Source organism: Heptranchias perlo, chromosome 5 (assembly GCF_035084215.1).
Source record: "Heptranchias perlo isolate sHepPer1 chromosome 5, sHepPer1.hap1, whole genome shotgun sequence".
Taxonomy (NCBI): domain Eukaryota; kingdom Metazoa; phylum Chordata; class Chondrichthyes; order Hexanchiformes; family Hexanchidae; genus Heptranchias; species Heptranchias perlo.
In genome coordinates, this window is record NC_090329.1 from 12,508,260 (window position 1) to 12,580,348 (window position 72,089).

At 46.3% G+C, this 72,089-nt stretch overlaps 1 protein-coding gene across 1 annotated transcript; it reads right to left on the reverse strand.

The window, feature by feature from the left end:
• Positions 1 to 30,599: 30,599 nt before the first annotated feature.
• On the reverse strand, positions 30,600 to 43,055 carry LOC137321328 (uncharacterized). The gene is made up of 4 exons (XM_067983704.1): positions 42,872 to 43,055; positions 41,781 to 41,910; positions 39,995 to 40,169; positions 30,600 to 33,353 (listed from the first exon to the last, which is right to left on the reverse strand). The coding sequence occupies exons 1-4, from the start codon at positions 43,001 to 43,003 to the stop codon at positions 33,188 to 33,190; spliced, it is 603 nt and encodes a 200-aa protein (XP_067839805.1). The 5' UTR covers positions 43,004 to 43,055; the 3' UTR covers positions 30,600 to 33,187.
• Positions 43,056 to 72,089: the final 29,034 nt, after the last annotated feature.

Here is a 72,089-nt window from a genome sequence, read left to right on the forward strand (position 1 = left end):
TGACACTTTATTTTGAGGATATACCAAGTAAATATCTACCTCATTCAAAGAGACAATTCCAACACATCAAGCCATTTCCCATTTATTCCTGTTGTTTGATGCTCCTAATCTAACCACAGCACTTAAATACTAAATATTGACCCATCATAAAATGCACCATCTATTTATATTGCTCAGCACAATAAATGCAATCAAACCAACTTCAATTTGCCCTCTACATGAAGTAGTTAAATCTAAACTGTCCATGCACCTTCTCTCTTCTAAGTTTGAGCCCACGCTCTCTGGTCCAGGGTCCGTGGAAACCTCAAACAGATTCCTGGAGTTCAATTTATCCATTTCCTTAAGGATCTTGAACAGCTCCACAGAGGCTTCTCTTCTCCAGAAAACACAATCCCGGGCTCTTCAACCACTTCCCACAACTCCACAATGTTTTATAAATACATAAAGAGCAAGAGGATAACTAAGGAAAGAGTAGGGCCTAATAGAGACCAACAAGGTAACCTATGTGGAGGCAGAAGATGTGGGAATGGTTCTTAATGAATACTTTGAGTCTGTCTTCACAAAAGAGGGAGACGATGCAGAGATTGTAGTTGAGGAGAAGGAGTGTGAAATATTGGATGGGATAAACAGAGTGAGAGAAGAAGTATTAAGGGCTTTAGCATCTTTGAAAGTAGATAAAGCATCAGGCCCAGATGAAATGTATCCCAAGCTGTTATGAGAAGCAAGGGAGGAAATAGCGGAGGCTCTGACCATCATTTTCCGATCCTCCCTGGCTGCAGGCATGGTGCTGGGGGATTGGAGGACTGCTAACATTGTACCGTTGTTAAAAAGGGAGGAAGAAATAGATTGAGTAATTATAGACCAGTCAGTCTAACCTCGGTGGTAGGAAAATTATTGGAATCAATTGTGAGAGTATAAACCGTCATTTAGAAAGGCACGGATTAATCAAGAACAGTCAGCATGGCTTTGTTAAGGGAAGGTCGTATCTGACTAACTTGATTGAATTTTTTGAGGAGGTAACAAGGAGGGTCGATGAGGGTAACGTATTTGATGTAGTGCACATGGATTTTAGCAAGGCTTTTGACAAGGTCCCACATGGCAGACTGGTGAAAAAGTAAAAGTCCATGGGATTCAAGGGAAAGTGGCAAGTAGGATCTAAAATTGGCTCAGTGGTCGGAAGCAAAGGGTAATGGTCGATGGGTGTTTTGCAACTGGAAGGCTGTTTCCAGTGGGGTTCCGCAAGGCTCAGTGCTAGGTCCCTTGCTTTTTGTAGTGCATATTAATGATTTGGACTTGAATGTGGGGGGGCTTGATCAAGAAGTTGATACAAGCAGATGATACAACAATTGGCCGTGTGGTTGATAGTGAGGAGGAAAGCTGTAGACTGCAGGAAGATATCAATGGACTAGTCAGGTGGGCAGAAAAGTGGCAAATGGAATTCAATCCAGAGAAGTGTGAGGTGATGCATTTGGGAAGGGCAAACAAGGCAAGGGAGTACACAATAAATGGGAGGATACTGAGAGATGTAGAGGAACAAAGGGACCTTGGAGTGCATGTCCCCAGATCCCTGAAAGTAGCAGGACAGGTAATTAAAGTGGTTAAAAGGCAGATGGGATACTTTCCTTTATTAGCTGAGGCATAGAATATAAGAGCAGGCAGGTTATTCCAGAACTGTATAAAACATTGGTTAGGCCACAGCTTGAATACTGCATACAGTTCTGGTCACCACATTACAGGAAAGATGTGATTACACTAGAAAGGGTACAGAGGAGATTTACAAGGATGCTGCCAGGGCTGGAGAATTTTAGCTATGAGAAAAAATTGGATAGGCTGGGGATGTTTTCTTTGGAACAAAGGAGGCTGAGGGGAGATTTGATTGAGGTATATAAAATTACGAGGGGACTAAATAGAGTGAGTAGGGAGGACCTATTTCCTTTAGCAGAGGGGTCAGTGACCAGAGTGCATAGGTTTTAAGTAATTGGTAGAGGGAGTAGAGGGGAACTGAGGAGAAATTTTTTCACCCAGAAAGTGGTGGGGGCCTGGAACTCACTGCCTGAAAGGGTGGTAGAGGCAGAAACCCTCATCACATTTAAAAAGTACTTGGATGTGCACTTGAAGTGCTGTAACCCACAGGTTTATGGGCCAAGTGCTGGAAAGTAGGATTAAACTGGATGGCTCTTTTTCGGATGGTGCGGACTTGATGGGCCGAATGGCCTCCTTCTGTGCCGTAACTTTCTATGATTCTATGAACTCATATGCCTTAAGCCAAGCATTAGTTTGATTGCCCTTATCTATGCTGCCCCCAAAGCCTGGATACCCTTGCTGTGGTACAGTGAGCAGAATTGTACCCAGTACTCCAGGGATGGCCAAATCAGGTGCTTGCATGACTCACCATCCCCCCCTGGGATTTGTGCTCTATCCCTCTGACTATACATCCCAAGATCCAGTTAGCTTTCCTTATTGCAGCTGCACACTGTGCTGTTGGTTTCAGTCAGCTCTCCATCAAAAAGCCCAAATCTCTCTCCTATGTTTTGTCCTGCAGCCTAGAGTTATTTAGTTTATATTCCCACTGTTTACTTTCCGTCACAAGTTTCAATACTTTGTATTTGTTTACATTAAATGCCTTTTGCCGCTCATCAGTTCATTTTCCCAACACTTTGTATTTGGTCTCTCTCTTCTCTATCATTTGAACCCTCCCCAAATCTCCCCAAATCTGGTCCCACCTGCAAATTTGGACATCTGAACTTCGATTCCTTGCTCCAAATCTTCTATATACTTCGTAAACATCAATAGCCCCAACAATGAGCCCCCTCTGGCATCTCACTAGTGATCCCTTTCCCTGCTGATGCAGTTCAGCTCACAACCACCCTTTGCTTTCTCTGGTTTAACCAACTTTTAAATTCACCTCAAAAACTTGCTTTGATTCGATATGACTTGTTACCTTATGGACTAATTGCTTGAGTGAGATGGTACTTGCTGGCTGATTTCAAAATTATATTATATGTATCATTTATAAGGCTGATAAATTAGCAACATTAAAGTGGAGGGTCATGGTCTATTAACGCCACTATCTTGAGAAAGCTCTTTGTATCTACAAGAAATTCTTGGGATCAATGTTTACCGTTTGACTGGAACCATTTATAGCTTTGCAGTATGATTCCATATTTCAGTGTGTCACAGCTCCTACATCTCTCTGCTGGAACTTTATTTGACATCAAACACGTATCGCAAGTCCATATGTTTGATGAGTCGGGAGGGTTTTCCTCAACACAGTTATTGGATCCTCTTGGCAAACTGGCCTTGGCCATGCTGGCGAGCCTCTTACTGAAGTGAGAATGAAACAAAGCCTTTGGGTTCGTTTTAGACTTTGTTTTGCTCTGGATCTCTCTCAATGGGGAGCTGGTATATTTGTTCTTTCGGTTCACAGAGTTGATGCAGGAATTCTGGCAACTTTGTGATGAATTGGGTGCTAAAAAAAACAGAGGATGATGGGTTTCAAAACATCCTCTATTCAAGGCTGGAAGAAGTGTTTAATCACAGATATTAATAGGTTTTTAATATGGTCACTGTCAAGACACAAATATATATCTTCCCCCCACCCTCCCCCACCCAAAGTCAATGGCCAAAGAACTCAGCAAGGCCGGGGACGCAGAGCTCCTGCCAAACTTAACAGCAGGTCCTCAACCATTATTTGTTCTGTTTCCCGCCCAGCAGCCGGCCAAATTGACAGCCTGTTCGGCGGCCAAGAGGGAAAACCAGCGGCAAGAGGCCACATCTGGGGACCCTTGGGGACGGTCCCCAGGAATTGGGGGAGGGGTGAGGGGAAAATCAGCGATCGGCAGGAGGGGGAAGAGAGAGACCGCGATCAGCAGGAGGGAGAAGAGAGAGACCTCGATCAGCAGGAGGGAGAAGAGAGAGACTGCGATCAGCAGGAGGGAGAAGAGGGAGATCGCGATCAGCAGGAGGGAGAAGAGAGAGATCGCGATTGGCAGGAGGGGGAAGAGAGAGACTGCGATCAGCAGGAGGGAGAAGAAAGAGATCGCGATTGGCAGGAGGGGGAAGCGAGAGGCCGCAATCAGCAGGAGGGAGAAGAGAGAGGCCGCGATTGGCAGGAGGGGGAAGAGGGTGGCTGCGATCGGCAGGAGGGAGACAGAAGGCTTCGTTGAGGGGCTGGGAGGAGCACTCCTGCTCCTCATGGCCCACAAGGAATGCTGAAAAAGGCAGGGTGAAATCCCTTTCACTGTCGGATTTCCGACCCCTGGGAAACCAGTGCAGCAGCAGTGAACTTTAAATGGAAGGGAGATACAAATGAACATTCCCGATTTCCATGCCCTTATCTCCATTAAGTTTGAGGAATAATATGCAGCTTATAAACACTCTGAAATTTCACAAAGTCATTGGCCGTCACTGCTCCCTTTCTGTTAAAATAAGGAGAAACAGAATGAAATGACGGCCCTTCTGTCAGATCGGGGAAACTTCAGCTTCAAGATTCACCTTCGGCCCATCAATGGGAAACTTCTCCGTTCTGCTCTTCACATCTGAATAATATTTCGTGATATCAAACATTCAGACCATTACCAATAGGATTCCTGCTCAGTTAACCAAGTGCATCTGTGGACAGGAATCTCATTTTATAATTTGCCTCAATATGTGAAACACTAACTGAAAGTTTACCCTTGAAGAAATATTTAAAGGAAACCTGCTGTTCCTTCAAAATGTGACAGCAGGACTGTTGATAAAAACAAATACATGAATATTTTTAAACCACTTTTCAATTCATTTAAAAATGTTCCTATTTTCCTTTTTAAAAAGATTTATTCATCCATTTTAGATGTATATTTCCTACTTTTTAAAATATTAATGTATTTGATTGTTTTTTTCAACACGTTTCACATTTAGGGAATAGCAGGTTTTCATTTAAACATTTCTTCCAGAGTAAACTTTCAGTTCGTATTATGCATTTTGAGACCAACTGTAAAATGAGACCCAAGTCTGCAAATGCACTCCGAAACATTTTCGTGCTCTGGACCATAATATCCATGAGGAAGGACTGCCTCTGCTCTGCTACCCAGGAATAACCCTTAACCCAGTCTGGGACTGCTCCCAAATGCACCAATTTGGCATTTTCAATTTCCACATCATCTCATCACAGGGACGCTGAGATTTTTAAAATTCATTTTTGGAATGTGGGCGTCGCTGGCAAACGTCTGTATTTATTGCCCATCCCTAGTTGCCCTTGAGAAGGTGGTGGTGGGCCTTCTTCCTGAACCGTTGCAGTCCGTGTGGTGAAGGAGCCCCCACAATGCTGTTAGGTCGGGAGTTCCATGATTTTGACCCAGCACCAATGAAAGAACAGCGATATATTTCCAAGTCAGGATGGTGTGTGACTTGGAGGGAAACTTGGAAGTGATGGTGTTCCCATGCAACTGCTGGCCTTGTCCTTCAGGGTGATGGAGGTCGTGGGTTTAGGAAGTGCTGCTGAAGAAACCTTGGTGACTTGTTGCAGTACATCTTTAGTTAATACACACCGCAGCTACCAGTGGTGGAGAGAGTGGATGTTTAAGGTGGTGGATGGGCTATTGATCAAGTGGACTGCTTTGTCCTGGATGGTGTCGAGCTTCTTGAGTGTTGTTGGAGCTGCACTTATCCAGGCAAGTGGAGAGTATTCCATCACACTCCTAACCTGTGCCTTGTAGGTCATGGAGAGGCTTTAAGGAGTCAGGAGGTGAGCCACTTGCCACAGAATACTCAGCCTCTCCTCTGACCTGCTCTGGTAGCCACGGCATTTATGTGGCTGGTCCAGTGATATTGTTCGGGTTATTGCCAATTACAACAGAACTAAAAGCAGTTTTGTGTTTTTGGACTTCAGTCCATTAGGGGAAACTGTAACCTTTATCAATGAGTTGGGTAAAACCTTCATATTTAAACAGTATGGGACTTGAAACATCTGTACTCAAACTAGAATTTCAGAAAGTTAAGGAACAAAGCTTTATGTAAACTAAAAGAATGTTTGTAATTTTTCTTTTGTTTTTAAATATAAATATTTCTAAACTTTCTCTCTTCCCCTTCCTCTCTCCAAGGCACTGCCTTCCTCACTGGTGTACGTTCTATGGGCAGTGATGACTCTCTGCCTTCCTCACTGGTGTACGTTCTATGGGCAGTGATGACTCTCTGCCTTCCTCACTGGTGTACGTTCTATGGGCAGTGATGACTCTCTGCCTTCCTCACTGGTGTACGTTCTATGGGCAGTGATGACTCTCTGCCTTCCTCACTGGTGTACGTTCTATGGGCAGTGATGACCCTCTGCCTTCCTCACTGGTGTACGTTCTATGGGCAGTGATGACCCTCTGCCTTCCTCACTGGTGTACGTTCTATGGGCAGTGATGACCCTCTGCCTTCCTCACTGGTGTACGTTCTATGGGCAGTGATGACCCTCTGCCTTCCTCACTGGTGTACGTTCTATGGGCAGTGATGACTCTCTGCCTTCCTCACTGGTGTACGTACTATGGGCAGTGATGACTCTCTGCCTTCCTCACTGGTGTACGTTCTATGGGCAGTGATGACCCTCTGATACTTTGCCCAACTCCACTTTATTCATGTGTGAGCCTCGACAGCAAGTACCAGCCATGTGACTGTAGAGGGCGGCACAGTCCTGCCTGATCCAGTCCTCACTGGACATCCCTTCGGATTGGCTGTACCACGATAAGAAGTGGGAATCCTGACTTATTTTCCTGCTGTGGCCAGTTGTGGAACCCTTCCTGCTGCACTTGCGGAGATGAGCTAACTCTGCACAGACTGCTGATTGAACATGGGACCTCTCCAGCCTGTCTTGCTCAGAAACAGACTTTTTGTTTTAAATCTCAGCCATCAGGATGTGCCTGCTCTTTGAAAGAGTTATTCAATTAGTCCCATTCCCCTGTTCTTTCCCCAAAGTAATTTTTTTCCCTTCAAGTAATTATCCAATTCCCTTCTGAAAGTTATTATTGAATCTGCTTCCATCACCCTGTCAGGCAGCGCATTCCAGATCATTACAACTCTCCACGTAAAAATATGTTTCCTCATGTCACCGCTGGTTCTTTTGCCAATCACCTTAAATCTGTGTCCTCTGGTTACCGACCCTTCTCCCACTGGAAACGGTTTCTCCTTATTTACTCCATCAAAACTGTTCATGATTTTGAACACCTCGATCAAATCTCCTCTTAACCTCCTCTGCTCTAAAGAGAACAACCCCAACTTCTCCAGTCTCTCCACATAACTGAAGTCTCCCTTGTACCATTCTAGTAAATCAAATAATGAAGCAGTCCGAGCCCACATGCAGCAAGACCTGGACAACATCCAGGCTTGGGCTCATAAGTGGCAAGTAACATTCACGCCAGACAAGTGCCAGGCAATGACCATCTCCAACAAGAGAGAGTCTAACCACCTCCCCTTGACATTCAACGGCATTACCATCGCCGAATCCCCCACCATCAACATCCTGGGGGTCACCATTGACCAGAAACTTAACTGGACCAGCCATATAAATACTGTGGCTATGAGAGCAGGTCAGAGGCTGAGTATTCTGCGGCGAGTGACTCACCTCCTGACTCCCCAAAGCCTTTCCACCATCTACAAGGCACAAGTCAGGAGTGTGATGGAATACTCTCCACTTGCTCGGATGAATGCAGCTCCAACAACATTCAAGAAGCTCGACACCATCCAAGATAAAGCAGCCCGCTTGATTGGCACCCCATCCACCACCCTAAACATTCACTCCCTTCACCACCGGCGCACTGTGGCTGTAGTGTGTACCATCCACAGGATGCACTGCAGCAACTCGCCAAGGCTTCTTCGACAGCACCTCCCAAACCCACGACCTCTACCACCTAGAAGGACAAGAGCAGCAGGCACATGGGAACAACACCACCTGCACGTTCCCCTCCAAGTCACACACCATCCCGACTTGGAAATATATCGCCGTTCCTTCATCGTCGCTGGGTCAAAATCCTGGAACTCCCTTCCTAACAGCACTGTGGGAGAACCGTCACCACACGGACTGCAGCGGTTCGAGAAGGCGGCTCACCACCACCTTCTCAAGGGCAACTAGGGATGGGCAATAAATGCCGGCCTCACCAGCGATGCCCACATCCCATGAACGAATAAAAAAAAAATCTCTCCTGCACCTTCTCTAAGGCCTTGACATCCTTCCGAAAGTGTGGTGCCCAGAATTGAACACAATACTCCAGCTGATGCCTAACCAGTGTTTTATAAAGGTTTAGCATAACTTCCCTGCTTTTGTACTCTGTGCCTCTATTAATAAAGCCCAGGATCCCGTATGCTTTTTTAACAGTCTTCTTAACTTGTCCTGCCACCTTCAAAGATATGTGTTCACACACCCCCAGGTCTCCCTGTTCCTGTGCCCCCTTTAAAATTGTACCATTTATTTTATATTGCCTCTCCCCATTCTTACACATAGTTACTTAAAATTCTGTAATCACCCCAAATACATGAATGCTTTGCTTCATGAAACTGCTAATGCTGACAGTCATTCAAATCAGCTCTGTACTTTGTCCTGCTTTACTTTTAGAACCATTTTGTAACCAGACGGTTCACCGTCAGCTAATGAGGATCTCACCCTAACGAGAGGTCAAAGGCTGTTTCAGCTGCCATTGTCTAGTATACCTGCATGAAGTATAGGATTTGATCATCTTCTACGCCCCATGCTGAGAAGTGACCAGTGCTCAGCCGATTTGATACAGGGCTCCTCTTTGTCTTGTACGTACAGCCTGTACTGGGAGTGTGGACAGGTGATACTTTGGGAGAAGGGGTTGAAAGATTCATTTTTCTGTAAAATTGTTCCAGGAACAGTCAAAATTAGTATAATTATCACAGAGGATCACAAGACTTTTGCTGCTTTCAGAACACATACATTTGCAGAAGTCGGCAGTCTCTATACATTTATAATTAGACAATAATCAACGACAAGAAAAGTTTCAGTGGGCACTTCACCACATGCAAAATGAAGAGCAAAAAGCTTTAGTGTGGTCAACCCCAATACAAGAACACCTGGTTATATTATTACCATTAGATCCAGGACATTAATATACTCTGCAATAAACATTGATTTAAAAGTGATGTTAAACAGAGTTAAAACAATGACAGTTTCATTCGTTGAATTATTACATCCACTGTAGATTTTGTAAGACCATCTAGTTAAAAAAACTTGCTACTTTCCTGCACACAGCATTACTTTACACTTAGCATCATGGAAAGCAAACAAACTTTGAATTGACCCAGATCTCTGGGCTTATGCCGGCCAAGGTGTTCACGAGCTATTCACGGTGTCCTTAAATCATAGACAAGGCAAATGGGATTCAAGCAGAGACTGAGAGGTTGACTCAATAACTCCATGAGAAATTCACAAGCTGTGTTATTAGTTTGAGAGAAATAAGTAATTTTAAAAAGATGAACTGTATATCAAAGCATGCACTTTAAAGTGGAACTTTAAAGGTTCAGCCAGCTGGAGTCACTGTCTGTGGAGTTTAATTTACTTTGTAATTCTATTGGAATATCCAATATCCGAAACAAAAGCCCATTTTACACAAATTAACTTAGTTCATCACTGTCCAGAACATAAATGCAGACAGTTGCTGGAAAATTCGACTGGATTGAGCAGAAACAAGCAGACCACCTGAAGGGAATTTAGCACTTTCTGATGAAATAAATAGATTTACAGTAATAGAAAAATAAAACAATGATGTAATTCGACAGAATTAAAATAAATACTTTCAACAAGCTGATAATGTAAATGGTGACACTCTGATAGGCAAATGAAAAATGGACTTTATTAACTTTATCTTTCAGCAGCTTTCAATATTTGAATGTTACTCAAAATGAGAATCAAAAGGTGATACCAAACCTTTTAGGCAGGTTTTCATTGATCGATATTTCAGCCAAACACTTGTTGCTCTGCACCTGGTGAGTTGAAACAGAAATGGTGAGTATCCAATCCCGGAATTAGACACAAGTGGAATGAATTAGATTCTCTCCACTCTGCTGTGGATTTCCAGTCTGTTCTTACATTGCTCTGTCAGAATTTCAGAATGAATTTGGGAGGAATATCTCTGCACAAGTCCTTCTGAATATCATGGAGATATCGGTGAACAAGGCACCTTCCACCACCTCCATCACGATCCCACCTCCAAACACATCCTCCCCTCCCCTTTCAGGATTCCGAAGGGACCATTCCATCCACGACACCCAGGTCCATCACCCCCAACACCTGCTCCCTTTACCCCAGCACCTTCCCATCCAAGCACAGGAGATGCAACACCTGCCCTTTCACCTCCTCCCTTCCTACCGTCCAGGGACAAACACCCCTTCTGGGTGAAACAATGATTTACTTGTACTTCTTTCAATTTAGTAAACTGTATTCGGGGCTCACGCTGCGATCTCCTCAACACTGGGGAGACCAAACGCAGATTGGTGAACACCTCCATTCCATCCACAAGCGTGACCCCGAGCTTCCGGTCGCTTCCCACTTTAATTCTCCATCCCACTCAAACTCTGACTTCTCTGTCCTCGGCCTCCTCTCCTGTTCCAATGAAGCTCAGTGGAAGCTCGATGAACATCAGCTCAGCTTTCTATTAGGCACTTTACGGCCATCTGGCCTGAACATTGAGTTTAACAACTTTAGATCTTAACCACTGCTCCCATTTTCTCTCGGACGGCAGGTGCTGGTAATGGGGGATGGCTGCAACAGAGTCACTGGGAGTGGAGCAGGTGCGGGCTGGTCCTTGGGGTGGGGATCCTCGATCGGTACAGGGCCGGCGGGGTGGTCTGTACCCCTGGGGCCCACCTGCCTTTCTTCCACCACATTCCCAGCCCATGGCAATTCTTACCACTTTTGTAGATCTTCAAAGTTTCCCTCCCCCTCTGCTATTCTGCTGTAACCATCTTTTCTTTCCCTCCCCCTCTACTATTCTGCTGTAACCATCTTTTCTTTCTATACTTGTCCCATTATCATCCCCTTTTACCTTGCCCATCATCCATTTTATCATTTAATCACTCCTGCTCTCCCCCCCATCACACACCTCTCCCTTTTGTTCTTTTCCTGCCCCCCTTTTCCCTGGTTCTGTATTTGTTTAAATGCTGTTTATCACTAATATCTTCCAGTTCTGATGAAAGGTCATTGACCTGAAACGTTAACTCTGTTTCTCTCCCCACGAATGCTGCCTGACCTGCTGTGTACTTGCAGATTTCCAGCACCCGCAGTATTTTGCTTTTGCCCAAATTTAATCATATCCTTAATTAAAAGTTCATAACTGCCATGTGGGACAAGTGGGCATATAATTCTGTACAACCAATACTCGAGTTTATGCATCAATAGATTTTGGCCCCCATTCAATCCCTTTAATATATTGGTGTTGCCCAGGTGCTAAGTCACAGAGAACTAATGTCCACTTCTGCTATTTGAGTCTTCACTGCACTGCAACAGAATAACAGATTGGAGTGGGGCAGCTGACATTAAATTGGAGGAAGGGGACACAACAGCAACTGTTCCTTTCCCAGTAATGGCTGCTCAGATCAGTGACCCCGTCCCACCCAGTTTTAGATTTGCAGAAGAAGTGTGAGGGGACAATAGTGTTGAGTTCATTTCCAACAGTCCAGTTGTGGCTCTGTGCCACGCCCTGCCTGGCGTTGTTTAGGTCACCACATAAAATCACTTTTCAAAATAAAAACACTCGTAATAAAAAGGGAGTCATTTTCATGATACAATATTTGGGACTTGTGATACACAAACAAGGCCTATTTTCTTTAAACTTGCAATCAATGCATATTCACTTGGTTCAGCTTTAACTTTGTCTAAGGCACAACACTAGCCTCTAAATGTTACGGCTACACCTATTCACTGGTACTCACAATTTCTGGTGTCGACCTTTTGTACTGGTCAGATGTGCATTTTGCTGCACTGCTGCAAAAGCCAAGCTTTGTCGAGCTCTCCAAGAGTGCTTTCTCCAGCTGGCTGACATTAATCTACAAAATAGCAACAAGTCAACGTAATTGATCACATACATTATACACTGATATTAACAGGAACAAAAATGTCCAGAGCTTTCATAATTACTAAAAAGAATTATCACAGACATGGGGCAATATCCATTTCAAGTGCTTATTACAAATGCAGGTCTGCCAAAGACCTTCTCCGGTTTAGTGGAGACAGTCGCTCCCATAAGTGGCCTGAGCTGGTCTATAAGAGGGAGGGGAAGGCTGGTTACCATAGAAAATCATTATGCTCCCTCAACTATATATTCACAGACAAGAAAGTTGATTTTGCCTGTTGCGATATGCAAGGGAAACTACAAATTAAACGGAAAGGCACTAATAATGTTTATAAAATATTAGTCATTCCCCTGTGGCGTTGCACACAGGGAATCGAGAATAAATGCAGTCTTCAAGTTAAAGAGAGCTAGAAGGTGGAAAATAATTGAATCAGGGCTGAGGTGGGGCTGCGCAGATAGAAGGTGAGAATTGGGAAGGTGGACCAGGATGGGGAAGGTAGAGTGAGGTGGGGCAGGGTAGAGGCTGACATGGCAGGGTAAAAAGGTAGAGCAGGGTTAGTGGGTGGAATATAGTGAGAGGTCAGAGGAAGAGAGTTAGATGTCTGTGGAGTTGGGGAGGGGGGAGGGAGGAAAGAGAGAATTGAAAGGTCACCACAGGATGCTAAAGCAGATTTGGAAAAAGAAAGAAAGAAAGACTTGCATTTATATAGCGCCTTTCACAACCTCAGGACATCCCAAAGCCCTTTATAACCAATGAAGTACTTTTTTTTGAGGTGTAGTCACTGTTGTAATGTAGGAAACGCAGCGGCCAATTTGCACACAGCAAGGTCCCACAAACAGCAATGTGATAATGACCAGACAATCTGTTTTAGTGATGTTGGTTGAGGGATAAATATTGGCCAAGAGACCGGGGAGAACTCTCCTGCTCTTCTTTGAATAGTGTCATGGGATCTTTTACGAACACCTGAGAGGGCAGACGGGGCCTCGGTTTAACGTCTCATCCAAAAGACAGCACCTCTGACAGTGCAGCACTCCCTCAGTACTGCACAGGAGTGTCAGCCTGGATAATGTGCTCACGTGAGCTGGCATAACACCATGCTCATAACACCACCTACAGGTGCAAAACCACTAGACCGCTGCAACAATTCACCATTTTTAATATATGATGGATATTATAGGCCCTCGTATTGATAAGGTTTACCTGAATTTAATCCAACACTGTATCTATGATAGGTTTCATTAAATTTTCAAGTGGGAGGTTTGAGGAAATAGCAGGAAACACAGCTTCAGAGCATTTTGTGGAAGCAGCAGAAATGTTCACTTTTTACTGAAATTCATCTCATGTCAAAGATGGACATGGTCATTAGCAAGTCACAAATGAAGGTGGGATTAATTTTTGAAAATTAATTTTGCTCCAGAACTTTAGGATTTTGCTCCAGCAAAATTGGATGAACTGAACCCTGTAAAGCATTGTCTCTGGGAAAAAAAACACTGCATAAGAGAGTCCACAAACACAAAGTGAGTTCATTGTGTTCGATAACTGGACCAGCAAACAGGGCACTGGTCATTAATCAGCAATAGCACAAAGCAACCTTCAGACTCCAGCTGCATTATATTTAGGACTGCAGTTAACAATAGCAAAGATACACTGCAATGGTAATAGGCTGCTTACAGAGAGATGAGTCTGAGGAACAAGCATCCCCATTTCATTCACACCTTCGCTGGTCTTTTGGATTGGATCTATGAGGAAAAATTTCAAGAAATATGATATGATGACATTCTTCACGCTATATATTCAGTAGTTTAAGCATTAGTGGAATTCACAATTAAGTTTACATCGAAAGGTAATTATCTACAAACACATGGTATGAGTGTAACACAATTGCGGAGTTCTGGTGAGAAGCAAAGCTTTCAAAGTTCACTATGTCATGAGGACCTCTATATTGTGGCAAGAGTCCATAATTCCATCCAGCATAAATATTATATGATGGAATATTTAAAAACAGTCATAATTATTATTGGTCACATCAGAGTTAAACCATCTCGAACTGTGGAGTGACCACAGTGACAAGATGAAAGAGTAGAAACGAGAAGTTTGACTTTGTCAGATTGCATTCATTAGATGGCGATCAGGTTGAGTGCAGTCCATTACAGGACAAAGTGCACGTGGCCTGTGGAGGGAACATGCTTCAGGAGCAAATAGTCTTTTCTCATACCACGCCATCTTATGTTACATTAATAGCAGTTACATAAAAAAGGTTCAGGTATATGACGTTACATTGACAATAACGAATCCAATTGCAAACAGAATTAAAGGGACAGTTAATCTACTGCACTAAGGAGAGTAGAATGTGGAATTCTCTCCCACAAACCATTGTTGAAGCAGAGTTCATGAAAAATAAATTCCACCTTAAAATAAATTTTATAACGACTTGACAAAGATTATATTAAACGGCATGGGGAGCAAACAGGAGTGTGGGATTAGATTAAGTAGCTGGTTTGTATGGAGAAGATCTCCAGCACGGATTTGATGGGCTGAATGGCCTGTTCCTGGGTTATAACATCGGAAGATTTTTCCTGGTATCATACTGGAAAATTATAGCATATGTGTCTATATGTGTACACACACACACACACACACACACAGAAACACATGATGTTCCACTCCCCAACACAATTCATATTGCTCTCACAAAAGGAGGACAGGAGACGATTTTTAAAAAGCCCATCTCACTTTGTCATGTATAATGAAATCTAATAAATCATTTGAATTCAAGTTCTAGCTTTTCCAAGATGAACATTCTTTCTTTCTTGAGACCTGTATAACAAGAGTTACAGAATCACTGCGATTTGTAGGTTTGAACCCAGCTCTCACTATATTCTACCCACGAACCCTGCTTGACCTTTTTTTCCGACCATGTCAACTGGGGAAGTTATGCTGAACCTTCATAAAACCTGAGGCGGCAGGAGGAGTATTGTGTTTAATTCTGAGCACCACACTTTAGGAAAGATGTCAAGGCCTGAGAGAGGGTGCAGAAGAGATTTACCAGAATAGGACAAGGGATGAGGGACTTCAGTTATGCGGAGAGATTGGAGAAACTGGGGTTGTTCTCCTTAGAACAGAGAAGATTAAGGGGAGATTTGACAGAGGTGTTCAAAATCATGAACAGTTTTGATGGAGCAAATAAAGAGAAACTATTTCCAGTGGCAGAAGGATTGGTAACCAAAGGACACAGATTTAAGATGATAGGCAAAATAACCAGAGGCGACATGAGGAAACATGTTTTCACACAGTGAGTTGTGATGATCTGGAATGCACTGCCTGAAAGGGTGGTGGAAGCAGATTCAATAGTAACTCTGGGCAGTACAGGCCCGAGGGAGAGAGCACACGGACAGATTCAATAGTAACTCTGGGCAGTACAGGCCCGAGGGAGAGAGCACACGGACAGATTCAATAGTAACTCTGGGCAGTACAGGCCCGAGGGAGAGATCACACGGACAGATTCAATAGTAACTCTGGGCAGTACAGGCCCGAGGGAGAGATCACACGGACAGATTCAATAGTAACTCTGGGCAGTACAGGCCCGAGGGAGAGATCACACGGACAGATTCAATAGTAACTCTGGGCAGTACAGGCCCGAGGGAGAGAGCACACGGACAGATTCAATAGTAACTCTGGGCAGTACAGGCCCGAGGGAGAGAGCACACGGACAGATTCAATAGTAACTCTGGACAGTACAGGCCCGAGGGAGAGAGCTCACGGACAGATTCAATAGTAACTCTGGGCAGTGCAGGCCCGAGGGAGAGAGCTCACGGACAGATTCAATAGTAACTCTGGGCAGTGCAGGCCCGAGGGAGAGAGCTCACGGACAGATTCAATAGTAACTCTGGGCAGTGCAGGCCCGAGGGAGAGAGCTCACGGACAGATTCAATAGTAACTCTGGGCAGTGCAGGCCCGAGGGAGAGAGCTCACGGACAGATTCAATAGTAACTCTGGGCAGTACAGGCCCGAGGGAGAGAGCTCACGGACAGATTCAATAGTAACTCTGGACAGTACAGGCCCGAGGGAGAGAGCTCACGGACTGTTGGCGTCAATTCACACAGGCAGAAATTTGAAAGAGTGACGTCACAGGGAGTTGATTGGTTCGTGAGTATTGCTGTTTATCTTCTCTCTAAGTTAGGGCAGTGGGTTAAACTAACCACTTAAATCAATCACTTGAAGTAGATAAGTTGATGAGTTAATAAAACTAAGAATAGCAAGTGATTAAAAACTCTAATAAAGTAAATAATTAAAACCAGGTTGGATAAGGGATGACAGGGCAGGTGGAGTGTCGTAACTGCAGCATGTGGGAGTTTGTGGAGACCAGCGAGATCCCGAGCAATCACATCTGCAGTAAGTGTCTGCAACTTGAGGAACTCCGGCTCAGAGTTGTTGAGCTGGAGTCCGAGCTGCAGACATTGTGATGCACCCGGGAGGGGGAGAGTTATCTGGACACTTTGATCCAGGAGGCAGTCACAGCCCTTAGATTAGGTAGTAGTTTAGATTTGTCCAGTGGTCAGGGACAGGAGGATGTGACTGCGAGTCAGGCAGGTATGGGGACCCAGGATGTAGTGATGGAGGAGCCTCGGCCCTTGACCTTGTCCAACAGGTACGAGGTACTTGCTACCTGTGTGGATGAGAGCAAAGACTGCAGGGAGGATGGGCAAACTGACCATGGCACCGTGGTACAGGAGGCCATTCAAGTGGGGGGAGTAAAATGGAATGTGGTAGTGGTAGGGGATAGTATCATCAAGGGGATAGACACTGAGCAGCCGCGACCGGGAGTCCCGAAGGCAGTGTTGCCTGCCCAGTGCCAGGGTTAAGGATATCTCCTCACGGCTGGTAAAGAACTTGGAGCATAAGGGGGAGGATCCATTGTCATGGTCCACGTAGGAACCAATGACACAGGTAGAACTAAGAATGAGGTTCTGCTGAGACAGTTTGAGGAGCGAGGGTCTAAACTAATAAACAGAACCTCAAGGGTAATAATCTCTGGCTTACTACCCGAGCCACGCACAAATTGGCATGAGGACAAACAGATCAGAGAGTTTAAATGTGTGGCTCAAAGAGTGGTGTGGGAGACAGGGGTTTCGATTTATGAGGCACTGGCACCAGTACTGGGGAAAGAGGGAGTTGTTCCATTGGGACGGGCTCTACTTAAACCGGGCTGAGACCAGTGTCCTGGCGAATCAAATAACGAGGGCTGTAGATAGGGCTTTAAACTAAAAAGGCGGGGGGGGGGAGGTCAGGTGAGGGGAAATTTAGAAATCTAATGAGAAAAGTCAAGACAACAGAGCAGTGTAGTGATTTGGGTAAAGATAAGCAGAGTGTGGCAGGAAGGGACAGAGAGTTTAACGGTAATAGTGCATCAGCAAATAAGGTCAAAGCAGGGAAAAATGATAAAAAGTTAAAATTAAAGGCTCTTTATCTGAATTCACGGAGCATTCATAATAAAATAGACAAATTAGTTGCACAAATAGAGATCAATGGGTTTGATCTAATGGCCATTACAGAGACATGTTTGCAAGGTGACCAAGGTTGGGAACTAAATATTCCAGGGTACTTGACGTTTCCAAAAGACAGGCAGGATAGAAAAGGGGGGGGAATAGCCCTAATAATAAAGGATGACATTAGGACAGTGGTGAGAAAAGATCTCAGCTCCAGAGATCAGGATGTAGATTCAGTGTGGGTGGAAAGAAGAAATCACTGGTGGGAGCAGTTTATCGGCCCCCTAATAGTAGCTATATCATTGGACAGAGTATTAATCAAGAAATAATAGGAGCTTGTGACAATGGTAATGCAATAATCGCGGGGGAATTTAATCTTCATATAGACTGGACAAATCAAATCGGCAAAGGTAGTCTGGAGGATGAGTTTATGGAATGCATGTGAGACAGTTTCCTGGAACATTACATCATGGAACCAATCAGGGAACAGGTTATTTTAGATCTTGTCTTGTGTAGTGAGACAGGGTTAATTAGTAATCTCACAGTAAAGGGTGCTCTGGGGAAGAGTGATCATAATATGATAGAATTTCACATTGAGTTTGAGAGTGACATACTTAAGTCAGAAACTAGAGTCGTAAACTTAAATAAATCCAATTACATAGGTATGAGGGGTGAGTTGGCTCAGGTAGATTGGGAAATTAGATTAAAGTGTTTGATGATAGATAAGCAACGACAAACATTTAAAGAAATATTTCAATATTCTCAACGAATATTCATTCCATTGAGAAATAAAAACTCCAGGGGAAAAGTGATTCACCTGTGGCTAACTGAAGAAGTTAAGGATAGTATTAGATTAAAAGAAGAGGCCTATAATGTTGCCAAGAAGAGTAGTAAGCCTGAGGATTGGGAGAGTTTTAGAAACCAGTAAAGAATGACCAAAAAATTGATAAAAATATGGTCTGAAGCAGAGACAGCAAGTAAAATAATGCTAAGTCCACCCTAATTAGAATGTGTTGTCTGTGACTCTCATGTATTGTGAAGGGTTCTCGTTCACATTTAGGAAAAAGTTCATTACCTTGAAGGTGATCCGTCGGGGCAAATTAACTTGAGAAATCAAATGTGATCATTACAGTTCTGTGCATTCCAAGGATCCATATTGATAAGACCCACCAAAGTACTGACTTCATTTTACCAGTGTTTTTTATTAAAGGACTAATTTAAATAACATCAAATAAGCCTAAGAATTTTAAAGCTGCATTTTAAAATTACTATTGAAGACTTCGAGTTCTCAGAAGTTATGAGAGGCAAAAGGAACATCGAATCTTCGTCAAGTTGGCCTATGGGTTTCCATTTGTAATCCTTCCTTTACCCCGTCCCCCACTGATGGCTACTTTTTCTCCCCCCCTCATTCTGCACTTCCCTCCCCATCTCAAGGTTACCAGTGAAGATGTATCTTTGTCCACCATTGTTCATCAGTCAAAGGCTGCTCGGCAACAAATCAAATGGTTATTTACCTCAGTATCTGTACCCCCCTCCCCGATACACCTTCAAATATATTCCCACCACTTTTATTCCTACTTCCTCCTCTTTCATTTTTGACTGCTAGTGTTAGCATAATTAAATGTTAAGTTAACCACTCTATAAAGCATTTATACTGGTTTAATGTATAGAAATGATCACGTCACTACTATTGTCATTTCTACTTATAGACTACATCGCTGCAGTGATTGGGCCAAAACTAGAGCGACAGCTTCCTGTGACCAATATCAAAAATCATTAGCTATTCCTGTGGAGTAACCAACGATTTGTTTCATATGAACACAAAACAGTGGATTTTATGCATCTCGTTCTGTATTATCAAAGTGAATGCGACTTTAGTGTTAAATGTCAATTTAACACTAAAGTCGCATTCACTTTGATAATATAGAACGAGATGCATAAAATGTCAATGTCAATGTCAAGTCATAACCTGGTGCACAAGAGCACAAGTCATGTTCTGGGTTACTTTTACACAACTCCCAGAGGTTGGGTCAAAAGCTGCATTGGTGGTGGAGTCAGAGCTAGTGTCTGCAGTTGGCACATTGGTCCCAAAAATCTAAATCAATGGAGGAAGAAAAACAACACCAAATGGACAAAAATGTATGTACACTTCCCAAATAACCAGAGATTATGCAAAGAATCCACTTTAAATGGTACAAGACTATATTAAAATGATGACTGGTTCTTTCACCCTTCCCATTAACATTTTTGTGGCTCACAATATATGATTCATAATATCCATTTCTTCCTCTGTTTCTATTTTATATGGCACCACAAGACAAAGCAACAATATTTATTACAATTTATTGTCCCAAAACATTGTCGTTTGATTGTGGCACCATTGCCACATTGCTTAAGGGAGAAAGAAAGACAGAAAATGTAAAATGCTTTGTTCGTTCCTTTTTCAGAAAAATCACTTATTTTGTACAGGTATATTCATTGATTCGAATGTTCAGTAAGTCTGCAGACAGGGGTAGAACATTACCATTTGCACAGCTGGCAGAATCCAGCCACGCACTGGAGACTTCTGGAAAATTCAGCCATGGTTGGAATGAATCCAATGCTTGACCCTTCCGATCATGATCGATAGGCTCTTGGTAGAAATGAAAAGGAACAGTTGGTGGAGTTGTTATATAATCAAGAAGTCTCATTGCTGTTTCACCTGGGAATGAAGGTTAACAAAAAACATTTAGTACAGCTGGATATAATTGTTGTTATCTCTAACGAACTTTCCATTAAGGTACTGACCTTAAAATGTTTTGACAATGACACAACTGTGTTCCACACACGACTTCCAACTGGGGAATTGGTGAACACTTACACTCAGCAGCAAGTTTACAGAACTGCTCGACTTCCTTATTTTGGGCATTTTGTTTTGTTTGAGGCTCCCCCCAAACTGGTTCATCAGGTCACGACACTCAGGTCCAATACACACTGCAGGGTCACTTCTCCAGAATGGATGGTTATTAATATTTGCCCTTATATATGGAATGTATTGTGCAAAGCCACAAGGGCAATGTCATTTCTCTAGTTGCTTGCTCCCATCCCTTTTCTATCATTTTCCCCATGTCTCTATTGTTTCTGTCCTGTGCTTTTGCTGCTTTGTTTGTATTCAGTTATGTGACTTTTTTCTGCACGTTTTCCACTTTTACCATCTTTGTTCACACACTCTGTGAACTCCTTCCTGTCTCAGTCGCTAGGCAAATGCATTTATTGTAAACACTGAATCGAATTTATTGCAGCTAATGGAATGGACAGGTCTCATAGAATCATAGAATCATAGAAGTTTACAACATGGAAACAGGCCCTTCGGCCCAACATGTCCATGTCGCCCAGTTTATACCACTAAGCTAGTCCCAATTGCCTGCACTTGGCCCATATCCCTCTATACCCATCTTACCCATGTAACTGTCCAAATGCTTTTTAAAAGACAAAATTGTACCTGCCTCTCCTACTGCCTCTGGCAGCTCGTTCCAGAAGATAAAATCTCATTACAAAAGATAAAATGGACAATGAGTGATCTACCACACAGTCTTTTATGTTCAATCTTAAAATAGTTGACACCTGCATTCAAATCCACAACAAAGGAATATTTAGCTTCCATATCACTGCTGCTTAACAATTTAACATAAACACAGGATGCTATTATTATATATCACCACACACATAAAAAACTCAGATCTTCCAAAAATGATTAATTCAAAAAAAGTTGATATCATTGAGTGAGTACGATGCTACTTTCAGACACTTCACAGTCCTAAAGTGCATGAGGGAATCTTGAGACCTCAGTCACAAAGAGCAGTGTATTCCCTCAGCAAAAATGATAAAACTACTGATGTACTGCCAGCTATCTGTTGGTGAATACATCCAGGACATGAGGATTTTCCCCGACTTCTACCAGCCTCCTCAACCTATTTAACAGTTGCAGACATGTTAAACTTCGAAACCATCACCACAGTCAACTCATTAAAAAGGATTATGGCTTCTTCACCCCTGCTTTGTGGAACTCATATTGTAAACCTGCACCAAGTCTATCATTTCAGTCCAATTTAATCAATCAGTCTCGGAGTACAAAAGTTCATCTCAATCTTTTATCTCTTGCTTATCGAATGATTTGGAACGAGTTCCAAGCACGTATTGCCCACTGTAATCCAGCCGTGGCCAAGTTTTGAGTTAAGTCCCAAAATCATTTCACCCCAGTTTTCACATTTCTTTTTTTTCACCTTAATGCAGAGAGAAAACCACATCTAAGAATCATATAGCTCATCGATAATTAAGTAAAAGAAAACAAGTTTATATATTTATTCTAGATTCTATATTTGATATTTTGTCAAGATTTTCAATCCAAGACAATAAACTTTATTGTAACATTCAAAATTTATTAATTAAGAATTTAATTTCACTAATCTCTGATTAAAATACTATTAGTACATATACAAGAAGGTAATTTTAACAATTCTATAATTTAATTTTACAGATCATGCGAGTCTAGATTCTATATTTAATATTTTGTCCCAAATATAGAATCAGAGAATCATAGAATGGATACAGCACAGAAAGAGGCCATTCTGCCCATCAAGCTCGTGCCAGCTCTTTGTAAGGGCAATCTAGTTCGTCCCATTCCCCCGCTCTTTCCCCGTAGCCCTGCAATTTTTTCCCTTCAAGTATTTATCCAATTCCTTTTTGAAAGCCACAATTGAATCTGCTTCCACCACCCTTTCAGGCAACGCATTCCAGATCATAACTACTCGCTGTATAAAAAAGTTTTTCCTCATGTTACCTTTGGTTCTTTTGCCAATCACCTTAAAATTAGATTGGCTAAGTAATTTTGAGTTCAAAGTTGAAAAGAAAACAATTTTATATTTTCATTCTAAGTATTATATTTGATTTTTTTTGTCAAGATTTTTGCTCCAAGACAATAAACGTTATCGTAAACATTCAAAATTTGTTAATTAAGAAGAATTTAATTTCACTGATCTCTGATTAAAATTCTATTGGTACATATACAAGAAGGTAATTTTAACTGTACATACCGAGTTTACTATCACCCAGAATAGTCCCAGAACCGATCACTGGTCTGTATTTGGTGAGCTGATCGATAACTGGTCTGAATAAAAGTAACTGTACATTGAAAAGAAAACAATTCTATAATCTCATTCTACAGGTCAGGTGATTCTAGATTCTAGATTCTCGATTCTGTTTCTGTTCAAATTAATTTAACACATTAGCCAAATAATTTTGAGCTCAAAATTGAAAAGAAAACAATTCTATAATTTAATTTTACAGGCCATGTGATTCGAGATTCTAGATTTGATTTTTGTCCCAATTCGTTTGGTGAAATAATTTTGAGCTCAAAATTGAAAAGTAAACAATTTTATATTTTCATTCTCGATTCTATATTTGAATTTTTGTCAAGATTTTATGTCCAAGACAATAAACTTCATTGTAAACATTCAAAATTTGTCAATTAATTAAGAATAATTTAATTTTGCTGATCTCTGATTAAAATACCATTAGTACATATACAAGATTTTAACTGTACGTACCGAGTTACCACCGTCCAAGATAGTCCCAGAACCGATCACGAGATTCTAGATTCTATTTTTGTTCAAATTAGTTTGACACATTGGCTGAATAATTTTGAGCTCAAAATTGAAACAAAACAATTCTATAATTTAATTATACAGGTCATGTGATTCTAGATTGTATATTTGATTTTATGTCCCAATTATTTTGACACATTGTCCAAATAATTCAGAGTATAAAATAACATTTGCTGTATATTATATATTATACTTATTATATATACTTAGTATATAGTATATTTATTTCCTGCTATTTCATTGTTCACTTGCCTGTCTATAATATTTGTAAACAATTTTACAACACCAAGTTATAGTCCAACAATTTTATTTTAAAATCCACAAGCTTTCGGAGGCTTCCTCCTTCCTCAGGTGAATGTCAAGAATGGACTATTGCAAAGAAGCATACCGACAACTGGACAACCAGGAACACTACAGACGGTTACCCGCAGATCCGACCAAAGAACACACCCACCAGCTCAACAAACTGATCAAGACCTTCGATCCAGACCTTCAAAGCATCCTACGCACTCTCATCCCACGTACTCCCCGCGTGGGAGACTGCTACTGCCTCCCAAAGATACACAAAGCCAAAACACCCGGACGTCCTATCGTATCAGGCAACGGAACCCTGTGTGAGAACCTCTCTGGATACATCGAGGGCATCCTGAAACCCATCGTACAGGGAACCCCCAGCTTCTGTCGCGACACTACAGACTTCCTACAAAAACTCAGCACCCACGGACCAGTTGAACCAGGAACACTTCTCACCACGATGGACGTCTCGGCACTCTACACCAGTATCCCCCACGATGACGGCATCGCTGCGACAGCATCAATACTCAACACCAACAACAGCCAATCTCCAGACGCCATCCTACAACTCATCCGCTTCATCCTGGATCACAATGTCTTCACCTTCGATAACCAGTTCTTTACCCAAACACACGGAACAGCCATGGGGACCAAATTCGCACCCCAATACGCCAACATTTTCATGCACAAGTTCGAGCAGGACTTCTTCACTGCACAAGACCTCCAACCAACACTATACACCAGATACATCGACGACATTTTCTTTCCATGGACCCACGGCGAAGAATCACTAAAGAAACTACACGATAACATTAACAAGTTCCATCCCACCATCAAGCTCACCATGGACTACTCCTCAGAATCAGTTTCTTTCTTGGACACACGAATCTCCATCAAAGACGGGCACCTCAGCACCTCACTCTACCGCAAGCCCACGGACAACCTCACGATGCTCCACTTTTCCAGCTTCCACCCTAACCACGTCAAAGAGGCCATCCCCTATGGACAGGCCCTGCGAATACACAGGGTCGGCTCAGACGAGGAGGAACGCGATGGACACCTACAGACGCTGAAAGACGCCCTAGTAAGAACAGGATATGACGCTCGACTCATCAATCGACAGTTCTGACGGGCCACATCAAAAAATCCCATAGACCTCCTCAGAAGACTAACACGGGACGCAACCAACAGAGTTCCCTTCGTCGTCCAGTACTTCCCCGGAGCGGAGAAACTACGCCATGTTCTCCGCAGCCTTCAACATGTCATCAATGACGACGAACACCTCGCTATGGCCATCCCCACACCTCCACTACTCACCTTTAAACAGCCACCGAACCTCAAACAGACCATCGTTCGCAGCAAATTACCCAGCTTTCAGGAGAACAGCGTCCACGACACCACACAACCCTGCCACGGTAACCTCTGCAAGACATGCCAGATCATCGACACAGATACCACCATCACACGAGAGGACACCACCCACCAGGTGCATGGTTCATACTCCTGTGACTCGGCCAACGTTGTCTACCTCATACGTTGCAGGAAAGGATGCCCCAGAGCATGGTACATTGGCGAGACCATGCAGACACTGCGACAACGGATGAACGGACACCGCGCAACAATCGCCAGACAGGAGGGTTCCCTCCCAGTCGGGGAACACTTCAGCAGTCAAGGACATTCAGCCACCGACCTTCAGGTAAACGTACTCCAAGGCGGCCTTCGAGACACACGACAACGCAAAATCGTCGAGCAGAAATTGATTGCCAATTCCGCACCCATGAGGACGGCCTCAACCGGGATCTTGGGTTCATGTCATGCTTCACGTAACCCCACCAGCACAGGCACTGTGGGCCGAATGGCCTCCTTGTGTGCTGTATGATTCTATTGTGTGCAGTTTAGGTCTCCTTATCTGAGGAAGGATGTCCTTGCCATGGAGGGAGCGCAACAAAGGTTTATCAGACTGATTCCTGGGATGGCAGAATTGACGTATGAGAAGAGATTGGGTCGACTAGGCCTATATTCACTGGAGTTCAGAAGAATGAGAGGTGATCTCATCGAAATATATTAAATTCTAACAGGACAAGACAGACTAGATGCAGGGAGGATGTTCCCGATGGCTGGGGAGTCCAGAACCAGGGGTCACAGTCTCAGGATACGGGATATGCCATTTAGAACCGAGATGAGGAGAAATTTCTTCACTCAGAGGGTGGTGAACCTGTGGAATTCTCTACCATCAGAAGGCAGTGGAGGCCAAGTCATTAGATGTATTCAAGAAGGAGACAGAGATATATTTCTTAATGCTAAAGGGATCAAGGATATGGGGAAAAAGCGGGAACAGGGTACTGAGTTAGATGATCAGCCATGATCATTTTGAATGGCGGAGCAGGCCCGAAGGGCCGAATGGCCTACTCTTACTCCTATTTTCTATGTTTCTATGTTTCCATGATTCACTGATTCCATGATTTATGGTATAGGGTTGGGCTTAGGGGTTAGGATTGGGGCTAGTGGGTATGGTTGAAACCTTTTTTATTATTATTGACCACACGTTGTCAGTAGCAGCAATCGCTATGATAATGCTGTTGTCACTAGACGTGTCCATTGGTAAAAGCAGACCAGGTGGGGCCACGGGGATTCAGAGAGTGTTTATTTAGTAACTAACTTATCCCTGGTTATTGGAACCATTTCTATGGTGTCTGCTGCTCATTGGTTTGGATGCTATGATTGGTCCATAGGGCAATGGGACAGAACTCTCATTGTCATCGCTCTGTGATTCCTGGTTCCACAACAAGTGATGTTCCCACGACAAAGGGGCAAAGGGGCTTCACAAAGCAGCTTCGGCCGATTCCTGGTTCAAAACCTCCATCGGAAACACATTGATCAGGGTCATCAATAAAATACCAATCAGGCCACAAGGCTCTACATTTTCTTTCCATTTACGAGAAAATATTAACAGTAATATATTATAGACATGATGTGGAGATGCCGGTGATGGACTGTAAACAATTTTAACCTTATGAGAGATTTAACCTTATGTAATAACCTACCATGCGGTACCTTGTCAAAGGCTTTGCTAAAGTCCATGTATACCACGTCTACTGCACAGTTTCTGCCCATTTGCCCAGGGCTTTGAGGAGGAGGAGATTAAACATACCTTCCCTGCTGGAAAATGCTGCTATGCACAATCTCCCTGGGCTCTGAGAGATTCTAGTAACTCCCTCTGGGAGGTGCAACCTCTCTTGCTCTGTATTATTGATTATCTGACATTTCCCTCTGGGAGTGGGTGAACCTCGTCAATGGAGGGGAGATTCGTGCAAGTTACCATTCGATGATCTGTTTCCTGGAGGGGCTCGGCTGAGGAGCTGTGTTTTATCTCCTAACTCTGGGGTGTGGAAGTACATTAATGCAGTAAGAGACGATGTGATAGCTCAAGTTGATTATTTAGTCAATTTACTTTCAGGCTTTACAAAACTAACCTTTGTACATTTACAAGATTCTATCTGGTCCCAAATTCGCTCTGTCGTTGCACCAGGAAACTGCTGTAATCTGGGCGGGCCGGTGGGGAGAGACCCCATGATGCTGGGGACCTGCCCCATTTTGAGTACACCAAATATTCTGCTGAAATGGGGGAAGACGTGTTCTGACACCATGCAAATGAGGGAAATACGGCAGACTTGGAACTAAATATTAACATTTTCAGGAGGGATCGAGAAGGAAGGGGAGGAATGGTGACATCATGAGTTAGGGCCATGATTATAGCCGTAGAAAGGGGTGTCCCCATTGATGGTGGTGCTCAGAAGGAATGTCCCTGTGTTCATTTAAGCAACAATAAGGGATCTGTTTCAATATTGGGAATATATTATAAACCACTGAGTGGGCCGGTATCCAAGATTAGAATTTTGGGCCGAGAGATTTCCAATAGTAATTGAATTGCAGTAAAGGGGGACTGATCTGCACTAAAGCTCAGACAGAAGGTTGTGTTCAGAATGGAGAGGGGTTCATAGAATGTATCCAGGCCTGTTTCCTCAATCAGCATGTTGCCTGTCCAACAAAGAAGGTCGCAATGCTGGATCTGGTTCTGGGTAATGAAGAAGGACATGTCAGTGAGCTGAAGGTCGGAGAACATTTCTGAAATAGTGACCATAGTTACTGAGGTTCACATTGAAAGTAGATGAAGAAGAGTCAAAGATAAAAGCATTGAACTGCAAATTAACTAATTTCAGTGTGATGAATGGGGACCGAGTCCAGATTAATCAGTTAGAAAAAGTGGCCGATCAAACAGCAGAGCTCAGATAGGAGATATTATACCAGGATTTCCTGGAGACTTGCACCATTGCAATGGTGCATCAACAGTATAGATGCCCCAGGCTTTACTGAGACTCTTGTCAAAACACTTCAATATTGCTTATAATGGCCCCGCCCCAATTACAGTCAATGGTGATCACAAATTTTCTGGAAGAATTTACTACTTTGATTGCTGCTACCAGTTAGTCCGTTACAGAATGGTGCTGGTGGTCTCAGTATACTTGGTATAATCACAGGAATGGGAACAATCATGAATATTTTGAAATTTGAAATGCAGAATATTGGTGAAGTAAATATTTGTATTAATTATTAATATAAATTAATATTTTAATTGATTAATCCCATTGAATTGTATCAAAGTAACTTTGTATCAGGCAGGGACGTCAAACTCATTTCCTATAGTGGGCCTGATCCAATATCCTGGCTCTTGGCGTGGGCCACATTCAGCAAAAGTTATTAAAATACAAATAGATGAAGATAAACTATATTGGTACTTAATTACATTGAGATTTTATTTACTGCTACTGCTGCTCCCCGATACTTGGCACCTCCAAGCTTGAACGATTGCGTCAACATTTGGAGCAAAATGACTGAGCTGAGGCCTTTCTTGGATAAAGACATGAGGCCCACTTGTCACTACAGAACTTTGTGCCTCAACCATTAACCCTGGAAGTGAATTCCACAGCCTCACAGCTCTCTATGTAAAGGAGTTTCTCTTGATCACTGTTCTAAATCTCGTACATTTAATCTTGTATCTATGGCTCCTTGTGTTGATCCCTCAACCACTGGAAACAGCTGCTTCTATCTACCCCATCCCATCTTTAATAATTTTATACATTTCTATCATTCTGCCCTAGAATATGAGTCAAATATGAGAAGGATGAGTCGGAACAGAAAGGGCACCAAGTCAGAATGGGCCTTAGACTGAGCCACCGACCATTCTGGTCAGGAATGCACCTGTCTTGATGACTTCCTGTATTCCTAATGTTAAACAACCAAAACCGGCAGCCTTAGTGATTATTAGTTTTCAATCACAAGCACATAACAGTCTCTGCTGCCCACACCATGTCAGCATTATCTCTGGGTCTTCCACAGTGGGGAGAGAAACTACAAGAAGAGGAGAAAAGAGGAGCCCTTCCTTCCCATGGCAATCTGCGTGCCTTACTCTGTAACTTTCACTGTTCAAATAAACCAGCTCCCTTCTGGCTTTTTTCAGGTTTTCTTTGGATGACCTTTGCCCCACCTGTGTGGCTATTGACAAAGCGGCCGACTGGCACCATCAGCGGCATCACAGTGACTACTGACACCAAAACACAGCCCTGCATCGCCCGAATACACAAATTAGGGTTAGTGGTTATTGGTTAACACTGTGGTTAGTGGTTGGGGCTACTGGTTAGGATTAGGGGCTGGGGTTAGGGTGTTGGGATAGGACCTGGGGTTAGGGTGTTGGGTTAGGGTGTTAGGCTTAGAGGTTAGGGGTTAGGATTAAGCTTAGACACCACTATTGACAAAAGAAAGGTGAGGAAAAGATCAAAAGCTGATTGAGTGAAGTGGACTGGGACGAGGAGATGGTGACAGTTAGCTTCCTCTCTGAGACCAAATCCAGGGACCACTTACACTGAGACCAAATCCAGGGATCACTTACACTGAGACCAAATCCAGGGACCACTTACACTGAGACCAAATCCAGGGACCACTTACACTGAGACCAAATCCAGGGACCATTTACACTGAGACCAAATCCAGGGACCATTTACACTGAGACCAAATCCAGGGACCACTTACACTTAGACCAAATCCAGGGACCACTTACACTGAGACCAAATCCAGGGACCACTTACACTAAGACCAAATCCAGGGACCATTTACACTGAGACCAAATCCAGGGACCACTTACACTGAGACCAAATCCAGGGACCACTTACACTGAGACCAAATCCAGGGACCACTTACACTGAGACTATATAATATGAATCAGAGTGCCTCAGTATGGGGAATGGTCATGTTGGTGAAACCATGAGACATGTCCTTTATCGTTTCATGTTTTTTTACCTCACACAGACGAGTCACAGAACAGCCTCATGAATTGTTCATTCAAGGAACCTTCTTTCTGGCCCGAGCCCGATTTCCTCACTTCTTTCAATCCCAACATTTCTCACAGAAAAAGACATGAGGGACATTAGCATTTGGGACCTTGGCACCAGAACAGGTGGGTCCAGGTGTCGCGCTGTTTACATTCAGTCCTCAGGCTGCCTGCAAAGGGCTTCTGACAATAAAGCAGGAGGAACCTATTTAATAAAAGGGTGGTAAGTCCGTGGAACAGTTTACTGGCACCACCTACTGACCACCTAATCGAGGATGTGTCTTCGTGATGTCGGTATCAGGGTTCTTGACAGGGTTGTGTCTGTGTCAGTTAATTGACTGGTTTCGATTAGAATTAATGTATTAAGATGGAGAAATAACACTGGATTGTGGAGACAATGAGCCGGCCGGCCTCCAGGTATTTCCACTGGGGGAGGGGGGTGTTCTTTCTCAGGAGGGAGGCTGACCCAGAGATGCAGCTTCCCAGTCTGGTTTTGTGGAACCTGGAGGAGCACTCCTGCTCGTCCCAGCCCAACAAATATACAGTAAACCTGACCTATGGGCTGCTCTTCGGCTTTAACTCCATTTTACTAAAACTCAATTTTAAAAAGGGTTATGAGAAATGCACCACGGGAATAGTGTGGATTGGTGGGCTCGATGGTGCAACGGTCTTCTCCTGCCTAATATGTTACTTGCTGTGTAACAGAGACCTGTTTTGTTTGTGAGTAGGAATGTAACATGAGACCAAGTGTTGTGATGCATCACCCTCTTTATTTCACAGTGAGAATACATTCCCAGCAGTTTGAGAAACAAAAGACAAACAAAGGCTAAAAGACAATGGATTCTTTACTCCACAAGAGAGGCCTGTGAATGGGCCACCTGTGAACTGGAGCAATACCTGAATCGATCATTTTCTCAATCACAGATTCAGTCTGAATCTGACCTTTATGCCATCTTCAGTCCATGGATTTGCAGTGATCCGAGGAAGGCCAAACTGGATTCAGAAAATATCTTTCTTCTCATCACTACAACAATGTCCAGTATTTGCTTATTAGGAATGGTTGGAAAAGGGAATACTTTAGTCCCACACAGGGTGTCCCAATGAGCAGGTTTCTGTAATGAATGTATAGCCTACAGTGCACAGCGTGCTGCTGACACAGTCTGTTATACAGTCTATTCCCATTATATTTCAGAGTACAGGAGACAGAACAATTTAAACATGGTAGGAAATTCTTCCAGATGATGTGATGAAAGCCTCAACATTTTACAAATGGTGAACACACTGACTTTACAGTTCAAATCTTCCCCTTTAATTCAATGATTCAGTGTTGAACTAACGCTTGCAGATAAAAAGCACATCCTGCTGTCTAAGTACTTTAACTGAATGAAGTAGTTTGTTTTGTTACTGAATATTTGTGACTGAGTGGACAATCTGCCCCAGGAAAGACTGACTTGTGCTGGGCAGCAAAAGGAGTGTGAGAGGGGCCTGGTGACAGCTTGCTCAGTGGAAGCACCTGGTCTCTGCCTGTGGTCAGCAACTCACAGAGTGAGAGGCCCCAGGTATGAGCCCACATCTGACCATCCATGATTTCACATGTAACAACTTCAATACTCTGTGCTCTGCAACACTTTCCATTTACAATTAGTTCTTTTCACATCACCTTTAAATGTTCTGGTCAACATGACTGGGATAAACATACACATAATCCATTGCTGTGTGAAGATAGAATATCCTGGAACTATATCTGCCACCAGATCCATCTCAATCTCAGTCTCTGCACGATTCATTTAAAGCAAGATTATAGAAAAGGGAAATTACTGCAGTGATTAATCCCTGTTGGCCAAAGGAAGGCCCACCACCCATGTACAACTGGATTTAGCCCTGTGTATGTGTAGTATGGAGACTTTAAACAAATATCTTTATGACTTGATGGCTCTTTTTTCAAAACTACCAGATTTACTTTTATTAATCTTTCTTGAGATGTGGACGTCGCTGGCAAGGCCGGCATTTATTGCCCATCTCTAGATGCCCTGAGAAGGTGGTGGTGGGGTTTCTACTTGAACCGCTGCACTCTGTGTGGTGAAGGTGCTCCCACGATGCAGTCAGGTAGGGGGTTCTAGATTTTGATCCAGCGACGATGAAGGAAAAACTTTTGGAGTCAGAAGGTGAGCCACTCGCCACAGAATACCCAGCCTCTGACCTGCTCTTGAAGCCACGGCATTTATGTGGCTGGTCCAGTTGAGGTTCAATCGTGACCTCTGGGATGTTGATGGTGGGGAACTAGGTGATGGGACCGCCATTGAATGTCAACGGGAGGTGATTAGGCACTCCTTTATTGGAGATGGTCATTGCCTGGCACTTGTGGGGTGTGAATGTTACCTATCACTATCAGCCCAAGCCTGGATGTTGTCCAGGTCTTGCTCCATGTGGGCATTATTGGTGAGTAAGAGCTGCTTGATAGCACTGTTCATGATTCCTTCCATCACTTTGCTGATGATTGGGAGTAGGCTGGTAGGGCTGTAATTGGCCAAGTTGCTTTTATCCTGCTGTTTCTAACAGGAAACGATTCAATGTGGAGGTTCCTATTACTGTTTGAGTAATTCTCCTTTAACCTTCAGTGTGGTTCTCCCCGCTTACACAACTGGGAGATCACCAAAGCTGCCCCTCAGAGGTGGTCGGTCAGCAATGAATGTGGGAGACTGGCAAATAACTTGGAATTGAAGGGGGAAGCTAATTATAAACAATATTAAAAGGAACAACAGCAGCCAGGACTCCTCTGCCAGGGTCAGTCAGATCTGCCAGGGCCGGAGCCGAGTGTCTGGTTAACGTCTGGGTGGAAGACCATGTTTCTCCCCAACGTATTTCATCTGGGGAATGACAAGGAGGTTCACCCCCTGGTGAAAACCGGGAATATCGACCAGAGGACGACAAGTGGTGACACATTGAACGGTGCACCTGGAAAGAGCCGTTCTTCAGACTCATCGGATAAAACCAAATAATGTGAACAGTGAATGTAAAAGTACAAAAGCCTCACTGTTGGAGTTAACGTTGCTGAATAATTGTGAATAAAGAAGCTCCACCTCACAAAGCAGCAGTGTGGGTGGGAGACACAAACTGCCAACTGCCAGTAGAGGACAGTATTTATAAACAGGCTCACCATGCACAGGGCTCTTGGGATGGGGCATGTGGGGAGTCTTTCAAAATCCCAACACTGGCTCACGTACAGGGTTAAACCCAATGTGTACTGGGTGAGAGGCCCAAACTGAAGGTTAAGAATAGAGTTAAGCACATCTCACTGTTTGATGTCTGTAAAAGTAACAGAACCTTTCAGAGAAGTTTCATTCTTCTTTCCTTTGAAAGGCGATGTCCATGAGCCCATGTGTGTTAAACCAAGAGATGGAAAAGAATCTCCTATCAAAGGATTGTTTGTCTTGTTCCAGGTCATTCAGGAATTCCATGGCGAGTCCGTAGTAATGTTGGCCGTAAACTTTGGTGTCGAAAACCCTGCATCGGAATTAAGAATGAAGAATTTTTATTTTTATTCCTCCTGATAAAACCTGTCTGGAAACCAAGCAGATTGAAAAGAAGATAGGAACAGGAGTAGGCCATTCAGCCCCTCGAGCCTGCTTCATCATTCAATTAGATTATGCCTGATCTATACCTCAACTCCATTTACCCACCTTTGATCCATATCCCTTAATACCCTTACCCAACAAAAATCTATTGATCTCAGTCTTGAAAGCTCCAATAGTCCCAGCATCCACAGCCTTTTGGGGGAGAGAATTCCAGATTTCTACTATCCTGTGTGAAAAAGTAATTCCTAATTTTCCTCCTGAATGGCCTAATTTTAAGATCCAATCCCCTCGTTTTTGATTCCCCCTTCAGAGGAAATAGTTTCTCTGTATCTACCCTATCGAATCTTTTGAACATTTTAAGCCCCTCGATCAGATCACCCTTCAATCGTCTATAATCAAGGGAATACAAGCCAAGTTTATGGAAACTGTTCTCCTAATTTAACCCTCTAAGCCCCAGTATCATTCTGGTGAATCTGCGCTGCACCCCCTCCAAGGCCAATATTTCCTTCCTGAGGCCCAGAACTGAATGCATTACTCCAGATGGGGGCTGGACAAGGCTCGAAACAACTGAAGCATCACTTCTTCACCTTTGTAATTCAGTCCCCTTGAGATAAAGGCCAACATTCCATTAGCCTTTTTGATTACTTTTTATACCTGGACTCCCAAATCTCTTTGCTCCTCTACAGTTCCTAGTTTCTCACCATTTAGAAAATGTATCTTTCTTGGGTCCAAAGTGAATGATCTCACCCTTGTCCATCTGTCATAGTTATGCCCACTCACTTAACCTGTCTATGGCCCTTTGCAACTTTCTGCTCCCATCTCTACTACTTACTGTGTCTCCTAATCTGTGTCATCTGGAAACTTGGATAGACAGCTCTATTCCTTCATTCAAGTCATTAATAAATATGGTTAAGTTGAGACCCCAGAACAGATCCACTGGTTACATTGTGCCAATCTGAGTACATACCCTTTATCCCCACTCTCTGTCTCCGAGCTCCCAACCAATTTCCTACCCAAGTCAAAAGGCTGCCTCCAATTCCGTGCACACTCATTTTTGCCGATAATCTTTTGTGTGGAACCTTATCAAATGTCTTCTGGAAGTCCATATTGATAACATCCATAGACACTTCCTTGTCCACCTTATTAATGACGACCTCAAAAAATTCAACTGGTTTCGTCAGACATGACTTACCTTTAACAAAGCCATGCTGGCTCTCTCTGATCAGCTCATATTTGGCCAAGTGCTCAGTCGCTCTATTTTATCAGGATAGATTCCAGTAGCTTCCCCACAACTGATGTTAAATCGACAGGCCTGTAGTTATGTGGTTTCTCTCTCCCACCCTTCTTAAATAATGGACGGACATTAGCAATTTTCGAATCGAATGGCACAATTTTTTTTTATTCGTTCATGGGATGTGGGCTTCGCTGGCGAGGCCGGCATTTATTGCCCATCCCTAATTGCCCTTGAGAAGGTGGTGGTGAGCCGCCTTCTTGATCCGCTGCAGTCCGTGTGGTGACGGTTCTCCCACAGTGCTGTTAGGAAGGGAGTTCCAGGATTTTGACCCAGCGACGATGAAGGAACGGCGATATATTTCCAAGTCGGGATGGTGTGTGACTTGGAGGGGAATGTGCACGTGGTGTTGTTCCCATGTGCCTGCTGCTCTTGTCCTTCTAGGTGGTAGAGGTCGCGGGTTTGGGAGGTGCTGTCGAAGAAGCCTTGGCGAGTTGCTGCAGTGCATCCTGTGGATGGTACACACTGCAGCCTCTGTGCGCCGGTGGTGAAGGGAGTGATTGTTTATGGTGGTGGATGGGGTGCCAATCAAGCGGGCTGCTTTGTCCTGGATGGTGTCGAGCTTCTTGAGTGTTGTTGGAGCTGCACTCATCCAGGCAAGTGGAGAGCATTCCATCACATTCCTGACTTGTGCCTTGTAGATGGTGGAAAGGCTTTGGGGAGTCAGGAGGTGAGTCACTCGCCGCAGAATACCCAGCCTCTGACCTGCTCTCGTAGCCACAGTATTTATATGGCTGGTCCAGTTAAGTTTCTGGTCAATGGTGACCCCCAGGATGTTGATGGTGGGGGATTTGGCGATGGTAATGCCGTTGAATGTCAAGGGGAGGTGGTTAGACTCTCTCTTGTTGGAGATGGTCATTGCCTGGCACTTATCTGTCACGAATGTTACTTGCCACTTATGAGCCCAAGCCTGGATGTTGTCCAGGTCTTGCTGCATGCGGGCTCGGACTGCTTCATTATTTGAGGGTTTGCGAATGGAGCTGAACACTGTGCAATCATCAGCGAACATCCCCATTTCTGACCTTATGATGGAGGGAAGGTCATTGATGAAGCAGCTGAAGATGGTTGGGCCTAGGAAACTGCCCTGAGGAACTCCTGCACCAATGTCCTGGGGCTGAGAAGATTGGCCTGCAACAACCACTACCATCTACCTTTGTGCTCGGTATGACTCCAGCCAATGGAGAGTTTTCCCCCTGATTCCCATTGACTTCAATTTTACATGGGCTCCTTGGTGCCACATTCGGTCAAATGCTGCCTTGATGTCAAGGGCAGTCACTCTCACCTCACCTCTGGAATTCAGCTCTTCTGTCCATGTTTGGACCAAGGCTGTAATGAGGTCTGGAGCCGAGTGGTCCTGGCGGAACCCAAACTGAGCATCGGTGAGCAGGTTATTGTTGAGTAAGTGCCGCTTAATAGCACTGTCGACGACACCTTCCATCACTTTGCTGATGATTGAGAGTAGACTGATGGGGCGATAATTGGCTGGATTGGATTTGTCCTGCTTTTTGTGGACAGGACATACCTGGGCAATTTTTCACATTGTCGGGTAGATGCCAGTGTTGTAGCTGTACTGGAACAGCTTGGCTAGAGGCGCAGCTAGTTCTGGAGCACATGTCTTCAGCACTACAGCTGGGATGTTGTCGGGGCCCATAGCCTTTGCTGTCTCCAGTGCACTCAGCCGTTTCTTGATATCACGTGGAGTGAATCGAATTGGCGGAAGACTGGCTTCTGTGATGGTGGGCATGTCGGGAGGAGGCCTAGACGGATCATCCGCTCGGCACTTCTGGCTGAAGATGGTTGCAAACGCTTCAGCCTTGTCTGTTGCACTCACGTGCTGGACTCCGCCATCATTGAGAATGGGGATGTTTGCAGAGCCTCCTCCTCCCGTTAGTTGTTTAATTGTCCACCACCATTCACGACTGGATGTGGCAGGACTGCAGAGCTTTGATCTGATCCGTTGGTTGTGGAATCGCTTAGCTCTGTCTATAGCATGTTGCTTCCGCTGTTTAGCATGCATGTAGTCCTGAGTTGTAGCTTCACCAGGTTGGCACCTCATTTTTCGGTACGCTTGGTGCTGCTCCTGGCATGCTCTTCTACACTCCTCATTGAACCAGGGTTGATCCCCTGGCTTGTTGGTAATAGTGGAGTGAGGAATATGCCGGGCCATGAGGTTACAGATTGTGCTGGAATACAATTCTGCTGCTGATGGCCGACAGTGCTTCATGGAGGCCCAGTTTTGAGCTGCTGGATCTGTTCTGAATCTATCCCATTTAGCACGGTGGTAGTGCCACACAACACGTTGGATGGTGTCCTCAGTGCCAAGACGGGACTTCGTCTCCACGAGGACTGCGCGGTGGTCACTCCCACCAATACTGTCATGGACAGATGCATTTGCGACAGGTAGATTGGTGAGGACGAGGTCAAGTAAGTTTTTCCCTCGTGTTGGTTCGCTCACCACCTGCCGCAGGCGCAGTCTCGCAGCTGTGTCCTTCAGGACTCGGCCAGCTCGGTCAGTGGTGGTGCTACCGAGCCACTCTTGGTGATGGACATTGAAGTCCCCCACCCAGAGTACATTCTGTGCCCTTGCTACCCTCAGTGCTTCTCAACATGGAGGAGGACTGATTCATCAGCTGAGGGAGGACGGTAGGTGGTAATCAGCAGGAGGTTTCCTTGCCCATGTTTGACTTGATGCCATGAGATTTCATGGGGTCCAGAGTCAATGTTGAGGACTCCCAGGGCCACTCCCTCCTGACTGTATCACTGTTCCTCCACCTCTGGTGGGTCTGTCCTGCCGTTGAGTCTGGGACGTTGGCTGAAAGGTATGATTCTGTGAGTATGGCTATGTCAGGCTGTTGCTTGACGAGCCTGTGGGACAGCTCTCCTAATTTTGGCACAAGTTCCCAGATGTTGGTGAGGAGGACTTTGCAGGGTCGACTGGGCTTGGATTGCCGTTGTCGTGTCCGGTGCCTCGTGGTCCGTCCGGTTTTATTCTTATTATGACTATTCGTAGCGAGATTTTACAACTGGGTGGCTTGTTAGGCCATTTCAGAGGGCAATTAAGAATCAACCACATTTCTGTGGGTCTGGAGTCACAGAAAGGCCAGACCGGGTAAGGACGGCAGGTTTCCTTCCCGAAAGGGGATTAGTGAACCAGATTGATTTTTACAACAATCCGGTAGTTTCATGGCCACCATTACTGATACCAGTATTTTAATTCCAGATTTTTATTTTTAATTAATTGAATTGAATTTAATTAATTGAATTTAAATTTGCCAGCTGCCGTGGCGGGATTTGAACTCATGACTCCGGATTTAGTCCAGGCCTCTGAATTATTAATCTAGTAACATAACCACTATGCTACCGTACCCCGAATCAAGAGAGCTTTGAAAGATTACAGCTAACATTTCTGCAATTTCCTCACTGAATTCTTTTAATACCTCAGGATGGAAATCATCAGGTCCTAGAGATTTATCGACCCCAAATCCCATTATTTTCCCCATTACCATTTTATCACCTTCATTTATTATTAGTTTCCCTTCTATCACTGGTCGGAGATGGTCTCATCACTCCCTCTGGCCTTGATACATGAGATGACAGAATTATCTTCAAGGAATAAAAATCAAAAGGTGATCACCATTTGGAGCCCTCTGAGTTCACCCTCCCTCAGCCCCACTATTGCCACCAACATCATAATCCTGATGGGCCTCCCCTCAGTAGGAGTGAAGGGTCATAGCTTTGGTGACCACCCTCCTGTCTGCAAGTGCTGCCCTCTGTTATGTGCAGCCTTCTCCTCCAGGCAGGTATGGAAAGGACCAATGTATGAAATAGGATTGTAGAGAAGATGAGTTCCACCGAAATGCCCAGGACAACAGCCACCTGATGTGAGTGTGTGAACATGGAGCTGTGAGACCCTTGTGCTGGTGTCGTATCCCTGGTGCTTCATAATTAACCAACTAATTACCAACATGGGCAGTACTGTGATATGGTAACATGGCCCAGACAAACAGAAGAGAATGTGCATGTCTGGGCTTTTACAGGGCTCAGGAATTGGTGAAGTGCCCTGTGTTCCCCTCGGTGATGCTGCACCGAGTGAGCAGCAATAAAGAATCTTGGAAAGACAATGTCTGAAAGTGGTGTTACTAGTTTACACACTAACGGTCACAGAAACAAAGATTTTCTTCATCACCCACTCCCAGGTTGGGGCAACAAGTCAGACTGCATTGGTGCACTGTGTCATCTCCAACCATGGTTCTAGGGGTAGTTCTGTTTATTGATGGGTGGTCTCTCCTCCAAATAAGGTCTCCCTTTGCTGGAGGACCTCCTGCACCAGGCCTACCAGCTCCTAGTCACTGAATGGGGTCAATCTGTACCCAGTCATTTTAATCTCAAATGGAAATCAAGAGCAGCCAGCAGCCCTGTGAGAGCTGTTGTAATTGTTGTGTTAATTATAATCTGGAGTCGGTAACTCTCACACAATAACTCTAAGATATGCTGCCTTATAAAGAATCACCTGCATCCAGCCATGATTTCTAGCTCAGAAACTCCTCATTGACCACATTCTGTACTTTGAGAGGAAACATTTCCACTTTCTCTGATTGTTTTACATATAGAATCATAGAAATTTACGGCACAGAAGGAGGACATTCGGCCCATCGTGTCTGTGCCGGCTGAAAAAGAGCAATCCAGCCTAATCCCACTTTCCAGCACTTGGTCCGTAGCCCTGTAGGTGAAGGCCCTTCAAGTGCACATCCAGAAGAGCATTTAAAATAATTACAGTAGAATAGAAGGGCACGGATCAAAGAAAGTGAAAGTGGGTTGGGAGCTCGGAGACAGAGAGTGGGGATAAAGGGAATGGACTCAGATTGACAGAATGTGGTGTATGTGAGAATGTCTGAGAAACAGGAACCAGCCCCGTTATTGTTACAATTGGGGAGTGTAATACTAATGGGACATTCCAGCAGAGAAAAGTCCAACGACTTTAGTTACAAAGGATAGAATTCACATCCTGGGATCACGTCCGAGGAATTGTGAGTCCGCCATGTCCAGTGCTCCTCCATATGAGCCTGAGTAATGTGAGTGTGAAGGTCTGGCCGTGTCCTCAGAAGAAGGAACTGAAGGTTGTGAGACATGAACCACCTCATTATATGATTAATGTTGGCCAACTTCCCCACCTGACTGGACCAGCCCGTTAATCACAGTCTCACTACAGGTTGAGTGATGTTGGCAAGGCAGCTGATGTAACGAAATATCAAACACAATAAATCACCAACTAAACTCACCTGACATAGCACCAGGCACCAGGAGAAGTTCCTATTTTAACAGTTTGATCTGTTGGTTCAGGTGGACTGATGACCTGAACAGGTACAATTAGCGATATCTTGAATTTCTGTTGTATTGTGCCATTTACCAAGTATCCAGTAAGTACCCAAGGTGCAGAGACAGGAACAATCGTATCTGCAGACAAAGATAAAAACACCGTTACAGCATTTTACTAGCAGATCACCCGTGGCATTGCTCATAGTGAGTCTGAAGTTACAGGTGGGGGCAGGGAGAATGGTGCTGGGGTGTGGAAGACACTCATGTGGTACCTTCTCAAAACCTTATTCAAAATCCAGATAAACCACAACCAGCTCATTTACTTCATCCATCTTCTCTGTTTCTTCTTCATACAATTCTATATGGTTGGTCAGGTATGACCTGTCGCTGAGAAATCTGTGCTGATTGGCCCGGATGAAATCAGGATTCTCCGAATACTGAGTAATTTCATCCTGAATTATAGACTCCAGGGCCCTGAAACCTGCTCCACCACAGGAAGTGCCTCGGTGTTGACTCTGTCCCAAATCGTTGGGCCAGGGTCATTCCCATGGTCGGGTTGGTCTGCTTATACCAGTAGAGGCACAACAGAACCACCTGCTCCATGAAGGCAGTCTGACGGGGAGGCACCAAGGTCCAGGAAGGGCTGAAGAAAGAAGGCGGCCGAATTATTTTTAATGCTCCTAATGGAGAAAATCGGTATCATCTTAAAGAAATTCCATCCCCTCTGCGATCGGTTCCCTTCACTCTCCTCAGCCTTTGGGCCGTCCTATTGGTCCAGCTCTTGGGTGGTGTACTGACCATTGATTCCATCCCACTACCTGCTCCGACCTCAGCCCATCTGCTGCTAAAAACCTCATCCATGTCTTTCTGGGAATTGGATAATTAGTTGAAGGGGAAAAAATTGCAGGGCTATTGGGGAAGAGCAGGAGAGTGCGACTAATCGGATAACTCTTTCAAAGAGCCGGCACAGGCACGATGGACCGAATGGCCTCCTTCTGTGCTGTATCATTCTGTGATTCTATGATTCTCATCCCCAGTCTCAACTATTCCAATACTCTCTCTGCAGCCTCCCATCTCCCACCCTTTGTAAACTTCAGCTCATCCAAAACTCTGCTGCTCTTGTACTAAACTCAACCAAGTCTGACTTTGTCTCCAGATGTAACTTTGGCGTCGACTTCCATTCAGCCCTTACAAGGCAAATGACATGTTGGGGCTGGCCATGGGTGAGGACTCCCTAAGACAGAATTTCCTGCTCTGATCCTCAGTCAGGATCCCACATTCCAGTAGCAGTCAGTACGCCAGAGAGAGATGAAGTGTATCGCCTTCCACAAGGGAGCAGGTGGACTCCAATAGTGGGGTTCAGGCCTGGCAAAGAGCCAGTATTATCCAAATTCAATGGCCACGGCTGGAGTCGGAACGCGAGCTTGGAACCCACTCCCCCCGTGTGTGCACAGCCTCCCCATATTCTGGGCACACAGGGCCTGCGAGCACCAAAGAAGTAGCCTATGTGGCACTTCTGCCCACCAGCAACATGAGAATGAGGAGCTCTCCCACCGATCTCACGAACGTCAGTGGGGATCAGTTATGGAGGGCACAATGGGCACAATCCTGGCACAACCGCTGGGATTGACAATCATGGAATTCTTTGGTCAGTGAACCTCTCTATACAGATAGTTTCAAATAAGACAGGTCTAAGAGGGAAGGGTTGTTTTGCATTTCTTTGTTACATTGAAGGAACATCTAATGTACCTGCAGCATTCGAAAAATGTGCATATTTCATAAGTTTGTCCAGGCCAGTCCTTACTGCAGTCTTCATATCCGTTCCATTAACTTCTGTTTCAATCCATTGGAAGGCTGCATATTCCATCAGTTCATAATTCTAAGGTAACAAGAGAACAGATATTACCACATGACACAATTGTACAGTTACTCTTAAACATCTGTGTTATGTGAACTCTCCTAGATGCCCAGGGGTGGCAGCAGTATTCATGTCCTGGATGGTTTGGGCTTTAAAGAGAGTTTGGAATTTTTTGATGGGACTCTTGGCATCAGCACTTCCTGATTCACCTTGTTTTCTCTTTGACTCTTTCACCCTGGGTTCAAGTCCTGCTCTCTGGGCCTTGGTCCTTCCCCTTGGGTTTCAATAAAAAACAGAGAGAATATTATTAAAACCCTTCCACACTGAATGAGTGCTAATGACCACATGTCCAGGTGTGGGGTTTCCCTCTGAGTCTTTTGTCACGTTATATAAATTTCAATGGGGTAGAAAATGGGCCTTGTTTCTGTGCAGAATTCTGGGACAAAAAGGACCAATTTCGGAGTGCAAAGTCTCGCGCCCGATCTGGGCCTGCTTTAAAGGCACCGCCACTTTGGTACGGTTTTGCAGGCATACCTGGCGGCCGGTTACAAGAGGCATTAAGCCTTTTGCACATGTAAAGTAGCTGTTATAAGCTCCCTTACAGAAATTGGCTTGGATTGAGTGGAGCCAGGAGAAGCAGGAGTGCTCCCTGACTCCACAGTCCTTGCAATTGCCCCCACCCCCCACCTGTTGTTCCTCCAAACCCCCTCCCAGAGTTTAGCTTCGGGCTGCTGCTGGAGAGGCAAACAGCCCGATATTCTTCGTAGTAAAATTCACAAGCTGCCTGTGGAGGTGCGACAGGAGATGACAGCTCACGTATAAAATGTTAATGAGGCCCGAGGACCAATCAGGCCGGCCTCAGGATTCTCGGTTGGGACTCGCGCTGTCGGTGAGCTGCTGGTTATGGACCCAAAAACAGACCATAAATAATTTCCACTGGTACAAACATATCAGCACGCAGTCGACTCCTAACTATACTTACATTGTACGGAATGATTTCTGTGGGCTCAATGCAGAAAACATCATCGCAGAGATCGATCATCTCTTGTTCTACTTCCTTTCCAGCGATTTGATGCCCGAAGAGGACAGACACAGTTAAGCAGAGTCTCAGCATCTCAGTGTCCACTCTAATCACTGTTGAACGCACTGAATGACTTTCAGCACCTTCAGGTGGATCTGGTGTTTGAGTAACAAGTTCAGATCTTTTTATATTGTTTTATGAAGATGATTTTGAATACAGTTAGCTGCAGGCAGGAACATTGTGTTGAAGAAATACCGTGGCTGATTGAATATGGAAATGTTGCTTTGTTCCAAGCTTGTGATGGATTTAGGAATCATTAACTCTCTGAGTGTCGGCTCCAGGGAAGTCTGAACACCCGGGGCAGCCATTTTTTGAATGATTCCAGCTCACGCACTTAGTGTTGCCGACCCTCCCTGTTTGGGAATCTATGGGAATGGAAGATTGATCTCCCGGGTGCAGCTGCGAGCAACCCAGGAGAAAACGACTTCACATTCGCGCTTCACTCCTGCGCACTTTCATTTCTCGGACTGCCTCCAGCTTTGCCTGCAGTAAGTGGGAACGTTTTGGCCGTGCTGCTCGCCAACCACAGCACCAGCCACCCCCGAGTGGCCATTCCTCATGTCTGAGCCTGGTCATTGTCACGTGATTGATTGTCATGTGATCATTGATTGTCACGTGATCCAATGTCATGTGATCACACGTCACGTGATTGAACCTCCAGGAATACCCCGATATTAACGGTGGCGAGTCGACCAGTCTCCCGCTGTAGAATATATGTGAATCGGGGTCCTACGAGGTAATTCGGACCCCGGTGTGATTCTAACTGCTGCAGCACGGGTTTTCCGTAGGTCGGCAGGGGAACCCTGGCCGGATTGGGTGGTAACTGATCAGTGGGCTGAAACTAAAGGGGACCCGATCTGAATAAAGCTGCTCCACTCACAGGAGGTCGTTCAGTTCATTGTGGGCTGTGATTCTGTGATCACTGTTTGCTGCGGGTTGATTTATGGACAATCTTTGGTAAATAAAACGAGAATCTGATTATGGTGCTGCTCTGGCTGCCCTCGATTGGAGTGAAGAAGGAGGAGGAGGAAGAGGAGCACCAGCAGTAAGGGAGTGCTGCGGAGGGAGCTGCAGGTGGGCGGCAGAGAAGGCAGCAACAGAGGGGGCCATGGGCACAGGAGGCCTTACCCACCTCACAGGGTGTACAGACAGAGGCTCAGCTTCCTGGACCTGTCTGAGGAGCAGTGCTTCAGGAGGGTCCGATTGTCACTGTGGGTGGTCGCGGACCTCTGCAGCCTCCTCGAGGGAGGCCTCCTGCCTGATGGATCTGGCGGCAATTCCATGCCAGTGGCAGTAAAAGAGATCACTGCCCTCAGCTTTTATGCCTCTGGATCCTTCCAGGCTGCCACAGGGCTGTCGCAGTCAGCCACCGACGAGTGCATCAGCCAGGTGACCGATGCATTATTCGCCAGGGCCAGTCGATACATCTCCTTCCCTACTGATGACAACAATCAGATGGAGAGAGCAGTGAGGTTTGCAACTCTGGCTGGTTTTCCACAAGTGCAAGCTGCCATAGACTGCACACACAGAGTCATCAGGGCACCCAGTGACCAGCCAGGAGCCTTTGTTAAGCACAAGGGTTTCCACTCCATTCATGTTCAGCTCGTGTGTAACCACGAGAAGAGGTTCATGCCGGCCTGTGCCCAATACCGAGGGAGCTGGCATGATGCCTTCATATAACGTCAGTCTAATATCCCCACCATGTTTCATTCTGGGACCAGTCTTAAAGGATGGCTGCTTGGGAACAAGGGATAGCTCCTTCCACCATAACTGATGACACCTCTTTGGAACTGCACAGCAGAACAGGTACAACAGTAGCCCCATCACCACAAGGTGTGTCGTGGAGCAGGCGATTGGGATTCTGAAGTTGAGGTTCAGGTACCTCGACAGGTCTGGAGACTCCCTGCAATACTCGCCAGACAGAGTATCCAGAATAACAGTGACATGCTGCATCCTGCATAACATCGCTCAACAAAGAGGGCTGGAGTGCAGGAGGGAGAAGGCCTGCAGGACTCACCATCTGATGAGGAAGAGGATGGTGAGGAGGAAGGTGGAGGACATGACACATGGTGTGTGGATCATCTTGCGGTCCCAGATGCAAGGGATACTCTCAGAGCTCGGCATTACACATAGACACCGGCACTTGTACCACTCTGACCTGACCAGACCCCCTTGCACTAACGGTCCTGTAACCATCACTCCATTGCTTTCCCATCCTCCAACTTGTCACCTTGAAAATATTGATCCAACTTCCACACCTACGACATGAAAACCAGACACAGAAATTGCCTTGAAAGCAGAAGGCACGCAAGAATGACAGAAGTGATGAAGGTCTTAATGTGCACCGAAAATCAAATCTTAACAAGTCAATTCGTGCAACACCCAGTGTGAACCCGAAGTGATCTATTTAGCCTCTCACGCCCTAGTTCTACCATTTCAATGAGGTGCTACTTCAGTGGCTTGAACAGAGATGGTGGTTTGCTGCTGTGTATCTTCCTCAGTCTCCTCCAATGCTCTCGGCCGACGACCTCTGGGTGCTGGAGCCCGTGACGGCCTTACAACTGACTGTTCCTCCTGCACTTGTGCCAGGCCAGTCTGAGCCAGTTGGGGTTGAGGCACCATGGCAGGTATTAGTTGAGGGGGTGGCAATGGATGAGGTGTGTTGACGTCCTGAAAGAGGTCTGCACGTACTGCACCCGTTCCGCCAATCTCCTTCCCTCGGGGCAGTGGCACATCAGTCCTGCTGGTCTGTGGGAGAGCAGACTGAAGGAAGCCCCGATTTACTCTGTCCACCACCTTCTCTAAGGTGGAACAGACGTTGGAGCCCAGAGTCTGCATTACAGTCGTATGAGCCTCTAGAAAGGCAACAACGGCTGGTAACAGTGACTCCTGCTGTTCTGGCCCAGCTGCAGTGTCCATGGAGGTGCCCCCACGCTCCATGGTCGATTGTAGAGTTGATAAACCCTGTGGAAGTATCCCACAGGTGGTGGACAGAAGTGGACTCCTCCATCATCCCTCCTATAATGGACAGAGTGCCTGGTAGGACTGCCATTACCTCATGCATTTGTTCTTGTGCCTCCAGTATTCTCCTTTTCATTGGACAAGAGCAGCAGGCACATGGGAACGCCACCACCTGCACGTTCCCCTCCAAGTCACACACCATCCCGACTTGGAAATATATCACCGTTCCTTCATCATCACTGGGTCAAAATCCTGGAACTCCCTTCCTAACAGCACTGTGGGAGAACCTTCACCACACGGACTGCAGCGGTTCAAGAAGGCAACTCACCTTCTCAAGAGCAATTAGGGATGGGCAATAAATGCCGGCCTCGCCAGCGACGCCCACATCCCATGAATGAATTAAACAACAATTCCTGCACTGCCTGCCTCTTCCTACCCTTTCAGATGGCCACCCACTTGCTATCCTGAACTCTCAATCGGAAGGAAAAGATACAAAAGAAAAATTTAACAGAGTTGGAAAATTCACGAATCGCAATTCACGATCAGTCCGTTATTTGGTCCGTCTCCTTGTCTTGGACATTTCGTTGATTCATCCTGGTCCAATTTAGCTTTGTTATGTATGGGATCTCCCTTTTGCCTTTAACATGAGTCCGTGGTTAAAACAATTGCCACAATTGACGAACATTAATTTATTTGCCTTCACGTCGTTGCCAAAAATATGGAAAATTTAAAGTTTTCGTGCATCGTTCTGCCAGATAAATATCGGCCCGCCTTGCACCAATTGTCACCAAGCTTGATACTTGTGGGTGGTCTGGGATGTGGAATTTCTGTCCTATCCCTAACAGAGTGCACATTTCTTTCATGACCTGACCCACAAATCATGCTCCAGTATCACGATCGATCACCTCAATTCCCCACCTCGAAGAACTTGTTCCACAAGAACGTTCCCAGTAGTGAGCATGGTGGGATCGCTTCGAGCTGAGACTTCAAACAACTAATACAGCATGTCTTACATTCAGCAATTCGACACTACAAATAGAAGGAAGGGGTTAATTACTTCTTCACTGTGAAAAACCCTTGAGGGTATGGGGGAGTCAGTCAGCACATTTCAGCAAAATCCCAGTTACTTGGTGAATTGACAAGAACTGACCCACGGAGGTCACTTTCTGACCTTTGACCCACACTGCTCTTCGTTGCTAATAACCAGTTTCACTTCAAGCTGAAAACAAGATGTAAAGCACCTTGTAAATGTTCCAGGGAATAAAGAGTCAGAGAGAATTGCTGGTACATTTTGTGTCTCCTGTAGTAAAATTTCCAATTAGTAAAATTCAGGTATTTGGTTTGTCCAGAGGAACAGGTCCAAATGAGATCATTTTATGACTTGTGACAATGTTTTTCTTCATCTCTCATGAGTTCAACATAAAAAGATGCAAATCACCTTGTAATGTTATTGAGAAGAGAGGCCAAGAGATGACTTGCGTGTCTCTTCTGCAAAGTAATAAAATCAGCTCAGTCCCTCACTCAAAAACAGCGTCATTGTAAATGTCGGTGAGATCTGGACCACTCAAAGTTCACTGAAGTAAAGCCGACCTCCAAAGACAGATCTGAAGCCAAATTCCAATTGTCCATCCCGACATTTACAGGGTCTGCATTGCAGAGCAATAGAAGGAGCTGATTTTTATATTTGTAAATTGTTCAAATGCTCTTCAGTCACATAACAAGTTTTAACCAGGAACGTATTGGTTGGGCCATTGCACATTGTGCTCACACTGTATTTATTTTATTCCTTCTTGGGATGTGGGCGTCGCTGACAAAGGCCGGCATTTATTGCCCACCCCGAGGTGTCCTTGAGAAGGTGGTGGTGAGCCGTCTTCTTGAACCACTGCAGTCCGTCTGGTAAAAGTACGCCACATTGCTGTTAGGTAGGAAGTTCCAGGATTGTGACCCAGCGACGATGAAGGAACGGCGATCGATGTTTTGAAGGGGAACTTGGAGGTGACGTTGTTCCCATGCACCCACTGCCCTTGTCTTTCTCGGTGGTGGAGGGCGCGGGTTTGGGAGGTGCTGCCAAAGAATTCTTAGTGACTTGCTGCATTGCATCCTGTAGAGAGTACACAGTGCAGCTACCATACACCGGTGGTGGAGGGAGTGGATGTTTAAGCTCGTGGATGGGATGTCGAACAAGCGAGCTGCTTTGTCCTGGATAGTGTCGAGCTTCTTGTGTATTGTTAGAGATGCACTCATCCAGGCAAGTGGAGAATATCGGTGACAGGACTCCCTCTCCAGATCCCATCAGTGAACCCTGGAGAGTTAGCTCATCACCAACAGTGCCCCGGAGTACTGTGGATCACCTTGTTGAGAAGGTGGTGGTGAGCAGCCTTCTTGAACCGCTGCAGTCCGTGTGGTGAAGGTTCTCCCACAGTGCTGTTGGGAAGAGAGTTCCAGGATTTTGACCCAGCGACGATGAAGGAACGGCGATATATTTCCAAGTCGGGATGGTGTGTGACTTGGAGGGGAAAGTGCAGGTGGTGTTGTTCCCATGTGCCTGCTGTCCTTGTCCTTCTAGGTGGTAGAGGTCGTGGGTTTGGGAGGTGCTGTCGATGAAGCCTTGGTGAGTTGCTGCAGTGCATCCTGTGGATGGTACACACTGCAGCCACAGTGCGCTGGTGGTGAAGGGAGTGAATGTTTAGTTTGGTGGATGGGGTGCCAATCATGTGGGCTGCTTTGTCCTGGATGGTGTCGAGCTTCTTGAGTGTTGTTGGAGCTGCACTCATGCAGGCAAGTGGAGAGTATTCCATCACACTCCTGACTTGTGCCTTGTAGATGGTGGAAAGGCATTGGGGAGTCAGGAGGTGAGTCACTCGCCGCAGAATACCCAGCCTCTGACCTGCTCTTGTAGCCACAGTATTTATTTGGCTGGTCCAGTTAAGTTTCTGGTCAATGGTGACCCCCAGGATGTTGATAGTGGGGGATTCGGCGATGGTAATGCTATTGAATGTAAAGGGGAGGTGGTTGGACTCTTTCTTGTCTGAGGTGGTCATTGCCTGGCACTTGTCTGGCACGAATGTTACTTGCCAGTTATCAGCCCAAGCCTGGATGTTGTCCAGGTCTTGCTGCATGCAAGCACGGACTATTCATTTTCTGAGGGGTTGCGAATGGAGCTGAACACTGTGCAATCATCAGCGAACATCCCCATTTCTGACCTTATGATGGAGGGAAGGTCATTGATGAAACAGCTGAATATGGTCAGGCCTAGGAGACTGCCCTGAGGAACTCCTGCAGTAATATCCTGGGGCAGAGATGATTGGCCTCCAACGACCACTACCATCTTCCTTTGTGCTAGGTGTGACTCCAGCCACTGGAGAGTTTTCCCCGTGATTCCCATTGACTTCAATTTTACTCGGGCTCCTTGGTGCCACACTCGGTCAAATGCTGCCTTGATGTCAAGGGTGGTTGTAGGGCTGGAGGAGTTTACAGAGACAGGGAGGGACAAGGCCAAGGAGGGATTTGAAAACAAGGATGAGAATTTTAAATTTTAAAATTGAGGCATTGCCAGACCGGAAGTCAATGTGGGTCAGCGAGCACAGGGGTGATGGGAGAACGGGACTTGCTGCGAGTTAGGATACGGGCAGCAGAGTTTTGGATGAACTCAAGTTTACAGAGGTTTGAAGATGGCAGGCCAGCAGGGAGAGTATTGGAATAGTCAAGTCCAGAGGTGACAAAGGCATGGTGAGGGTTTCAGCAGGAGATGAGCTGAGGCAGGGGCAGAGACGGGCGATGTTACGGAGGTGGAAGTAGGCAGTCTTGGTGATGGAGCAAATTAGAGGTCGGAATCTCATCTCAGGGCCAAATGTCGCCTGGTAAGATTGCTTTTCTTTGTAAACGCTTGCACAAACAGGATATTCATCCACAATTAGCTGTTGTGCTTCATTATTAATTAAAATTGTAACTTCTTAACTTGATAGTTAAAACATATGGCCTTTCAGAGCAGAATAATGTTTATTATCTTCAATAAAATAATACAATTCTTTTCCTGCTACTTGGCTTGGAATGACACCTATCCATCATAAACATGTCACAATATGCATCGAACCACTAGGCACCGGACACAACAAAGGCAAACCAAGCCCAGTCGACCCTGTAAAGTCCTCCTCACGAACATCTGGGGAATTGTGCCAAAATTGGGAGAGCTGTCCCACAGACTAGTCAAGCAACAGCCTGACATAGCCATACTCTCAGAATCATACCTTTCAGCCTACGTCCCAGATTCTTCCATCACCATCCCTGGGTATGTCCTGTCCCACCGGCAGGACAGACCTACCAGAGGTGGCGGTACAGTGATATACAGTCAGGTGGATGTGGCCCTGGGAGTCCTCAACATTGACTCCGGACCCCATGAAATCTCATGGCATCAGGTCAAACCTGGGCAAGGAAACCTCCTGCTGATTACCACCAACCGTCCTCCCTCAGCTGATGAATCGGTCCTCCTCCATGTTGAGCACCACTTGGAGGAAGCACTAAGGGTAGCAAGGGCACAAAATGTACTCTGGGTGGGGGACTTCAATGTCCATCACCAAGAGTGGCTCGGTAGCTCCATTACTGACTGAATTGGCTGATCCTGAAGGACATAGTTGCCGGACTGGGGCTGCGGCAGGCAGTGATTCAATGAACACGAAGGAAAAACCTACTTGACTTCGTCCTCACCAATCTACCTGTCGCAGATGCATCTGTCCATGACAGCATTGGTAGGAGCGATCACCTCACAGTCCTTGTGGAGACGAAGTCGTGTCTTCACACTGAGGACACCGTCCATCGTGTTGTGTGGTACTACCACCGTACTAAATGGGATAGATTCAGAACAGATCAAGCAGCTCAAAACTGTTCATCCATGAGGCACTGTGGCCCATCAGCAGCAGCAGAATTGTGTTCCACCACAATCTGTAACCTCATGGCCTGGCATATCTCTCACTCTTCCATTACCAACAAGCCAGGGGATCAATGGTTCAATGAGCAGTGTATTAGGGCATGCCAAGAGCAGCACCAGGCGTACCTAAAAATGAGGTGCCAGCCTGGTGAAGCTACAACATAGGACTAGATGCATGCAAAACAGCGGAAGCAGCATGCTATAGACAGAACTAAGTGATCCCACAACCAACGGCTCAGATCAATGCTCTGCAGTCCTGCCACATCCAGTCGTGAATGTGATGGACATTTAAACAACTAGAGGGAGGAGGAGGCTCTCTAAACATCCCCATCCTCAGTGATGGCAGAGCCCAGCACGTGAGTGCAAAAGACAAGGCTGAAGCGTTTGCAATTATCTTCAGCCAGAAGTGCTGAGTGGATGATCCATCTGTAAGATTCTCAAAATTCACAGATCCCCCAAAACTCGGATGAAAACCCGAAAGAAAAGGACTTTGGACTCTTTTCTAACCATTTCAGGGTGACTCACACACGTGCCGCACCAGGAAGCATCAACCAGGGGAAAGTACTTTTCGGGGAATCCACGTCCTTTAAGGGACTCGCTTCCTCGTAGGGGCGACTGTAAGAATTCTGGGAATTCACCTTTTCCCTGAGTATGGAAAACTTTGGCCATTGACTAAAATCCTAAGATGGAAGGATAGGTGAGAGGTCACCAGATGAATCAACAACACACACAGTGGAATGTGGGAGAATTACTGCTTCAGAAATGTCTCTGTTTTAATGCAAAACCTACAGCAGGTGGTCAACACTCAGCACTAATTCGAAAGGCAGTCGGCCATTGAAAGAAGCAACTGCTCCTGACATGGTGGGGCCATGTCTTTGTTTTAAAGCAAAACCGATCAACACCTAGGACGTTGGATACAAAAGGAAGCCTGTATACCAGGTGATCAGCAAATCGGAATTAAAACAATGACCCATCGGGAGAAGCAATTGCAACATGATGAGGGACCATCAAAAGCCATCAAAGATTCTTAAGGACTTTGTAAGAACTGTTTAAACAGACATGAAGTGCTTTTTTTTAAGCGACGAAGACCATTGTAAGAGAGGGATATAGAAGTGGAAACTCAAAAGCTCTGGCTCTTGCTGGCTCTGGTGTTCTGCTTCTCTTGTTCTGCCTGTCTCTGGAAGGAGAGCATCTTCCAGCAAAACCAACGAACCCTACGTGAGAGAACCGGTCAGCCAGACCTGCAAGTGCAAAGGATTGTTCAGTTCAGTTCAGCCAGGAGTTCGACAGCTCGGGAGGCGACAGTTCAACAAGGCGAGAGGGCAACAGAGAGAAGGTCAGCAGCTCTGGAAGCAGGCCGACACACAAGAAGAAACCAGGGCAACAGCCCCAGTGACCATCAGACACCTCACGGCAACAAGGGCCTTACGAAACAACCAACCGAATATTGCCACCAACCAACCAGGTAATATTGGGCCATCGCGACCAAAGAAAACCAACTCGGGAGAAAACCGAAGATCCGCAAAGTTTCCACTGAGCAATCTATTTCTGACTTACCCCTGGGTGAATTATTGTCAAGGATTCGTTTGGTGAGCATTATCTCTGGTCCTTTAGAGTCCAACTTAGCTAGTACAGTGGGATTGGGAGGGGTGAGGTATCTTTCGACTGTAATTTCCCTCGTGTGTACCGAAGTGTTCCCCATTTTATCAGAGTGTTAAGATTGTTGTGTTGTATTTTCTCTCTTGAATAAAGATCGAAGTTTCTTGCACCAAAACCAGTTGTCTGCTGCACTTTGTCACAACCCCCAAATAAGTCCAAGGTCTAGAACCCAGGGAGTGGGAGCGATTCGAACCGCTCAGAGGTCAGAGGTGAAGCTGACACACACCCCCACCCCCAACAATCTCGGCCTCCTCCTGAGATCCCCACCATGACAGAAGCCAGCCTTTAGCCAATTCAATTCGCTCCACGTGATATCAAGAAACGGCTGAGTGCACTGGATACAGCAAAGGCTATGGGGCCCGACAACATCCCGGCTGTAGTGCTGAAGACTTGTGCTCCAGAACTAGCTGCGCCTCTAGCCAAGCTGTTCCAGTACAGCTACAACACTGGCATCTACCCGACAAGGTGGAAAATTGCCCAGGTATGTCCTGTCCATAAAAAGCAGGACAAATCCAATCTGGCTAATTACCGCCCCATCAGTCTACTCTCAATCATCAGCAAAGTGATGGAAGGTGTCGTCAACAGTGCTATCAAGCGGCACTCACTCAACAATAACCTGCTCACCGATGCTCAGTTTGGGTTCCGCCAGGACCACTCGGCTCCAGACCTCATTACAGCCTTGGTCCAAACATAGACAAAAGAGCTGAATTCCAGAGGTGAGGTGAGAGTGACTGCCCGTGACATCAAGGCAGCATTTGACCGAGAGTGGCATCAAGGAGCCCTAGTAAAATTGAAGTCAATGGGAATCAGGGGGAAAACTCTCCAGAGGCTGGAATCAAACCTAGCACAAAAGAAGATGGTAATAGTTGTTGGAGGCCAATCATCTCAGCCCAGGACATCGCTGCAGGAGTTCCCCAGGATAGTGTCCTTGGCCCAACCATCTTCAGCTGCTTCATCAATGACCTTTCCTCCATCATGAGGTCAGAAATGGGGATGTTCGCTGATGATTGCACAGTGTTCCGTTTCATTCGCAACCTCCCAGATAATGAAGCAGTCCGTGCCCACATGCAGCAAGACCTGGACAACATCCAGGCTTTGGCTGATAAGTGGCAAGTAAAATTTGTGCCTCATAAGTGCCAACAAGAGAGAGTCTAATCCCCTACCCTTGACATTCAACGGCATTACCATTGCCGAATCCCCCACCATCAACATCCTGGGGGTCACCATTGACCAGAAACTAAACTGGATAGCCAAATTAATACTGTGGCTACAAGAGCAGGTCAGAGGCTGGGTATTCTGTGGTGAGTGACTCACCTCCTGACTCCCCAAATCCTTTCCACCATCTACAAGGCACAAGTCAGGAGTGTGATGGAATACTCTTCACTTGCCTGGATGAGTGCAGCTCCAACAACACTCAAGAAGCTCAGCACCATCCAGGACAAAGCAGCCCGTTTGATTGGCACCCCATCCATCACCTCAAACATTCACTCCCTCCACCACCGGCTCACCGTAGCTGCAGTGTGTACCATCTATAGGATGCAACTCAGCAACTCGTCAAGGCTTCATCAACTGCACCTCCTAAACCTGTGACCTGGATCATCTAGAAGGACAAGGGCAGTAGGTACATGGGAACACCACCACCTGCACGATCCACTCCAAGTCACACACCATCCTGACGTGGAAATATATCGCCATTCCTTCATCGTCGCTGGGTCAAAATAACTCCCCATCTAACAGCACTGTGGGAGAACCTTCACCACACGGACTGCACGGTTCAAGAAGGCGGCTCATCACCACCTCCTCAAGGGTAAGTAGCGATGGGCAATAAATTCTGGCCTTGCCAGTGACCCCCACATCCCAAGAATAAATAAAAAAAAACAACTCTCCTGCTTCCCTGTGAAGCTGGAAAGACGAATAGGCTACACGTTGCCGTACTCTCCTGAAAACTCCCAGGATTGTTTATATCAAAGGGATAATTAGACTGCTAGGACCATGAGGTCAACTACAATTCAAGAGTTACTGGACACAGTGCTTTAATTCAGAATCTGCTAGTCTCTATATTCATCATACATGTATATCAAATACAAGAAGCCTGTCTTATGATCACACTTTCATTCCAAATATAATTTATTATTGTGACTACATTTTCATTCTAATCATATTATCATAGTCTGTCACAGCACAGAAGGAGGCTATTCGGCCCATCGTGCCTGTGCCTGTTCTTTGAAAGTGCTATCCTATTCGTCTCACACCCCCGCTCTTTCCCTGTACCCCTGAAGTTTTATCCTGTCAATTATTTACCCAATTCCCTTTTTAAAGTTATTATTGAATCTGCTTCCACCACCCTTTCAGGCAGTGCATTCCAGATCATCACAACACTTTGCGTAAAAAAATGTTTCCTCATGTCACCTCTGGTTCTTTTGTGAATCACCTTAAATCTGTGTCCTTTGGTTACCAATCCTTCTCTTATTGGAAACAGTTTCTCGTTATTTACTCTATCAAAACCCTTCATGATTTTGAACGCCTCGATCAAATTTCCCCTTAAACTTCTCAGCTCTAAGGAGAACAACCCCAGCTTCTCCAGTCTCTCCACATAAGTGAAGTCCCTCATCCCTGGTACCATTCTAGTAAATCTCTTCTTCACCCTCTCTAAGGCCTTGACATCCTTCCTAAATCTGATGATCTAACAGGAGAAGGAGGTGACGTGAAGTGTGGTGCAGTGATTGTAGGAGAGTGAAGGGAAGCGGGGAGGGAAGTGTTGTGAGTTGTGAGGCTGCAGGTGCTGCAGGTTTGAGGAGAGTCGTTGATGTAAGAGGTTAGGTTTCTTACCTCGACCTCACTGGTGAGGTCATTAAACTTTTTTCTGCACTACAGCCACATGCTCAGAGCTACACACCTGCCATTAATTTCCTCAGTGACCTCTTCCCACTTGCGGCACAGGGGTTACCTGGAGGGCTTTCTGACCCCCCCTCCAACACCCGCCCAGGGAACAGCTTGGACCAGGGAACAGCTTGGACCAGGGAACAGCTTGGACCAGGGAACAGCTTGGACCAGGGAACAGCTTGGACCAGGGAACAGCTTGGACCAGGGAACAGCTTGGACCAGGGAACAGCTTGGACCAGGGAACAGCTTGGACCAGGGTGGACAGCTTGGACCAGGTCTCCGAAGCTGTATACGAGAGCCTGGGTGCCCTCTCTGTACCTCTTCCTTGCTGTCTGCAGCCAGAGTGCACCTTTGGTGCTGCCTTTAAATGTTATCAGTGAAGCCCGATTTCCTGCGCCCCCCCAAACAGACATACAATGAGTAAGTGGTGCAGGGATCACTGGCTGCACGCCTGACTCATGATAATGAGCCAGTAGCACCAATTTCACCTGCTCCCTGCGATCTGTTTCCAGCTTTTTCGGTGCAACCGAATTTCTCGGCCCAAGTGGTGGGAAATGGGAGTGTCCACCTGGTGAAGCAGCGATTGCTCTTGTGAGCTTTGGGCTGAGGTTCTAACGCTGTCCCAAATAAACCTGTTAAAATGGCAGGGGGTGTGAGTGTGGTGTGGACAAGGTGAATACCAGGCTGCCGATACTTTATCCCCCCCCCCACCACCCCGTTCTCATCGGGTGCCCCCAAGTGGTGAGAATTGGAAGTGTCCATCTGGTGGAGCAGTGATTGTTCTTGTGAACTTTGGGCTGAGGTTCCATCTGGGACTTCACTCTGCAGCTGTCTGTGCGACTCCAGGTCCAGGAGTACTTGATGCTGACTCGGGGGCATCTGAAATGTGGAGAACATTCCAGTCCCCAGCACTGACATCTCTTCCCCTGACTGACACTTAAAAAAACGTAAAACTTAACATAAATCCCTGAGAAATCAATGGATGAAGCAATAAGACTTCAATTTCCTGATACACATCACGAATTATGGGGATTATTGGTGAAATGTTTTACTGATGGGACTGTATCAAGCCTCTCCTTTAATGGACAAACAGGAATGTAGCTTTCAATAAGATTAAAGATCATTTTTGGAACTGGAGGGAGATTTGAATATAATTTCTTGAAGCAGATTTTTTCCCCTTCAGTAATACACGACTCAAATGTTTCCACAAGACAAAGAATCAAACCTGATCATCAAACACACACGGACAAAATGTCTTTGTGTCTCTTAGTGACAAAAGTAAAATGAGCTGGCACAAACATGGCAGCAAATAGTGGGCTCCGAACTATACTTACTTTGAATGAAATGGTGCCTAAGGGCTCAAGGCAGAAACTTCACTGCAGAAATCAGCCACCTTTTGATCCTCTCCTGTTCCGACAGTTTGATGCCCGAGTAGGACAGACACAGCTCAGCAGAGTCTCAGCATCTTGGTGTCCAATCTGATCACCTTTAAATGCACTGAATGACTCTCAGCACCTTCAGGTGAATCTGCTGTTTGAGCAGTGAGTTCAGACCTTTTTATACTGTTTTCTGAAGAAGTTTTTGAATACATTAGGCAGGAACATTAAATGCTGAAGAAAAAACAGCAGCTCATTGATTCTGCAATTGTTTCTTCGTTCCAAGCTTGTGACGGATTTAAAAATCATTAACTCTCTGAGTGTCGGCCGCAGGGAAGTCTGAACACAAAGGCAGCCATTTATTAAATGATTCCAGCTCACGCCCTGTAAGGCTGAAAAATTCCCCAGTGATACAGGAATAACATTCGTGAAGTGTCAGGAGTGGCTTGTCCTGTATGTTACAATTCAGCCTCACTCCCAAAACTCTTTCCTTGTTCTCATTGTAAAAGGCAGTTTCCATGAGCAGGCCCTCACCGCGGGGATAATTCTGACTTTGGACGACAGTGTAAAATGGATGATATCAGATCAGCCGTTCGTGATCCATCTCTCCCCATTTTCATTTTGATTGACTTCAATGCCAATTAAAATCGGGAGGGATGTCTAACGGGCGGCTTCCAAAAAGCATCACTTCACACTTCTCTGCATCAAATTCAATCTGTCATGTGTCTGCCCATTTCACCAGTCTGTCTAAGTCCTCCTGAAGTCTGTTACTATCCTCCTCACTGTTTACTACTTTTCTGAGTTTCATGTCATCTGCAAACTTTGAAATTATGCCCTGGAAACCCAAGTCCAGGTCATTAATACAGATCAAAAGGAGCAGTGGTCTGAATACTGACCGCTGGGGGATATCACTGGATAATTCCCTCCAGTCTGGAAAACAACCGTTCACCACACAGGGCTTTCTGTCCCTGAGCCAATTTCATATCTACGCTGCCACTGCCCCTTTAATTCCATGGGCTTCAATTATATTATGAACCCAGAGAACATTCATGAACTTCCCAGAACAAATTCATGTACCCAGTACACATTCATATACTTTCCAGAACACATTCATGTACTTCCCAGTACACATTCCCCAAACAAATTAATGTACTGCACCGAAAAGGCACCAACACTTTCCAGAACACATTCATATACTTCCCAGAAGGCATCCATATACTTCCCTGAACTCATTCATATATTTGCTTGGACGCATTCATATACTTCCCAGAAAACATTCCTATACTTCTCAGATCACAATCGTATACTTCCTAGAATGCATTCATATACTTTCCAGAACGCATTTGTATTCAGAGACAGTTCAATTTCTGATGTTTGTGACTGAACCCCATTCTGTACTGACTCAAAGTCTCAGGCTCACAGTCTGTGCCTTCACCCAAGCCGAGTGTGGTGAAGGTCCCACTATCTTTCTCTTGCTTCAAAGCTTGCAAAGTATCCTGATCTTCACGATCTCCTATCCCCACCGCTTCCCAGACTGCAGCGATCGTATCAGCCCATCCCTACCTGCTCATATCCCTGCTGGCAAACACTTGAATACCTCAGGGCTACAAGTAATTTGCACCTTCTCTCTATCGTCACAGTCACTCAATTTAGCAGTTTGATGTATCGCTGATATTGAGGCTCCTGGGTTTTTCCTGACTTTTATTTCAGGAATATCGGGAATCTCTATGGTCTGTGTCACATTCTCTGCAGCGTTTTCAACATCTGAAGTTTCACCCTCTGGGAGCTGAGTTTTCTCTTTGACCCTAACTCTCCCGACCTCTCGTTTGACCCTACGTGTGGGGGCCATTCTAGGTATCGAGTCCCTCAGACCTTGATCAAGATAATGATCTCGGTTGTCCTCCCCTTTCCAGTCTGTACCTTCGTTCCCGCTATCATCTCCTTCAACTACACTACACTGACTTACGGCATGTACCATCCACCTGTGGGATTTCAGCTGTGGTTTAAGCTTTTATGTCTCTTTATTACATTGCACACTGTGATATGGTCTCTTTTGTGTTGCCACTCTTTCTTTCCTTATATTGTCAGCCATCGGTTTAGTGGCTGCAGTCAGTTCATTTGTTTTAGCCTTTGCTTTTTCTTTTTGGGGAGCTTCATGTGTTTTCCTTGCTGCCTGTCTTTACATGTATGTCACTGATCCCTGCAGCATCTCTGTAAACTTCCTATTTTCATTGTCAGTCTTGCTACATTCTTCCTTCATTTCCTCTGCTTTACCTTTCAGCATTTTATTCTCAGTCTGAACAGCCCGCAGTTTGATTTAAATCCCTCCTGAAGCTGAAATAGCAGCGCCCCTGCTCTCCAGCTGTCACCTTTGACCTTTTCCTCCTCAGTTAACTCCTTCACTTGACTCTCAACTACACACAAAGTCTGACAGGTTTTAACGAATACACAACAAGTTCCGATGTTCTCCTGAATATATTTCATTGTCATATCTGCAATCGCCCACCTCAAAATCCCGTGAGCACAACAGCTCACCACAAAAACCCGTGAGCACAACAGCTCACCACAAAAACCCGTGAGCACAACAGCTCACCACAAAAACCCGTGAGCACAACAGCTCACGACAAAAACCCGTGAGCACAACAGCTCACCACAAAAACCCGTGAGCACATCAGCTCACCACAAAAACCCGTGAGCACAACAGCTCACCACAAAAACCCGTGAGCACAACAGCTCACCACAAAAACCCGTGAGCACAACAGCTCACCACAAAAACCTGTGAGCACAACAGCCCACCACAATAACCCATTAACACAACAGTTCACCACAAAAACCCGTGAGCACAACAGCTCACCACAAAAACCCATGAGCACAACAGCTCACCACAAAAACCCGTGAGCACAACAGCCCACCTCAAAAACCCGTGAGCACAACAGCTCACCACATAAACCCGTTTGCACAACAGCTCACCACAAAAATCCATGAGCACACAGCCCACCACAAAAACCCATGAGCACAACAGCCCACCTCAAAAACCTGTGAGCACAACAGCACACCACAAAAACCCGTGAGCACAACAGCCCACCACAAAAACCAATGAACACAACAGCTCACCAAAAAAATCCGTGAGCACAACAGCTCACCACAAAAACCCGTGAGCACAACAGCTCACCACAAAAACCCGTGAGCACAACAGCTCACCACAAAAACCCGTGAGCACAACAGCTCACCACAAAAACCCGTGAGCACATCAGCTCACCACAAAAACCCGTGAGCACAACAGCTCACCAAAAAAACCCGTGAGCACAACAGCTCACCACAAAAACCCGTGAGCACAACAGCTCACCACAAAAACCTGTGAGCACAACAGCCCACCACAATAACCCATTAACACAACAGTTCACCACAAAAACCCGTGAGCACAACAGCTCACCACAAAAACCCATGAGCACAACAGCTCACCACAAAAACCCGTGAGCACAACAGCCCACCTCAAAAACCCGTGAGCACAACAGCTCACCACATAAACCCGTTTGCACAACAGCTCACCACAAAAATCCATGAGCACACAGCCCACCACAAAAACCCATGAGCACAACAGCCCACCTCAAAAACCTGTGAGCACATCAGCACACCACAAAAACCCGTGAGCACAACAGCCCACCACAAAAACGAATGAACACAACAGCTCACCAAAAAAATCCGTGAGCACAACAGCTCACCACAAAAACCCGTGAGCACAACAGCTCATCACAAAAACCCGTGAGCACAACAGACCACCTCAAAATCCTGTGAGCAGCATAGCACACTTCAAAACCCGTGAGCACAACAGCTCACCACAAAAACCCGTGAGCACATCAGCCCACCTCAAAACCCGTGAGCACAACAGCTCACCACATAAACCCGTGAGCACAACAGCTCACCACAAAACCCGTGAGCACAGCAGCTCACCTCAAAACCCGTGAGCACAACAGCTCACCTCAAAAACCCGTGAGCACAACAGCCCACCTCAAAACCCGTGAGCACAACAGCTCACCTCAAAAACAGGTGAGCACAACAGCTCACCACAAAAACCCGTCAGCACAACAGCTCACCACAAAAACCCGTGAGCACAATAGCTCACCACAAAATCCCGTGAACACAACAGCTCACCTTTAAAAACCCATGCGCACAACAGCTCCCCACAAAATCCCCTGAGCACAACAGCTCACCACAAAAACCCATGAGCACAACAGCTCACCACAAAAACCCATGAGGAGAACAGCTCACCACAAAAACCCGTGAGTACAACAGCCCACCACAAAAACCCATTAACACAACAGCTCACCACAAAAACCCGTGAGCACAACAGCTCACCACAAAAACCCATGAGCACAACAGCTCACCACAAAAACCCGTGAGCAAAACAGCCCACCTCAAAAACCCGTGAGCACAACAGCTCACCACAAAAATCCGTGAGCACAACAGCTCACCACAAAAACCCATGAGCACAACAGCTCACCACAAAATCCCGTGAGCACAACAGCTCACCACAAAAACCCGTGAGCACAACAGCTCACGACAAAAACCCATGAGCAGAACAGCTCACCTCAAAACCCGTGAGCACAACAGCTCACCACAAAATCCCGTGAACACAACAGCCCACCTCAAAAACCCGTGAGCACAATAGCTCACCAAAAAATCCCGTGAGCACAACAGCCCACCACAAAAACCCGTGAGCACAACAGCTCACCACAAAAACCCGTGAGCACAACAGCTCACCACAAAATCACGTAAGCACAACAGCCCGCCACAAAAACCCACGAGCACAACAGCTCACCACAAAAACCCGTGAGCACAACAGTCCTTCACAAAATCCCGTGAGCACAACAGCTCACCACAAAAACCTGTGAGTACAACAGTCCACCACAAAAACCCGTGAGCACAACAGCTCACCACTAAAACCCTTGAGCACAACAGCCCATCTCACAAACCCTTGCGCACAACAGCCCACCACAAAAACACGTGAGCACAACAGCTCACCACAAAAACCTGTGAGTACAACAGTCCACCACAAAAACCCGTGAGCACAACAGCTCACCACAAAAACCCGTGAACACAACAGCCCATCTCAAAAACCCGTGAGCACAACAGCTCACAACAAAAACCCGTGAGCACAACAGCTCACCACAAAAACCCGTGAGCACAACAGCTCACCACAAAAACCCGTGAGCACAACAGCCGATCTCAAAAACCCATGAGCACAACAGACCATCTCAAAAACCCGTGAGCACAACAGCTCACCACAAAAACCCGTGAGCACAACAGCTCACCACAAAAACCCGTGAGCACAACAGCTCACCACAAAAACCCGTGAGCACAACAGCTCACGACAAAAACCCGTGAGCACAACAGCTCATCACAAAAACCCGTGAGCACAACAGACCACCTCAAAATCCTGTGAGCAGCATAGCACACTTCAAAACCCGTGAGCACAACAGCTCACCACAAAAACCCGTGAGCACATCAGCCCACCTCAAAACCCGTGAGCACAACAGCTCACCACATAAACCCGTGAGCACAACAGCTCACCACAAAACCCGTGAGCACAGCAGCTCACCTCAAAACCCGTGAGCACAACAGCTCACCTCAAAAACCCGTGAGCACAACAGCCCACCTCAAAACCCGTGAGCACAACAGCTCACCTCAAAAACAGGTGAGCACAACAGCTCACCACAAAAACCCGTCAGCACAACAGCTCACCACAAAAACCCGTGAGCACAATAGCTCACCACAAAATCCCGTGAACACAACAGCTCACCTTTAAAAACCCATGCGCACAACAGCTCCCCACAAAATCCCCTGAGCACAACAGCTCACCACAAAAACCCATGAGCACAACAGCTCACCACAAAAACCCATGAGGAGAACAGCTCACCACAAAAACCCGTGAGTACAACAGCCCACCACAAAAACCCATTAACACAACAGCTCACCACAAAAACCCGTGAGCACAACAGCTCACCACAAAAACCCATGAGCACAACAGCTCACCACAAAAACCCGTGAGCACAACAGCCCACCTCAAAAACCCGTGAGCACAACAGCTCACCACAAAAATCCGTGAGCACAACAGCTCACCACAAAAACCCATGAGCACAACAGCTCACCACAAAATCCCGTGAGCACAACAGCTCACCACAAAAACCCGTGAGCACAACAGCTCACGACAAAAACCCATGAGCAGAACAGCTCACCTCAAAACCCGTGAGCACAACAGCTCACCACAAAATCCCGTGAACACAACAGCCCACCTCAAAAACCCGTGAGCACAATAGCTCACCACAAAAACCCGTGAGCACAACAGTCCTTCACAAAATCCCGTGAGCACAACAGCTCACCACAAAAACCTGTGAGTACAACAGTCCACCACAAAAACCCGTGAGCACAACAGCTCACCACTAAAACCCTTGAGCACAACAGCCCATCTCACAAACCCTTGCGCACAACAGCCCACCACAAAAACACGTGAGCACAACAGCTCACCACAAAAACCTGTGAGTACAACAGCCCGCCACAAAAACCCACGAGCACAACAGCTCACCACAAAAACCCGTGAGCACAACAGTCCTTCACAAAATCCCGTGAGCACAACAGCTCACCACAAAAACCTGTGAGTACAACAGTCCACCACAAAAACCCGTGAGCACAACAGCTCACCACTAAAACCCTTGAGCACAACAGCCCATCTCACAAACCCTTGCGCACAACAGCCCACCACAAAAACACGTGAGCACAACAGCTCACCACAAAAACCTGTGAGTACAACAGTCCACCACAAAAACCCGTGAGCACAACAGCTCACCACAAAAACCCGTGAACACAACAGCCCATCTCAAAAACCCGTGAGCACAACAGCTCACAACAAAAACCCGTGAGCACAACAGCTCACCACAAAAACCCGTGAGCACAACAGCTCACCACAAAAACGCGTGAGCACAACAGCCGATCTCAAAAACCCATGAGCACAACAGCCCATCTCAAAAACCCGTGAGCACAACAGCTCACCACAAAAACCCGTGAGCACAACAGCTCACCACAAAAACCCGTGAGCACAACAGCTCACCACAAAAACCCGTGAGCACAACAGCTCACGACAAAAACCCGTGAGCACAACAGCTCACCACAAAAACCCGTGAGCACAACAGATCACCACAAAAACCCGTGAGCACAACAGCTCACCACAAAAACCCGTGAGCACAACAGCTCACCACAAAAACCCGTGAGCACAACAGCTCACCACAAAAACCCGTGAGCACAACAGCTCACCACATAAACCTGTGAGCACAACAGCCCACCACAATAACCCATTAACACAACAGTTCACCACAAAAACCCGTGAGCACAACAGCTCACCACAAAAACCCATGAGCACAACAGCTCACCACAAAAACCCGTGAGCACAACAGCCCACCTCAAAAACCCGTGAGCACAACAGCTCACCACATAAACCCGTTTGCACAACAGCTCACCACAAAAATCCATGAGCACACAGCCCACCACAAAAACCCATGAGCACAACAGCCCACCTCAAAAACCTGTGAGCACATCAGCACACCACAAAAACCCGTGAGCACAACAGCCCACCACAAAAACCAATGAACACAACAGCTCACCAAAAAAATCCGTGAGCACAACAGCTCACCACAAAAACCCGTGAGCACAACAGCCCACCTCAAAAACCCGTGAGCACAACAGCCCACCTCAAAAACCCGTGAGCACAACAGCTCACCACAAAAATCCGTGAGCACAACAGCTCACCACAAAAACCCATGAGCACAACAGCTCACCACAAAATCCCGTGAGCACAACAGCTCACCACAAAAACCCGTGAGCACAACAGCTCACGACAAAAACCCATGAGCAGAACAGCTCACCTCAAAACCCGTGAGCACAACAGCTCACCACAAAATCCCGTGAACACAACAGCCCACCTCAAAAACCCGTGAGCACAATAGCTCACCAAAAAATCCCGTGAGCACAACAGCCCACCACAAAAACCCGTGAGCACAACAGCTCACCACAAAAACCCGTGAGCACAACAGCTCACCACAAAATCACGTAAGCACAACAGCCCGCCACAAAAACCCACGAGCACAACAGCTCACCACAAAAACCCGTGAGCACAACAGTCCTTCACAAAATCCCGTGAGCACAACAGCTCACCACAAAAACCTGTGAGTACAACAGTCCACCACAAAAACCCGTGAGCACAACAGCTCACCACTAAAACCCTTGAGCACAACAGCCCATCTCACAAACCCTTGCGCACAACAGCCCACCACAAAAACACGTGAGCACAACAGCTCACCACAAAAACCTGTGAGTACAACAGTCCACCACAAAAACCCGTGAGCACAACAGCTCACCACAAAAACCCGTGAACACAACAGCCCATCTCAAAAACCCGTGAGCACAACAGCTCACAACAAAAACCCGTGAGCACAACAGCTCACCACAAAAACCCGTGAGCACAACAGCTCACCACAAAAACCCGTGAGCACAACAGCCGATCTCAAAAACCCATGAGCACAACAGCCCATCTCAAAAACCCGTGAGCACAACAGCTCACCACAAAAACCCGTGAGCACAACAGCTCACCACAAAAACCCGTGAGCACAACAGCTCACCACAAAAACCCGTGAGCACAACAGCTCACGACAAAAACCCGTGAGCACAACAGCTCACCACAAAAACCCGTGAGCACAACAGCCCACCACAAAAACCCGTGAACACACAGCCCACGACAAAAACCCGTGAGCACAACAGCTCACTACAAAAACCCGTGAGCACAACAGCTCACCACAAAAACCCGTGAGCACAACAGCTCACTACAAAAACTCGTGAGCACAACAGCTCACCGCAAAATCCCGTGAACACAACAGCCCACCACAAAAACCCGTGAGCACAACAGCTCACCACAAAAACCCGTGAGCACAACAGCCCACCACAAAATCCCGTGAACACAACAGCTCACCACAAAAACCCGTGAGCACAACAGCTCACCACAAAAACCCGTGAGCACAACAGCTCACTACAAAAACTCGTGAGCATAACAGCTCACCGCAAAATCCCGTGAACACAACAGCCCACCACAAAAACCCGTGAGCACAACAGCTCACCACAAAAACCCGTGAGCACAACAGCTCACGACAAAAACCCGTGAGCACAACAGCTCACCACAAAATCCCGTGAACACAACAGCTCACCTTCAAAAACCCATGCGCACAACAGCTCCCCACAAAATCCCCTGAGCACAACAGCTCACCACAAAAACCCGTGAGCAGAACAGCTCACCTCAAAGCCCGTGAGCACAACAGCTCACCGCAAAATCCCGTGAACACAACAGCCCACCACAAAAACCTGTGAGCACAACAGCTCACCACAAAAACCCGTGAGCACAACAGCCCACCACAAAATCCCGTGAACACAACAGCTCACCACAAAATCCCGTGAACACAACAGCCCACCACAAAAACCCGTGAGCACAACAGCTCACCACAAAATCCCGTGAGCACAACAGCCCACCACAAAAATCCGTGAGCACAACAGCTCACCACAAAAACCCGTGAGCACAACAGCACACCACAAAATCCCGTGAGCACAACAGCCCACCACAAAATCCCGTGAACACAACAGCTCACCACAAAATCACGTAAGCACAACAGCCCGCCACAAAAACCCGCGAGCACAACAGCTCAACACAAAAACCCGTGAGCACAACAGTCCTTCACAAAATCCCGTGAGCACAACAGCTCATCACAAAAACCTGTGAGCACAACAGTCCACCACAAAAACCCGTGAGCACAACAGCTCACCACAAAAACCCTTGAGCACAACAGCCCATCTCACAAACCCTTGAGCACAACAGCCCACCACAAAAACGCGTGAGCACAACAGCCCACCACAAAAACCCGTGAGCACCACAGCCCACCATAAAAACCCGTCAGCACAACAGCTCACGACAAAAATCCGTGAGCACAACAGCTCACAACAAAAACCCGTGAACACAACAGCCCATCTCAAAAACCCGTGAGCACAACAGCTCACAACAAAAACCCGTGAGCACAACAGCTCACCACAAAAACCCGTGAGCACAACAGCTCACCACAAAAACCCATGAGCACAACAGCCCATCTCAAAAATCCATGAGCACAACAGCCCCTCTCAAAAACCCGTGAGCACAACAGCTCACCACAAAAACCCGTGAGCACAACAGCTCACCACAAAAACCCGTGAGCACAACAGCTCACCAAAAAAACCCGTGAGCACAACAGCTCACGACAAAAACCCATGAGCACAACAGCTCACCACAAAAATCCGTGAGCACAACAGCCCACCACAAAAACCCGTGAACACACAGCCCACGACAAAAACCCGTGAGCACAACAGCTCACTACAAAAACCCGTGAGCACAACAGCTAACCACAAAAACCCGTGAGCACAACAGCTCACCACAAAAACCCGTGAGCACAATAGCTCACCACAAAATCCCGTGAACACAACAGCTCACCTTCAAAAACCCATGCGCACAACAGCTCCCCACAAAATCACCTGAGCACAACAGCTCACCACAAAAACCCGTGAGCACAACAGCTCACCACAAAAACCCGTGAGCACATCAGCTCACCACAAAAACCCGTGAGCACAACAGCTCACCACAAAATCCCGTGAACACAACAGCCCACCACAAAAACCAGTGAGCACAACAGCTCACCACAAAAACCCGTGAGCACAACAGCCCACCACAAAATCCCGTCAGCACAACAGCTCACCTCAAAACCCGTGAGCACAACAGCTCACCACAAAATCCCGTGAACACAACAGCCCACCTCAAAAACCCGTGAGCACAATAGCTCACCAAAAAATCCCGTGAGCACAACAGCCCACCACAAAAACCCGTGAGCACAACAGCTCACCACAAAAACCCGTGAGCACAACAGCTCACCACAAAATCACGTAAGCACAACAGCCCGCCACAAAAACCCACGAGCACAACAGCTCACCACAAAAACCCGTGAGCACAACAGTCCTTCACAAAATCCCGTGAGCACAACAGCTCACCACAAAAACCTGTGAGTACAACAGTCCACCACAAAAACCCGTGAGCACAACAGCTCACCACTAAAACCCTTGAGCACAACAGCCCATCTCACAAACCCTTGCGCACAACAGCCCACCACAAAAACACGTGAGCACAACAGCTCACCACAAAAACCTGTGAGTACAACAGTCCACCACAAAAACCCGTGAGCACAACAGCTCACCACAAAAACCCGTGAACACAACAGCCCATCTCAAAAACCCGTGAGCACAACAGCTCACAACAAAAACCCGTGAGCACAACAGCTCACCACAAAAACCCGTGAGCACAACAGCTCACCACAAAAACCCGTGAGCACAACAGCCGATCTCAAAAACCCATGAGCACAACAGCCCATCTCAAAAACCCGTGAGCACAACAGCTCACCACAAAAACCCGTGAGCACAACAGCTCACCACAAAAACCCGTGAGCACAACAGCTCACCACAAAAACCCGTGAGCACAACAGCTCACGACAAAAACCCGTGAGCACAACAGCTCACCACAAAAACCCGTGAGCACAACAGCCCACCACAAAAACCCGTGAACACAAAGCCCACGACAAAAACCCGTGAGCACAACAGCTCACTACAAAAACCCGTGAGCACAACAGCTCACCACAAAAACCCGTGAGCACAACAGCTCACTACAAAAACTCGTGAGCACAACAGCTCACCGCAAAATCCCGTGAACACAACAGCCCACCACAAAAACCCGTGAGCAAAACAGCTCACCACAAAAACCCGTGAGCACAACAGCCCACCACAAAATCCCGTGAACACAACAGCTGACCACAAAAACCCGTGAGCACAACAGCTCACCACAAAAACCCGTGAGCACAACAGCTCACTACAAAAACTCGTGAGCACAACAGCTCACCGCAAAATCCCGTGAACACAACAGCCCACCACAAAAACCCGTGAGCACAACAGCTCACCACAAAAACCCGTGAGCACAACAGCTCACGACAAAAACCCGTGAGCACAACAGCTCACCACAAAATCCCGTGAACACAACAGCTCACCTTCAAAAACCCATGCGCACAACAGCTCCCCACAAAATCCCCTGAGCACAACAGCTCACCACAAAAACCCGTGAGCAGAACAGCTCACCTCAAAGCCCGTGAGCACAACAGCTCACCGCAAAATCCCGTGAACACAACAGCCCACCACAAAAACCTGTGAGCACAACAGCTCACCACAAAAACCCGTGAGCACAACAGCCCACCACAAAATCCCGTGAACACAACAGCTCACCACAAAATCCCGTGAACACAACAGCCCACCACAAAAACCCGTGAGCACAACAGCTCACCACAAAATCCCGTGAGCACAACAGCCCACCACAAAAATCCGTGAGCACAACAGCTCACCACAAAAACCCGTGAGCACAACAGCACACCACAAAATCCCGTGAGCACAACAGCCCACCACAAAATCCCGTGAACACAACAGCTCACCACAAAATCACATAAGCACAACAGCCCGCCACAAAAACCCGCGAGCACAACAGCTCAACACAAAAACCCGTGAGCACAACAGTCCTTCACAAAATCCCGTGAGCACAACAGCTCATCACAAAAACCTGTGAGCACAACAGTCCACCACAAAAACCCGTGAGCACAACAGCTCACCACAAAAACCCTTGAGCACAACAGCCCATCTCACAAACCCTTGAGCACAACAGCCCACCACAAAAACGCGTGAGCACAACAGCCCACCACAAAAACCCGTGAGCACCACAGCCCACCATAAAAACCCGTCAGCACAACAGCTCACGACAAAAACCCGTGAGCACAACAGCTCACAACAAAAACCCGTGAACACAACAGCCCATCTCAAAAACCCGTGAGCACAACAGCTCACAACAAAAACCCGTGAGCACAACAGCTCACCACAAAAACCCGTGAGCACAACAGCTCACCACAAAAACCCATGAGCACAACAGCCCATCTCAAAAATCCATGAGCACAACAGCCCCTCTCAAAAACCCGTGAGCACAACAGCTCACCACAAAAACCCGTGAGCACAACAGCTCACCACAAAAACCCGTGAGCACAACAGCTCACCAAAAAAACCCGTGAGCACAACAGCTCACGACAAAAACCCATGAGCACAACAGCTCACCACAAAAATCCGTGAGCACAACAGCCCACCACAAAAACCCGTGAACACACAGCCCACGACAAAAACCCGTGAGCACAACAGCTCACTACAAAAACCCGTGAGCACAACAGCTAACCACAAAAACCCGTGAGCACAACAGCTCACCACAAAAACCCGTGAGCACAATAGCTCACCACAAAATCCCGTGAACACAACAGCTCACCTTCAAAAACCCATGCGCACAACAGCTCCCCACAAAATCACCTGAGCACAACAGCTCACCACAAAAACCCGTGAGCACAACAGCTCACCACAAAAACCCGTGAGCACATCAGCTCACCACAAAAACCCGTGAGCACAACAGCTCACCACAAAATCCCGTGAACACAACAGCCCACCACAAAAACCAGTGAGCACAACAGCTCACCACAAAAACCCGTGAGCACAACAGCCCACCACAAAATCCCGTCAGCACAACAGCCCACCACAAAAAACCCGTGAGCACAACAGCTCACCACAAAAACCAATGAAAACAACAGCTCACCACAAAAATCCGTGAGCACAACAGCTCACGACAAAAACCCTGAGCACAACAGCTCACCACAAAAACCCGTGAGCACAACAGACCACCTCAAAATCCTGTGAGCACCACAGCACACTTCAAAACCCGTGAGCACAACAGCTCACCACAAAAACCCGTGAGCACATCAGCCCACCTCAAATCCCGTGAGCACAACAGCTCACCACAAAAATCCGTGAGCACAACAGCTCACCACAAAACCCGTGAGCACAGCAGCTCACCTCAAAACCCGTGAGCACAACAGCTCACCTCAAAAACCCGTGAGCACAACAGCCCACCTCAAAACCCGTGAGCACAACAGCTCACCTCAAAAACAGGTGAGCACAACAGCTCACCACAAAAACCCGTCAGCACAACAGCTCACCACAAAAAGCAGTGAGCACAATAGCTCACCACAAAATCCCGTGAACACAACAGCTCACCTTTAAAAACCCATGCGCACAACAGCTCCCCACAAAATCCCCAGGGCACAACAGCTCACCACAAAAACCCGTGAGCACAACAGCTCACCACAAAAACCCATGAGCAGAACAGCTCACCACAAAAACCCGTGAGCACAACAGCTCACCACAAAAACCCATGAGCACAACAGCTCACCACAAAAACCCGTGAGCACAACAGCCCACCTCAAAAACCCGTGAGAACAACAGCTCACCACAAAAACCCGTGAGCACAACAGCTCACCACAAAAACCCGTGAGCACAACAGCCCACCACAAAAACCCGTGAGCACAACAGCTCACCACAAAAACCCGTGAGCACAACAGCCCACCACAAAATCCCGTCAGCACAACAGCTCACCTCAAAACCCGTGAGCACAACAGCTCACCACAAAATCCCGTGAACACAACAGCCCACCTCAAAAACCCGTGAGCACAATAGCTCACCAAAAAATCCCGTGAGCACAACAGCCCACCACAAAAACCCGTGAGCACAACAGCTCACCACAAAAACCCGTGAGCACAACAGCTCACCACAAAATCACGTAAGCACAACAGCCCGCCACAAAAACCCACGAGCACAACAGCTCACCACAAAAACCCGTGAGCACAACAGTCCTTCACAAAATCCCGTGAGCACAACAGCTCACCACAAAAACCTGTGAGTACAACAGTCCACCACAAAAACCCGTGAGCACAACAGCTCATCACTAAAACCCTTGAGCACAACAGCCCATCTCACAAACCCTTGCGCACAACAGCCCACCACAAAAACACGTGAGCACAACAGCTCACCACAAAAACCTGTGAGTACAACAGTCCACCACAAAAACCCGTGAGCACGACAGCTCACCACAAAAACCCGTGAACACAACAGCCCATCTCAAAAACCCGTGAGCACAACAGCTCACAACAAAAACCCGTGAGCACAACAGCTCACCACAAAAACCCGTGAGCACAACAGCTCACCACAAAAACCCGTGAGCACAACAGCCGATCTCAAAAACCCATGAGCACAACAGCCCATCTCAAAAACCCGTGAGCACAACAGCTCACCACAAAAACCCGTG

What these genes read in the sequence shown, in the direction of transcription:
- LOC137321328 (XM_067983704.1), bottom strand. Translation starts at nt 43,003, where the DNA reads ATGCTGAGACTCTGCTTAACTGTGTCTGTCCTCTTCGGGCATCAAATC. An exon ending in CAGAAATCATTCCGTACAAT is followed by an intron (nt 41,911 to 42,871) that starts GTAAGTATAGTT and finishes TTGTTACCTTAG; the next exon opens with AATTATGAACTGATGGAATA. An exon ending in GGTGCCTGGTGCTATGTCAG is followed by an intron (nt 33,354 to 39,994) that starts GTGAGTTTAGTT and finishes ATTCCGATGCAG; the next exon opens with GGTTTTCGACACCAAAGTTT.